Raw genomic sequence first — 70238 nt, 5'->3', positions numbered from 1 at the left:
GATGGGTGGCTATGTAAGATAGCATTTAATCTCTCCAAATGCTTGCTCATAGTCACTTGTCCATCCAGTCGAGCTGGCTCCTTTTAGTGTGAGGAAAAAAAGCTTTAGCTTATCTGTGAAACGGGCTATAAAGCGTCCCAACGTAGTTAGGCGACCTGTGAGGCGTTGTAGCTCTTTTTTTAAACTTGGAGGGAATGTCTCCATGACGGCTTTGATTTGGTCTTGATTGACTTCTATTCCCCTTTGTGTAACCATAAATCCTAGGAACTTGCTTGCGCTAACTCCAAAAGTGCACTTGGCCGGATTCAGCTTCATGTTGTATGCTTTCATCAAACGAAAGGTTTCTTTTAAATGTCGAGCATGCTCGTTCCTGGTTCTACTTTTCACCACAATGTCGTCGATATATACCTTTACAATATGTCCAATTAGAGGTTTGAAGATCTTTGTCATCAACTTTTGGTAAGTGGCTTCAACATTCTTGAGCCCAAACGGCATGACTCTGTAGCAATAGAGTTCGTGTGGTGTTATGAAAGCCATTTTTTTTTTAATCTAGTTGGTACATAGGAATTTGGTGATACCCAGAAAAAACATCTAAGAATGAGAGCATTCCATGTCCGGTGGTGGAATATATTATCTGATCTATCCGGGGCAAGGGAAAACTATCCTTTGGGCAGACGTCATTCAAGTTAGTGTAATTAACACAGACTCGCCATTTTCCTCCATTTTTTGGGACCACGACCACGTTTGCCAACCAATCGGGATACTCAACTTTTTTTTATAAATTCGGCTACCAGCAACTTGTCTTCTTCAGCTTGAATGATCTTTTGTCTATCCAGATGGAAGCGTCAGACCTTCTAGTAGACAGGTCTCGAGGTTGGCATAACATTAAGTCGAAGTGGGGCTATTGATGAGTGGATTCCGAGCATGTCTGAATGGGTCCATGCGAAAACATCTTTATTATATTGAAGTACTCATTCAAGAGCTTGCAACTCTTTCGGTTCTAGGAAAGAGCTAGCATAGGTAAAGTGGTCACTTTTTTCTACAAGATGTATGAACTATAGCAAGTCACCTGCCGACAGATCTCTCTCCGTCGGGCTTAGTAATTGCTATTATTTTGTTGCACCCGTCGGCTCTATGGGTGGTTCATTATCGCTGGCGGACCCGGACTCGCGTGCTACCTAATAGCACTAGCGTGTTGCTAGTTGGCTTCCATAGAGGTTGATCTGTCCGTTTTCGGTTCGGTAACTCACCATTTGGTGATATGTGGTGGGAATGACCTTCATGCCATGAATTTATGTGAGCCCCATGATGCCATTGAACGGTGATAGGTCTTCTACTACCGAAAATTATACGTTCAGAATAACTGGCCCAGCTTGGACGGGCAGCATGATATCGCCTAGAGAGGTTGTAGAAGTTCCATTGAATCCTGACAGTATTCACCCTGGATTTTCCAAAGTTGGTGGGAATCCCATCTATTTAAATGTGGACATCTGTAACAGGTCAGCTAAGCTACCTGGATCAACTAAAATCCGTCTTACATCGAAATCGTCAATCCCTAGTGTTAGGATGAGGGCGTCTTGATGTGGCTGTAACACCCGATTAGGGTCCACTGGAGGAAATGTGATTACCCCATATATTGGGTTCATGCCCTTATCAGCCAATCCAGGTTGGATGGAACTAGCCTGTTCTCGTATGGAAGCGACCCAAAGTTACCTTTGCCTCTTCCATTTAGAGTTGTACTCCTCATCAATGGGCCCCCCATTAATGTAGTTTATTATGGCTCTAAGAGTTGCTGAAGTTGGTGAGGTTGTGGTGGCCGGATTTCCGGGCTACCTCCCCATATTTTTCTTCCAAGTGGACGTACTGTTTCAGATATCCGGCCCTTATTAACTTTTCCACCAAGTAGTGGAGGCTTCTTCATTGTTTCGTGGTGTGGCCATGTTCCTTGTGATAGGCACACTTTCTACTCCGGTCCCTTTTAGTCGGATTTGTTTTTATCGGCTCTGACCATCTGAAATTAGATAGTTCGCGGATCATGGGGAGAAGCTTTTCATATGAAATGTTAAGGGGGGGGGGGGGTGAGGTTGGCTTGGTTTGACTGTTGTTGCCTGCCTTGCCCCCTACCCATCTGCTTATGTTGGATCATGGCCTTGGAGCTCCTGGCTTAGTCGTTTTTGGCAAGTCGACTGGTAACCAGGACCTACTAAGTAGTTGCGTGGACGTCATCCTCAAGCATGGAATATTTGTTTGCTCGTTTGAACAAATCATCCTTGGTTGCCGGAGACTTCTTGGTGAAAGATTCAAAAAATGGTGTACTTGGGCAGATATTCCTTTTAAAAATTTGTAGGACGACATCCATGCTGTAAGATTCCACTTGGAGCACCTCAATGATTCATTTTCCTGCATTTTTATGTTCTACAAGATACTGATGTTTTGTTTATGTCGTGCTAAGCAGAGATATTATCCCACAAAAGCCTTCGACAGATCCTGGAAGTTGTCAACAGAATTCCTCGGGAGATGATGGAACCATGAAAGAGCCTAGCCTTGAAGGTTGGTTGGAAAGACCTTGCACAGTAGCGCGTCATTCCCTATGTCAAGGGTCATGAGTTGCCTATAGTGCATGATATGGTCAAATGGATCGCTAGTTTAGTCATACGTGGAGAATTTCGGAACCATGAACCCTCTTGGGGGGTTGTAGTTGATGATGTGAGGGGTGAAAGGCGTGGATAGCATGTCATCCACTCTTCTACTAATAGAGCCGGGGGGACCCTTATTGACCGGATCCCCAACCGGTTATTATACTGGAGGATAAAGGGGCCAGTCAATTGTGGTCGGTGCAACTGAAGGGTTAGGATATGCTTCCTAGGCTATCACTGCACATGGCTTTTCCCTCATGTCAGGCACCTGAGGCCTTAGTCTTGCGCACATTGCATCCGATAGCTAGGACTTCCTATTGCATCTCTTTTTTGTTGAGACGTGAGTGGAGTCAGAGCTCTCATCTTGTTAAGCGTGGCAGGCTAGTAAGAACCATTCCTCAGGCTGAATTTCTTGTTCATTATAGGGGAGCTCTACATGCCAGGGTACATAGCCTCCTTGTTCTGCCTGGAGTTCGTGCACTGACTTCTAGGCTGTCGGCTACGAGGAGGACCCGATGAGGACACTTGAATACGCAATACTTCATTCTCCTCCCTGAGTCTCCTTGTTTCAAGGAGTAGGGCTTGCATCTGTCTCTTGCTCTCACGCTAGCGTCTTTCCATACTCTCACGCCAGTTGAAGTAGTATTCTCTACCCATGGCCGACAATCGACTTCTGGAAAGTGTTGACATTTGTATTTCCTTTCCACAGACGACACCAATGTTGATATCAGAATCTGGTCAACTGATGATGGATTCCTCCCTTAGACGAGGCAGAGGAAGTTCCCGTCCCGATACCAAAATCTGGGTTTTATGCTTCCCTGCACAAAGATGTCCGAACGGGTTGTTCGGACACACCCTCCGAAGGTCAAGTTAGATTTTTGGAGTGAATAGAGACCCCTAGGGGGGGGGGGGGGGGGAGAGAGAGAGAGAGAGAGAGAGAGAGAGAGAATGATCATAGAACTCACAGTGTTCTCCTTTCCATTATCTTTTAGTAGGGTTTTTATAATGTTCAAATATGGAGCCAAATTCTGTAGTGCTGAGTTGGCCCTTGTAGTGATATTGCACAATAGTGACAGGGCAATCATCATATCTACAGGCGGTTGGGGACTGTGTCAGACGACGCTTCATGACACAACTTACCGTCCCTTCAACCTTGTTGATGGCCTGAGACTGAGCATGTCTATCTACTGAAGTAGACGTGAGGATGGGAAGAGTTTCATCAGTCAATTTGGTGTCAACTAGCTATGGTCTCATATATCAGAGAAGATTTGAGGCTATTAATGAGATGTGGGCCACTTCAGCAACGCAAATAGTCCAGACATGATGTCTCCGGATGCCTTGGAGGTTGTTCGGGTAGTGATGGAGAACTAACACGTGGCCTAGTTGGGGTGATACCACGTAGACAGAAGCGTGGAAGTACTTGTGTGTAGACACATGGGATAAGGCCCCCACACAATGAAGTTCACATCACCTTGAATTCAAAATTCAAACCCCAAACCCAATTCAAACTATGGAATACATATAGCCATGGATATGTCTTAACCAGTGGAATTTAAGCTACAAACAAGGTTTCATATATTTTTTTTCCACAAAGAAAGGGGTACTTAAATGGCAGATTGGTCATCCAAAGAAGGTAGTCCAGATTCAAACCTGGGCGGTTAATTAAAATCATGAGGTTAGATGTTGGGGCTTGAAATTTATAGCAATCATAGCAAGTGGTAGCAAGAAAAAAGGCAAACACCTCTGCTACTAAAGACGTTGAGATTGTGAAAAAGAAATAGTAGAGTTGGTTGAATTCTTGAAAACTTTTCAATTTGATTTTGCATGAGACATTCAAATCCTCGAGCAATGCTAGTATAATAATAAAATAAAATAAAATGTCCCAAAATCTTTCACTCAAAAGAAAGACATTGTTAATCAGAGTTTAGAAGGTTAATGTTAGACACAAGCTCCATTGAAGAAATCTAGTACCCAACTTGGTTGGTCAACACAGTGGTCATGCCCAACAAAAAATGGGACATGGCCACTGTGTATGGACTATTATAATGTAAAGGCATGCCCAAAAGGTTTGTTTTCCTCTGCCTCAAATTGATTAGCTAGTGGATGTAAACGTGAGACACTAGATATGTCTTTTTTGACATATTTCGCGCCTATATTGGTTCTAACTGGATGATGATGGATGCTAGGGATGCAGAGACGAAGACGACCTTTAGAATCGAAAAAGGGATTTTCCACCATTTGATCATCCTTTTTGACTTGAAAGACATAGGAGCAACTTACCAATGGGTGGTGTTGAAGATGTGTGACCAACTCCTAGGGCAAGTTATAATAGCGTCTATTAACAATATGCTTGTCATACTTTCCTATTATGATGAAATCACATTTCAATTTTTGATTAGTCTAGTAGTCTTAAAAGAGCTTAATATGTCTCATCTCCATTGTTACAATATATTTATATGGATTGGATTTATAGATAATGGTATATACAAGAAAATCTCTAAATGATTCAAATTATCGAAAGCAAATAATGAAAACCTCTTAGCATCCATTCAATTAAGTTCCAGTAATCCTTGTATGGATTAAAATAATTCAAACGCATCCTGTATAATTAGCTTAATGAACATCTATTTAAAAAAAGGTATGTCAATAATTTTACATGTTCATATTTTTTCATTAGGAAATTAGAAACCAAATTTACAATTATTGCAATATACATTAATCACTTAAGTGGTGATTGTTTTTTTACTTAATTCTAAATAAAACATTAATGCTTAATAGTGTTAAATATTAGATTGTTTGTTTTTGTAGTATTTTATTTCTATTAAGTATTAAAAAATAAAGAAAAACTCATATGTTATTTTTTTTATTTAAAAAAAGTTATATATTTTGATTTTTTATATTTAATAAAAAGTTAATAATAAGTCATAAAAATGTAGAAAAATAAATAACCTAAATTCTGAAAACAAATTACTTTCAATGAAAAGCTAAAAAAACAAACACCACCTTAATCTTATTTTCCAACCAATCATTTTTTTATATATATATTATTTATTTAAAATGATATCTAAAAGAAAAACCCATCAACCAGCACCAAGCGTAAGCACATTCCACAACATGATACCGTAAAAATTTCTTTCAGTAAGAGCCTGGACGTGTTAGCTGTCTTTTCATGGTGGTATCAAGGAAAGCTTTACAGTGTAATTTTAAACCTTCTATGGCTCATATATTAGGACAAAATTTTCATCAATTTTTCATATTTTCCAGCCAGTCAAATAAAAGACATTTCTCTTTTCATTCAAATCCCACTCTCAGCTTCTCCATAGATCGCAAGTACTGGACCTGCTGGACATTGAACCTGTGATACATATAAAACATAAATACACAAAGGGACTGGGTGGCTGATGATATCAGACTCATTTCCCAGTCAAAGTTCCAACTAAAAAAAAACCCCTTCAATACAAATTTAGAAGCCACAGTTACAAGTAACGGTATCTTACTTTCAAAATACTATTCCAAACAATTTTCTATTATATTTAAAAGATGAAACATTAGAAAGAAGACCATTTTGAACCCAAATTAGGAGTTGACAGAGTCTAATATTATAAGCTCTCTAAATGATACATGGGCAAGCAAACTTTCACGCATTTCATTCTGGAAAAGTCTTTTATTTCATCAGAGGAGAAATAGGTAAGAGAGAGAAAATGAGACGCCAGCATGAAATTGAACTTTCATTGAATATTCCAGAAAAGGGTGGCAATTCCAGTCAAGACTAGCCTTCATCACAACTATAGGATACACACGAATACAATTTAATCAAGCCATACAAAGAATGGGTTCAGAATGCTTTACGGCATATCCCCATGCTACAATATACTGTGGGATCATGCTGATAGAAACTTATCGTAGAGGTTTCAATCCCACAAAAGCTTTGGAAGTAAAGGACAAACTACACCTACAGAAATACATCAAACACCAATTTTATAAAATGCAAATACATCATCACCAACATGCACTGTTACACAGGAATGCCCTCCAACAAACATGTAACAATGAGGGATGGCACAGTTTTACAGATTATTGTCTTTCCAGCTATTTGAGTTCCATGGCCCAGGAGTTCCCAGGAACCCCACAGAGCTGAAATCTGAATCAAATTTTAACTCTCTTACAATATGGAACATGAACAAACATTTTTCTTTGGGGCCTCATCGACCTTCTTTTCTGCTCAGACAAACAAATAACGTAACTTTCAGCAACTATATTGAAAAAATAAATGAATTAAAATGAAAAGTGTCAATCTTATCACAAGCTGTGACTTGCATTTAACCATTGAATCATACAAAACTTTCATAAGTGAAGGAGCTCACATGTTGGTAAAGCATACATCCTTGCTCTGTACACAGTTATGCCACTAAAGACGATGCCAGGAAGTGAACTTATGATCAAAGTAACAAAAATTACCATCATGGAATTTCTTGAAAATCCTAAAAATTTATTCTCTGTTTGGTTTGTACAAAAAATAAATGCTCATTTTACATGCCATGAAAAAATGGAAGGCAAAAAGAACATATGAACTCAGCAAACTAGTCAGCCATAACTTTTAATGCTATTCAGTGAAGCAAACCAGCATTATTAGCTAAGAAAAACCAATTGGCCATGTATATGTTATATTCAATAATAAAATATGCTTAGGTTTTTATAAGTGCTTGAATGTAACATTGTTGGGTTAATTGGAGGACTTGACTCAAAGTAATTACAAAGTTGCAACTGAATAGAGGAAAATCAACAAGTTTGGATATGAAAAGAAATAAGATTTGCAGAAATTAACAACTGAAAATTATTAACAAAACTTTCAGCCCCCCAAATCATGGAGGGCCAATCCCATTTAGTAATGACCATTAAAGGGATCAAAAGTGAATATGGGAATTGAATATTGTCGAAGGTGGAGAATTCAGCTAGCTACTTAAATTAACCTTTCCAGCATCCAAAAGAAAAAGAAATAATTGGTGCATCTTGAACCACAAATCAGTTAAAAACTCTCTCTGATCAGCCTTTTGATAGTCGGTCGTTTCTTTAGTTTCTTTAGACAGAAAAACTAAGTTGCATGATTTCAGACAGTGCATGAGGCTTTGGGATTAACAAGGCAGCAGAAAAAGTTTTACATGGAAAGGGGGAAAAAGGCCTTTACTACTTGAAAATGAAACCAGTCTTCAGTTGGAAATTTATTTAGCAGTCCAACTCTCAGTAAAAAGGAATTCCATCCAAACAGCAGAAAGCACATAGAGAAATCAAGTCCTCAACAAAAAGCTAGTATCCAGGAAGGCATACAATGTATTAACTTTTAAGACTAAATGGAAACTACCTGTTTTTGCTTTCGCTAAAGATGGCTGCACAACAACATGCATGGTGATAACCCCTCTCGGAAGCTCACCAAATGGTACCCTACACTGGCCAACTGTCTTGTTGTTTTCCAAAATTTTACCCGCACTTATCAGTTTGACATCATTTGCTGCTTTAGGTGCAATTTTTTTTTCTGATACAAACCAGAATGTTTAAACCAAATGTCAGAAGAATATTACAAGTAGTGAAGATTAGAATTCCAGAAATGAAGTAGTAAAAAAAATGTAAAACAAATGCACCTTTTTGCCTCCTTTCTAAAAGTGAAGAATAAAAATCTAACATGAATGCTGATATTGGTTAACTATTATAACTATATTATGACCCAAATGATTAAAATCTAAAAGAAAGCATAATTTGTACCATTATATAATCTCAATGCCCCTGACTAAACTTTTTCGAGTGCTGCAGAATCAAATAGAAAACTTATAGATTCACATCCAGTCATCCCCACAAAAGATATCCAAATGACCTTCTAACTGTCTATTCCTATGTTGTCAGAATACCCCAACTTGTCACCAGTCATTGTTAGACTAATACAGCCCATCAAGGATATAGGGTACACAATTGGTGGCTTAGCTGTGATAGGCAATATAAACACCTCAGCTAAGTTGAAGCCACCAAGTACAGTATTGTTTTAAACCCCTATGCATTCATCAAACCAGCAGCCTGGCTGCTTCATTTGAGGGACAGGTCAACTCACTAAACTAACCAGATATCCCATGATATAAATAAAATATATAAAATCTTGAAAGTAAAGAAAATGCCCAATAAAAATTTATAAATGTTAATATAAACATTAGATAAACTAAAATCTAAATAAAGTAGATCTAGATATGACATAAATACTTTACCACATTTAGGATTAAGCAAGTCTATCACCATAAATGTAGTTCTAAAGATTTAAGAACCTAGGTCTATCTGGGTTTTCAAAGAACTGGTTACTTCCTGTTGAATGCCTCCATTTTCAAGGCCTTCTAGATATTTCAACTCAGGAAACATCAACTTTCACCATTATTAAGATCATACCCTCCCTCGACACAGATTACATGAAAATTTCTCAACTTCACCTTTTTTTTTTTTTTTTGACCAGAGATTTACTGATAAAAGAGTTTAATTAATAACAACCACCAGTTCATATAATTGTTAAAAACTTAAGATACACAATACAATACAACAATACAATGCAATTTTTATGGAAATCGATACATATCATCAGTTTATTTCTTATCTTAAACATATCCTATAACACATGTACAATATACAATACAATATGCAACACAACGATATATTGATACATACCTTCAACTATTTTTCATACTTTCTAAGAAAAATCCAATTCAAAACTTTTTTCCTTAAGAGAATTATTACATTAATTGTTTAAAATGTACTTAGGTTACAAATTAGTCATAGAAGGGAAAGAGAGAAAACAATTGTACATGAAAAAGCTACCTTGTTTTTGTAAAGGCACACATGAAATGTCCAAAATTAAGTAAATTTATTCTTGTAATAAGCCTTGGAAAATTGTCAAGTGAATGATTTGAATGTTGACATTGAAAATGATGGTAATTGATGAATAAATTTTTTTACTTAATTTATTAGTTTTTCTTTTTTGATCTTATTTTTAGGTGGAAAAGAATGGTAACAAATATACAAAGTTAGAACTTCGGAGATGAAACCAAAAAAAAACACATCAACTGCACATATGAATATAAATGCTGAGTTGGAATTTGGATCCAAGAAAAAGCTAAAAATTCTACATGTATATTTTTGTGAATTTTGTGATGAACCTATGCATTAAACTCATATTTTGTCAAATCCTACTATTTTTCATGAAATTGATTATATATTACTCTATACTTCATGTTTTCAATACACACACATATTTTTCTATCTAGTTTTCATTATGTAAAAAAAAAATAGGATACATGACACAATACAAAAAGAAAAAAAGAAAGAAAGAAAAAGAAAAGCAATAGATGATAAGTTTTATGAGTTAACAATTAAGCTAGTTCAAATGAAACTTGACAATCATCAACTATAGAGAGGTCTATTGCACATAAAATGAAGGTCATCCAAATATCCTTCTAGTTATGTCATCCACATGCTCCACATGGTGATAAAGACAACTTTCAAGGTATGTGGCCACAAATGAAGAAAAAGTGTCATGGCATTCCTTTAACTGTTAATTCCAAAATTATGATTAATGCAACCGCCAATCAGTGCAGTTAACTAAAAGGGAAACTTAAATTGTCCTAGCCACCTGTTATAAATCTTTCATTTACCGGTTCAGGTTTTAGATCTAGATCTTTCAAGTTATATGTTCAAAGCTGAGAGCAGTCGAAGGGGATGGATGGGTTCCTTGCTTCTCTAGGTCGTTTAATAATTGGAAGGTGGAAAGTGTGGAGCGCTTTCTACTGAAACTTCAAGCAAAAAGGGTGTATAGGGATGAGGAAAATAGGGTGATTCGGTCAAAAAGGGTGTAACGGTTTAGAAGAGAGGAAAGTTTTCAGTCAAATTCCTCTATTCCGTCTTGGAGCCTAGTGACCCTTTATTGTTCCCATGGAGCATCATTTGGGGTCCTTGTGTCCCACCTAAGATGGCTTTTTTTTTTTTGCTTGGGAGGCGACATTGGGGAAGCTTTAACTTTGGATCAAGTCCAAATGAGGGTTTTATTTGGCAAATAGATGTTTTCTTTACCACTCTAAAGCAGAAGCCGTCAATTACATTTTTTTTCTCCATTGTGCAAAAACAAGGATTCTTTGGCAACAACTTTTTACTCTCTTTGCAGTGTCTTGGGTTCTTTTCTCTTCGGTTAAAGAGATACTCCTTGGATGGCATGGGTTCTTTATGGGTAAAGTTCGCAAAAAGTCCTAGAAGGTTACCCCATTATGTATCTTTTGGACTGTTTGGAAAGAAAGGAGCATGTTTGCTTTTGATATGTTGAGTTTTTGGTCCAAAGGATGAAAAACTCTTTTGTTTGTAATTTGTGGTTTTGGTCTAAGTTGTCTGTAGATCTGGGCCCTACTTCTCTTTTTAGCTTTATCAATTGGCTAGGTTCTGAGTGAAGGTAGGTACTGTTTTTTGTCCTCTCCCTCCTCCATTTGGTTGAGCCTTTTGGGGACCACTGTATACTTCCTATATACTTTGGGACGCTGTTTTGACATTTCCTTTTAATATATAATCATTGTTTACCTATAAAAAAAAATATGTTAAAAGCAGAGAGTATGTATTTTGGCAAACATCAGGTGCATATATGAATTAGTCAACAATTTGTCAATAGTACTAAATGGATTTCATCACAGAAGGACTAAACCAAAATGGCAACCATCACTAGATGACTACAAGACAATGGGGTAATCACACAATCTCAATGCATACCATATAAAATGAGAAAACAGTGAAAAGGCAACAGCACTAGCTATGAAATACCCTTCAAAAATTACAAATAAAAAAAAATGCAGTGTAATATTTAAAGTAGGATTTTTAGTTGGGCAAGGTGAACCACAAGGGACAATAAGATGGCCAAGTTTTGAGAGGAGAGAGGATTTAAGAGAGTAGCAACAGTCCTGACTCAGAAGGGGCTATTTCAAGTTAAAGAGGATCTAGGAAAGAGTCTTTTTTCCCAGTTTATCTTTTTGGCAAGAAAATGAGCCTTTTTGTGATGCTCCTAAAGGTATGCCTCACATTAATTGTCATGACAACATGGAAGCTCCAACCTTCTAGTAACAACACATCTCCCCTTCCCCTTCCCTCAACCCCCAATAACAGCAATAGGTACAATGCAAGTTAATCATGTCTTTGTGTGCTTTACACCTACCCACCAAATTGAGACCCACAAACCAGTTTTAAAGCATGTGATGGTGGAAGGATCGTCCCTCTTGCTGAGATAAACCAAGGCCATATGGGAAACCTATGATACACTGATACTTCAATTTCAATCAAAATACCCATGTCAACATGATACGACATGGGTGTGGGTGTGAGATCCATGTCCAACATGCTTGCTTGAATTGCATTGCCTATCCACAAAAATAAAAAATAAAAAATAAAAAAAATGAATATATCTCTTTCTTTAAATTGTTTTTTCAATAATGCCAATATAAGTTATTTAACTCTTATATGTTTCTCATTTTTTTTCTTAATTTCTTTGTAAACAATAATGAATAATAATAATAATAATAATTATCTATTATCTCATAAAAAGAAATTATAATAGATATTAACAATTATCTATTTTCTTTTGAAAAAAAATATTAAATTCAAAATAATTTTATCAACTTGAATAACAAGGTTTAAAAAATACATTTACTAAGCTGAACTATATCAATATTAAAATAATAAAACTTAAATAGTATAAAATTCAAAAATAAATTAGCTTCAATTTAAATAATTAAAAATATAAATTTTGAAAGTTTTTCACTAATAAGGGTTCACATGAAATAAATTATATATTTTCTTAAAAGTTCTAAATAATTATCATAAATAATAAATATGTTCCCATTTAATTTCCTAAAACTTATCTCAACATCCAATTAAAATAATAGATTTATTATAAATATGTTTCACATTTACATTTAAGGAAAATTTTCAATAATGTTTAACATTCAACTAAAATTAAAAATATATAATAATTAATAACATATAAAATTTAAAATAAATATCAAAATTAATATATTAAAAATTTATAAATAAATATATATATATATATATATATATATATATAATTAATGTTGTATCTAAGTGCCCACACTTATAATTTTTTTTTTTTTTTTTTTGATAAGTATATGATAATTGAGACCCTTTTTAGCCAAATCCCCATGTCTTAAGATTCTAACACCACAAATGTTGTCAATAGAGTCAAAGCAAGCATATTGAGCCTAAAATTCTTGCCATTCATAATGTCATTGATTTTTCAATGAAACAAACTCCATCCCTTATTCTCTCCACCTCAAGCAAAGTATAGATCTAGATCTAGATGCAAGATGATCTCAAACTAATTTCATAACCACCATCCATCACCAATCACACTCCAAATCTCATTACTCTTAACACAAGTGAGCATATTAGTATTAAGATATTGTGTACATGATGTCACCTTCAATTGGAAATATAGTAGAACCCCATCTACATCCACTATGGTCAAGCATCCTCATTCCTTGGGCATCAAAGGCACTTAGTTGTATTGCAATATTGCAAAGAGATATGGAGTCAAAGATAAAGGAGTATGCAATAGCCAATAAACGATGATTTGATCATAGTCTCTGCAACTGATGAGATGTGTCAACATACATGGGGGCATTACAAACCAAGAAAGGCATGTTACATGAAACATGGATAATTGTGCAAGACAAGATAGTAATGGCATCATGGAACACTATTCATCCCAAATCATGGAAGATAAGGAACATTTAATTTGACCAAGTAGAATCAAGACACTCATTAGTCATGTTGCCCGGTTTTCAGCCTATGGAAGAGGAAGGGTATTCAATTATTGGAATGTGGTTTCATTTTTAATAAATATGAAGCAACCAGCTTAAAGGAGAATAAGCACAGCCTAGTGATCAATTTAATGACAAATCATAGTTTGCTGCAACATTCGTATGTTATAGGTTTGGATCGTAATATTTGATGGTGGCTCCTTGCTGTTCAGCATCAGCAAATCTTTTGGGCAAAAGAGACTAAAATACCACCAGGCAGTTTTTTCAATCCCCTGTATACACCAAGTTTTGAACAAAAGGTTATGCAACCAACCTCAAGCATTCATTAAGCATAACTTAGCTGTTCTCTTCCCTACCTTTAGGTTAATGGATGCATGACCTAACAGAATAAAGAGTACATGAAACTTTATATTTTTAGGAGAACCAAAGAGGCGATAGCAATTGAGGATATCACACTTGATAAAGTTGACCAAAAAAGGACCAATAAATCCAGCCACAGGGTGTTTGTCCAGAGCAAAAGAGATGAACAGCCACTACAATTTCAATCACCCTAAACCAAATCTTAATTGAGGCTGAAATAAATTGCTCTCATCTGTGTAACAGAGGCAGGTTCCATAATATGGTTAATAACCTAACTTAATCATGCATCCAATGGATGCCAGGACTGAGTTGTTAGTCTCATATTAAAGTTCTAAAATGATCCATGTTTGCAACCTTTTGTAAGACATAAGAATGGTGGACCACAACCATGGTTCAAAGTTGTGGTATCAGTAATTAACTTAAGAGATCCTATGGCACATCAATCTTGGAATCTTGGATCAATATCAAATGATATGAAAAATAGACTAATTTAAAAATCAAAAAATTCTAAAATAATTATGAAAATGATCAAAAACAAAGAAATACAATTAGTTACACTAAAAAAATAATATAATAAACATTTACTTGTGTAATATTATTTAAATATAAAGTAGGCATTTGCATTATAATAATATTTAGAATTATTTTTTTTATTTAATCGATCTATACTAAATTTAATTAATTATAATTTTTAAAAATAATTATAACATTTGATTTAACATTGCTATTAAGTAATTGTTAAATTCTTATATTATTCCACTACCCAATTTTTTATACCAATATCTAATTTTATTTTATTTTTTATACTAATATCCATAGTTTATTTATTTCATAAAAAACCCAAATATCCATGAAAATACAAATTTCCATGGATATCCAAATTTCTATACAATACCCATACCCATTGCCAATTGAACCCAAATAACCAATGACCCAAAGTCCCATGGCTTTCCATTTGCCCATTTAAGCTCAGAGACCCCTTCAAATAGCAATTAACCATTACCATAATGAATACCCATTTCCCCCTTCATGAGATGCCATGGATAAAGTAGCAGTAGCAAAGAAGATCCCAAAGGTATGCCACTCCTCTCTCTCCTTCCAATCTTCTCCAGTTTCATACTCGTTCTTCTCCTCTCCATTGCTTCTCTCTCCTTCTTAGTGCAAATCCCCAAATGGGCATCACCATGCTTGAGATAAAAATGCATAACTGCCATCACCGCCTTCAAAACTAGTCTCTACAACCTCTTAAATTTGTGAATTGTCTCAAAACTATAAAGTCATCTCTTAGTATGCCGATTTGCCTAGCAATTCAACAAAATATGGAACTCGGTTATTGGTACCATATCAGACTTAGACAAGGCAGATATGACTTGATCGACTGGACTTGACCAAGGTTTTGAACCTTGACCACAACTACCTTAACAAGCAACACAATGAACAAGTCACTATAATCACTATCTGACTGGTGGTTGGTAATGATTATTTTTTTATCACAACTTAGTTAAAGGGGTAAATGAAGAGTATATGACCATAGCCGCTGTGAGGAAAGATAATATCTCAGATAAAACTGGTGGTTACAGACAATAAGGCCATTGCCCAGTGCTGTTCCCCCAGCCTCTGGGACTTCTGTACAAAGTAGCCAGTCACTAGATTTGAACCTGTGCATTCGCACATAATAGCCTGAGAGGTTTGCTACACAAGAAGCCAATAACAGTAGGTCCAAAAGTAGTAAACCTAAAAGCACACATTGATCCAGAGGAACATCCATCACATGAGTAGTAGACACATGAGGCAATGAAATTGTCTCCTCATATCTCCTTCGGATGTAAATTATCTTTTGATGGTAGTATAGCCGCCTTTTTACTTAAATCCTCACAACAAAAGTTGTTATACATGATTTTCTAATTATAAAATTGGTGCCAATTCCTGCACAGCTAGATTTAGCATCTTGAAACAACACTTAAAATGAGCAATCTAGACCAAGAGGACTAGATTACCTGAAAATTTGTGGTACCAAACAAAAAAAGATAAGGCTATTCTCAAATCACATACCATCACCACATTAGGCTTTTAGGCTTGATCATCAAGATATTTTGAACTCGATAAAAAATACTACCCACTTTTTAAATGGCATGCCCAAACACACCTAAACAAACAACTAACTCAAGTTTCTCCAAACAAGAGTTCCCCACAATTCAACAAATACTACGAAGCACTATATCAACTAATCATGGTACAAGCAATAGAGAAAAATAAACAACTAGGATTGAAGCTAAAAGCCCAAGAACATATTCAGAGAACAAAAAACACTGAATAGAAACATCTAACCTTTTGGCCACTCGGTAACAATTCTCTCCTTGAGCATGGCAACCGTAGAGGTAGGGGAGTATCGGAATGGCCCAATATCCGATCCATCATAAAGCCGAAACTTCAGCTCAACTAAGTCCTCCTCCGGCATCTGAGCTTTCCCAGCGGCACCGTTTCCACAATCCCGTCCTCACAAATTCTCCTCCAATCCGCCACCAAGTATGCGCCCACACCTGCACTAAAAAATTCGAACAAATTAAGCCCCTATTTGTTTCCCGAGAAAACAAAAACAACACCACGTTCCAAAACCCGCCCTCAATAGAACCCTAACAAAACCAAACACCTCCAAAATCAGAAAACAACTCCAACCATAAGAAATTCAAAAATTTTGTTTCCTTCTCTTTTCCCTTTCTTTCCCTCGCCTACCCAGCCACCAAATCAATTCAGAAATCACAGACGAAACCCTCGGAAATCGCAACAACAACCGAAAACTGTCTCTTGATTGCAATTTTTTCCCAAAAAAAAAAAAAAAACGGAGGATAAGAACACACCTTAAACAATAACAATAGATCAATCCAGAAACAACCGTGTAAAACCAGTAAACTTGACCATGGGAAGGAAGAAGAACAGAGAAACAGAAACCCTAGCGCGATCACTCTAGGGATGTTGGTGTGGGTGGGTTTTTGGGTTAAAGCCCATCCCCTCCTTTCGGTTTTCTTTTAGTTTCCTTTCCGGTCGGTCGGATGGACAGATAAAATTAAAATTCAAAACCGATAATTTTCAAAAGATAAAATAAAATAAAAGAGAGATTTGGAGGTCGAATCTTATCAGTGAACAGTGGACAACATTTGTTAATTTGTCAGTAAAGGCCCTCTAACTCTGGGGATCTGCTTCCCTGTCATCGCCTGCTTCTCCCCCAACTTCCAACAACCAACCACTTTGCGCCACGTCATGTAAAACAAGGTTGCGGAGTGGGTTGTGATTGGGTGGCGATGAGAGTGCAGCGGAGGAGGAGAGAGATATGACGTGGGTGAGTCGGTGAGAGGGAGATGGCATTCCAGAGACAAATGGCATATACTCCCTCGCATCTCCCAATAACGTACTGACAAATTACAAGTCATGAATGTGGCTTTGAAATCATTCTGCTCACCGACTCACCACTGACACACACACCACTGCAAAACTCAAGCTATTTTTCAAAACAAAAATGGAAGTCTTAAAATATTCCTACTATTACAATGTACATAAAAACGACACACATGAAAAATGCTAAACGCATCTTGCTTTTTGGAACAGTCAAGAACAAAAAACTACAAAAATAAAAATAAAAAATAAAAATAAATGTCATATTTGATAATAATAAAATAGAATATTTTCATAAAACATTTTTAATTACTTTCTATCATTTTTATTTATTTACGTTTTTTTTACTGTCTTAAGAAATAGTTATACAAACATGTAAAATGATTGAAATAAAAAATTATATATATAAATTATTTTTAAAAATATTAAAAACATTTTTCGTTCTAAACAAATTTTTGTGCTATGAAAATCAAAAAATAATTTTATTCTTAAAAATAATTGCCAAACAAACACTACCCATATGTTTGGAAGTATTTTCAAAAATATTTCAAAAAAATAATTCTTGACTACTGATTAGCCTAATGAGTTATTCAAAATATCCTTTAACCTAATTTTTTATATTTTTAAATGTGTTTTAAAAATAATTTTATATATAATATTTTCTTTTTAATCATTCTTCCTAATTATATAGTTATTTTTTACAATAATCATTATAAAATAAATAAAAATAACTTTAAATAATTAAAAGATATTTTTCCAAAATACTTCAATTATTTTTTATTAATGATATATAATATGGGATATGATAAGAAACATCATATAATATCATATCCTATATTTATTTGGTGATAGGATAAAATAAATTATCTCATCATCTATCATATCTTATATTCAACCAAAATAAGATAAATGATGACATATATTATCTACTTTTTTTTTAGAAATATTTAGTTAAAAATGGATAAAATAATCCCCAAATTGGAAATCTAACTCTTCCCATGTTTTTTTTTTTTTTGGAAAAGTAACTCATTTTTTACATAATGTCATTTTCTATTTCAAGTATTTACATATAAGTTTTAAAAGAAAATGTTATTTTTACAAAAATAAATAAATAAATAAATAATGAGAGCATTTTTGTCCAAATGATGCCAAAAAAAAGGTGGAAAGTTAAATTTCAAAAATTAGGTTTTGAAACGCCTTTTTAATCAAATAACCATTTGTTTTATATATCTTCTATATATGATATGTTGATCTTATGCTAAAATGTAAAATTGTATATTTCATATATTATAAATTTATTTTTTTATCATTTTTTTTATATTTTATATTACTTATTTTCCAAAATATTTTTTTATTATAAAATTAAATTTATGATTAAAAAAAACTGAAAAATATTTATAAAAGTATATCATAAAATAATATTAATATATGTATTATTTAATATATATATATATATATATATATGTTATTTTTATATATTAAATAACATAATATAAAAAAATTATAAATTTTAAATATTTTAATCATGAATATTGTTAAATCGTAAAAGAAATTTCATTTTCTTTAAATAGAAAATGTTGAAATGTAATATAATTTTTATTTTAAACATTGAAAAATAATATACATATATTTTATATTATTTTTTAATCATTTTATAAATTAAATATAAACATAACATAATATCACATATCTTATTAGATATATTATCTTAAGATATCATGTTCGTTGAATATAATGTCCAAAGGATACCACATCTCATTGAAAATCATATTTTAGAATATGTATTTTCTATGCAATGAGATATGATATTTTAGGATGTATATGTCTTATTCTATCTCATCCAACCAACCAGAGGTAATCTTTATGTTTTATTTCTTAATTATCAAATGTGTCTTTATGTTTTTTATTCTGAAAAATGGAAAATTGTTTTAAAAATTTGTTTTTATTGGCACACAATTTTAGAGAATTTTCTTTTAATCATAAAAGTAGATAAGGATAAATAAGACTAAACAGTTAAGCATTTTTGCATAAGCAAAATTGGCACAAGTGTTTATGATTACATGGTTTTGGTCACTACCTATGCTATTTAATTAGTTGGAGTTCATTAAGGTTAATTAATTAAAGAGTACCCATAGGCTAGATAAAATAACCTAAGACTTAAGACCACTAATAGTCCATATGAACCCTCTTAAGTTTAAGGTTAATAGACCTAATCTTTTATTTTTATTTTATTTTATCTTTCATAGAAAGTAATAGAGTAGAAACCCTAGTCACCATCCTTGAGGAAAAGTAGTTACTTTACTCTAGTGCCAAGAAAAAGATAAGAGTAATTGGATGAAAGATCTTTGGCCTTTGAGGTAACCTTTAATATTTGGAATTTAAGGTTTGGAAACATCGAAACCCAAAGGTTTGTATTTTAATCCTAAAGAATTAATTTTAAAAATTTGTACTACTTCCATTGTGCATAGATTTAAGATGCTAACAAGTTTCTATGGGTGCCATGACACCTGAGGTTTGGTCTTGTGATAGAGTGTGCATTGGGTAGGCATGAGGGTAATCACTTGGTGGTGTTAAAGTGGGAAATGCATTAGGATGGGATGTGTGAGGATGTAGGTGTGGGGTTTCGTGAATATGAGATAGAAAGAGATGAGGTTGTGATAGTTATGGAATGAGGAGCTGTGGGTTGGGGTTGTGATCGATGAATGTTTTGAAGTAACAAAAAATGACTTGGTAGTGTTATGTTATGGCAATACAACCCCTTATGAGTTATGAAGGTTGTCTTCCCTTAGTCCAAGGGCGCATAAATATCTTAGTATACCTAGAGAAAACATCCATGAATGACAATAGTCATGCTCAACTATGACATTAACAATTTGATCCACCCTTAGGAGCTATAAAATGTCCTTGAGATGAGTCTCATTTAGATCCATAAAATCCACACATATATCACCATAATGTTGTCTAATTAATTTAGATAGTTCGTTTTCCTAATGAATCTCACTTTCAACAGTCAAGTTAACTCTTCTTCTATGATATTTTATTGCACTGATTGAATATTAAGTTTGTGACTTGTTACCACTAGGTTGATTCATTTTGTGTCTAAATGCTTCCAAGTGAATGCATGCATGTTTCGTCTAAGGAGGAATATTAGTTCAAGATTTTCTTTTTTTTTTTATAGTAGACACCCAATGAATACCTGACAACCTTTCTCATTTCCAAATAGGTCAATCAATTACATTTGTTCCACTAGAAAATACTCTAGTTTATCTCCTCCTAAGTAGGGTTTGTTCAATAATTGTTATTTTACCTAGTCAGTGAGGGCCCTTACACCCACTTCCATTTAGTCTTTTAACTTGATAGCATTGTCTTGCTATTCGTTGATTCCCTACCCTTGGCCAATCAAGTAATTGATATTTTAATGGTAAGTGGATATAACTACCTTTATTTCATTTATCCAAGTATGTCCCAATGTCACATTGTACGGTGACGAATCAACTACTACTAAAAATTATACTATTAAAGTTATAGGGCTTAATAATATAAGGATGACTAGCTCCCTTAAAGTAGTAATGAAACTGTTGCAGCCAATACTCTCCTTAAGCTCTCTAATGCAGTTAGAGAATAACCCATTATTTGTAAGTAAGACATGAAACAAAATGGTTGAACTTCCTTGATCAATAAGTATATTGCACCCATCATGGTTTAAGATGCTTAGTGTTTTTATCAAGGCATCCTCATGAGGGCGAGCCATGTGTATAGGTCTAGCTCTGAAAAGGTGATAAGTTCATCAATCAGTTGCAAACTCCCTATTAAGATTATTGTATGATACTAACATACTTGACCTTAGAAGTGTTTCAAAGATGGAGTGCATATATAACCTTAGGAGCATTAATGTGATTATGTTGAACCACCATGTATAACATATATGGTGCGTATAGTCTTGCTATGTGTTAAATGGGAGGCAGAATAAGCAATAGTGTTTATCTAGTGAAGACAGTTCCATTATTACACACATATTAACTAAGTTATTTAGCCTTGATTAGGTTTTCAACTAGGAAATACAAGTGGTGATATTCCTTTGTCCTTGTGGTAGTTGCAGTATAAAGTCTAGTCTTTTTTTTCCAAACTCGCTACACATGAGGTTCAACCATTTGAACATAGGCATACCTTATATAATATGGAGTAATCAGGCATAGGAAAGCATGAGTAAAGTTAGTTGCATCATTGTTCCTTTGGCTTTCAAAGCCTCCTTCTATCTTTTGCTATGAGGTTTAGAACAACCATCATTTCTCTTATATGCCTAGTGTTTAGAGGAAGTTGCTAATGGTTGTTGTTCGAGATGGGAAATCACTATAATGTGTTAGAGAGCCACCTACAAATTATCTTCTAACATGATGTTCTTTTTGGCTTAACAAAACAACTCATCCATGGTTTTTGGTGGTTTCTTTGGGATTGAATTAAAAAAAAAAAAAAAATGAGCTTAGGATGATACATCTCTTGAATGTTTGCATAAGTGTGTCCATGCTACAAGACTTCATTTGTAAGATAATTTGCCTAAACTTTTTCATGAAGTCTTGTAGTGATTAATTTTTTATCATGTGCACTTTCATAGACTATTAATTTTCTTCTTCTGGCTAACTAAGCATATGTAATGTGTGGTAAAATTTTCTGATATGGTATAAAATGAGCACATAAAATTAGGAAAGAGACAATGGAACCATGTTAGGGTTGGCCTATAAAGGTTGACCATGAAAACCTTACACAAGAAAGGATTGTTTCCCATATCAGGGGTTATAATATGGCAATAGTATATAATATGATCACAAGGATTAAAGATACCATCATTCACAGTGAAGTCATGAATGACAAAATCTCTAGAAGGGTTGTATTAGAAGATATGTAGGCAAATGATGTGCATAACATGTCGTTAAAATTTTGCTTTTGAAACCAAAGGGTGCCCTAACCTTTCTAGTCTTGTCCTACCATGGGGTAATGGATGTGTGTATAATAATGTTGTAGAAAGTTTCAACTCTCGGAGCAATAAACCTTGGTTTCTTGTCTTGTTAGAAGGGTTCCATAAGGCAAGTTCAATCTTGCTACACATTAGTAGCCTCATATGGCTCAAACTTGCAAGATAAAAGCTCTAGCAAAGGCTCAAGGATTGATGTGATAAAGTGTGGCTTGAGGACTTATTAGATAGTTTAGCTCTAATAAAGGATACCTTCATCTTGTTGAATAGAACAAGACCTACATTCAATGGATAGACAAGGACGACATAAGTATGATTAAGGGGTATTCCATGCATAGTAAATTACTCTTAGGCTAGTTGTGTTGAGCGTATTGCAATGGTACCACCTATGATAGTTGTCATGATCCATACATGGAATAGTACCAACATATTACACGATTTCTGATTACACCCTCTCTTCATAAGGATCAAATGAGATCCCATAGTACAACAACATCCACTCAATTACTAGTAAGATTTTTTTACTTACAAATTGTTTCTTAAATTACAATTAATATAAAATCATCTTTAATGTATTACTTTTTTCATTAAAATCACTGTTGTGGCTAAGATTGTTAGTCGATCTATTGGTGCTACTTTAGGTGATTTAGGAGACATTCATCAGATTGCTACTTATGTTTTGCATGTTATTAGAGAGGGATATCATATACATTCAATCCATAAGTTGTCTACGTCATCAGTCCATCTATGAGACCACCTATGTTGACCACTATTGTTAGGATACAACCTATTAGAGGTCAAGGGAGAGGTCATGGGCAAGTTGGTCGATGACCTCGATCATTCGTGCATCCACCTAAGACTATGTTAGCATTATCTACATCAACTACCCCATTGCACCTAAGACTTCCATAGTTACCTTTTTACCCTTAACATCACCTTTACTTTTTCCTTTTAACACTGCAATATCAAATATAACCTTACCATTACCTAGACCTTCTCCTCTAGAGCATGTCCTCTCAGAGACCACCTCATCATTTACCATCGTATTATCATCTTTATTTTCTCTCTTAGAGATCATTATATCTTATGTCACCACACCAAAGACTAATCCACTATCTACCAACCTACCATGACCTTTAAATTCGCCTTTAATGACCATTACACCACATGTCACCTCACCATCATCACTTATATCTTTTTTTCTAGAGACTACCATATCAAATATTCATCGTATCATAGACCACTACATCAAATGTCATTTGATCATCTCTTATATCTTCTTTCCTAGAAGCTACTATATCATATATCATTGTCCTAGAGATTGCCTTACCAACTACCACCCTACTATCACCTACACTTACTATCACCCTCACATATGTTACACAACTAGATATATGCTCACCCAAGCAACATTGTGGTCTACATAGACGTTACTCCATCTCACTCTACACATAAGGAGACATTCCATATTACATAGATAGATTCAAACCACTTACATATTCATAAATAGAAAATAAAAAATAATATAATAAATTTATGATATTAAATTTATTTTATTTATGTAACGTTCAAAATAGTCATCAATTACACTTTTAAATTTAAGCTTAGAATTGAAGTTGGTAACTATGGTTTTAAATTCAAACATGAAACCGTGGTTGTTGTAGTTGTAGTTTATGACTATGGTTTTGAACTAAAGTTTAAAATGATCACTAACTATGATGACTATGATTTTGATTATTTAAAAAAATTAATTAAACAGTAGTTTTCAAATACTGTTTTGTGATGTGGATACTTTGCAAAGCAATATATAGATTGAAAATTTTTTTTGCTACTAAACTTAGTTTATGGATTTTTAAAAAATAAATAAATTATTTTTTGTCAAGACCCAGCAAGTCTCGAGTAAAGGTGATTTGATGGTTGGAAGAGAAGTTTTTCTGTGGCCTTTTTTGTGTTTGGTGGTTGGAATCTTCATATCAATGAAAGACTGAGTTGGTGAGAAGTGAAATGGCCTTTGTAAAGCCAGGGGGCATCCCTTCCGCGCCCAACTATTTGTTTTTTAATCGTATATTTGTCTCTTGGCATTACTTAAACTTTGCCGACAGGCAAAAGAGATTCAGACTCCCGAATCAGTACTCAGTCCTCGCCAGGGTTCGAGTAAATTACATTATAAACCTTGAGCATTGGTAGAAATAGTCTCTATCCATTCTGAGAATGATACCAATTTTTTTTTCAGAGAATCAAAAGTGGTTTGATGTTTATGAAGCAATCTGTCAAAGATTAAATGCTTAATGTACCCGGCATTAAAGAAAGCAAGAATTCAAGTTCTTTGAATTGAAACCAAACAGGCATAGTTTAGTGATCTGGAGCCAGAGTCCAGCAGACTATATATATCTGGGCTGCAACACCCTTGCGTCACGCACCACCCATTCTTCCTTTGAATCTCTCTTCCAAGTTCCAAACCCCACGCTTGGCTCCCTCTGTCCCTCTCCATTCTTGGGGTTTCGATTCATTTTGAATATTCATCGATTCCCCCAGCTGGGTCTCACCGAATTTCTCCCCACCCACCAAAAACGCCACCGTTTTCGAATCTCGAAATGCTCCAATTCGAGACGGTAAAGAAGAAAATGTGGATGTTCTCTCATTGATCTCGCTCTATAACACCCTTGTCTTCTTGCTTAATGGAAGTTATGTCCGTAGCCATAACCATAGCCGCAAGCACCCTACTCTGCACTAGAGGTCGTCTACTCAAGCTCCGATTCCGTACACTCCCCTTCTGGTTCGCGCCCACGACTCGCCCTCCCGGCTCTGGTTAATCTGAAACCATGGATTCAAACTCCTGGAACTCAGCCTCTTCACGTGGGTCCGATTGTTTTCAAGTGTTCGACCCATTCTCGCATAATACAGGAGGGGATAGAGGGGTTGTGCGAGGTGGGTCTTTGGTGTTGGATTCTGACAGAGGAGAGCTCGTGAAGGCTCCGGTCATAAAGGTGAAAAAGGAGGTGCCGGAGGCGAAGGCTATGGCGGCTTTGAAGAGTCATAGCGACGCCGAGAGGAGAAGAAGAGAGAGAATCAATGCTCATCTGGATACGCTTCGCGGCTTCGTGCCATGCACTGAAAAGGTTCTATATTTTTCCATGTATTTTATGTTAAACAATAGCACCAGTAATTATTGTTGATATCGTTGTTGGTAGTTGCCTTGTGTTTGGTTGTTTAATTTCCATATTGCATCATATTTGAAGTGTATATAGGTTTTTGGCTTGGTAGTACTTAAACTATTTATCCAACTCTTTTCCATGCTTATATTTGGTAAACTTTCTGAATCCAATTGCTGAATGGGGAAAGTTTACATGGGAAATGGTTTGTTTGGAGAGTTTTGCCAAGTATTATTGGTTTTCTGGTGTTATTTGAACTAAATAAGTATCTTTAGTTTTCGATTAATCTCCCAAAATTAGTATTTTTGAGTTAATTGTTAGGTAGGTAGGAATGTCTGTATGGTATTCCAAGGCATGCGGGAAAAGAAAGGAAGTTCAGGTTTTGAACACTCCCTTTGGTTTTAGGAGAGAATGAAGGGAAGGAAAGGAAAGAAAAGAAAAGAAAAGGTAAATGGAGATCTTAGGAGCTAACAACGATTTGGCTTAGTTGAGATGCATAATTTTTTTAGCATTTATGACATGTCGAGAGGGCATAGACTTAAACTTGTACTCCCTTTTCTTTTCTTCAATTTCCTCAGAAACCCAATGGATGTTAAGATGTAGACAAATTGTGAGAGGACTGCTGGGCAGGGGTGGTCATTTGTTATGTTTATGTTGGTCCTTATTCAATTACTAAACATGAATTAGCCCCTCGTTATGGCAGACCACTGACAGTGATCTCTGTAAGTTTGTTGGGGTTTTGTGTTCATCTGTTCTCATTGAGTTTTCTTAATGAAGAGCTTCTGGGATCTTAGAAAGCTTAATGTTCTTGCAGTGCTCCATCGTACTCTGATATTTACAAATTTACAATTAGCTTGGTTTCCTTAGTCAAGAATAAATAAAGTTAGGTTCAGTATTTTCTATTACTCACTTAGGTTAGCCTATGGGTGTAGAACAGATTGAAGTGTAGAAAAAGTAATTTTTATCATAAAGAAAGGGGAGTATGGGAACATGTTTGTGTATACACTTGTGTTAAGATGAGGAAGAACAGAAATAGAAACGGCTAGAAATTCTAAAGCTCTTAATTTATATTTTTGTTTTAGTCAAAAAGCACCTCTTGTAAAGAAAGCTAAGGTCCATTTCATGGTGAGTTCAAGCTATTAATTTAGTTTGATGATCTTCAAGTTGTTAACAAGTGTTCCCACAGGAGGTATTGCTGACTTAAGTAAATATTTGCTTCACCGTTAAAAGTTACAGTTGGTACAAGTATGTAAATGTAATAGAAATCGATGGTGGCTGACTGTTATTAGAAAGTGGAGCGCTCTGCATGAGGTCTTCGTTTGAGCATTTATAAATAGATTTTGATGTGTGGGTAGTTGGGAGCATGTCAACAAACAGATGTATGCCACAACACTCGCAAATGGTTTTCTAGATTAGTGGACTGAGCCACCAAGTATTCATTTCATCAACTCAGCCAGAGTTAGGGTTTGACATAGCAAAATCTAATTGCAATGGAAGAAATAGCTTTAAAAAGGGATTGATTTCCAAGTTGAGCTTTTTCCTTTTTTCTTTCCTTTTCCTTGTAGGTAACATTCTTGTACGGCAACCTGAACATGATCTTGCTGTTACCACTGATGTCTTTATCAGTAAATAAGATTGGTTATGTGTTATGAGGTTTCACCTTTTTCTTGTTAAAATAAAATTGCTATGAGGTTTGAGTGCATAGCTGCATAGAGCCATGGGTACCCCCACTATATATTGAACTTACATGTGACATTGACCAAATTTATGTCGGAATCTACTCATCTAAAGGTACGACACCAATTTATATCTGCTCCAACGATCTTATTTCTTTATAATCAATATTATCTTAGATATTCTAAGTGAGTACTAAAATTCCTGTAATTGTTGCCTAAGTGGGGAGAAGTTTCCATCAAATGAATTCGCATCTTAAAATTAAAAAGAAAAAGGGATGGATCTCATAAACTTATTCTGCCAGAATGCAAATTCCCTGGAAGTGCTTTGCTGATTCTATTTTCTTCTCAATTCCTGTACCTTTGATTCTTTGTATTCTATATTCTAAATGAATTTTGTTTTTGGTCCATGCTTGAACAAAAAAGACTAGGTAATGTTTAGTTTTTCCTCATTGTCCAATTTAATTAAGGTTGAATTTTTGGTCATAGATGGACAAAGCTACATTGCTTGCTGAAGTTATCCAGCAAGTGAAAGAACTAAAAAGGAATGCCACCAAAGCAAGTAAAGGATTACTCCTTCCAATAGAAGAAGATGAAGTAAGAGTAGAACCACATGATGACAGAACAGATGGAGCTTTTTCTTTGAGGGCATCTGTGTGTTGCGATTACCGACCTGAGCTTCTATCTTATATAAAACAAGCTCTTGACACCCTTCCTATAAATACAGTAAAGGCCGAGATCTCTACTTTGGGAGGACGGATGAAAAATGTATTTGTTTTCACCAGCTGCAAACAAGGGAACAGCAATGATTCCAAGGCACACATGCTTCTTGCAAGCTCTGTCCACCAGGCCCTGAGTTCTATCCTGTATAAAGTTTCCACCTCACCAGAATTCTCTCCAAGAACAACACATCCAAAGAAGCGACGAAGGGTTTCCATTTTTGATTCTTCGAGCTCCTCTTCTTCAGAGCAGAGATTTTGGTGATGGTACATGCATACTCTCTCTGTTTCTCTCTCTATATATATATATATAGTTATTCTGTGTCTGTATATCATTGCATGGATGTATTAAAAATTAAAGACATGCAGCAAATGTAATTTGTAGAGGAAAGTATTATGTGACATAATACAGAAAAAGAAAAAAAAAAGCACCTAGTGACCTGATGACAACGATAATAACACCACAAGCATACCCTTCAGTGGCCTAGTGTGATCATGATTATGATGATGTCCTGTGTGGTGATTCTGAATCTACAGTCGCAAAATGAAAGCAGAGGAAAGGTTTAGGATGATGTTAAATGACTAGATGCTCCCATGTATCATAAAAGAGCTTTGTGTGGACTTTCCCAAAATTTAAAAATGAGACAAACCCATCTTCTAAGGGAAGCCATTGAAGAAACTGCAGGTAAGACAACATCATAACAAGAAGCATAGTTCAGGGGAAGTCCAAAAATTGGGAGGACACCCTTGAGTGTATCCAAGTCCAGAGGTAAGAGCTATTGAGTATTGGGTATATTGGGTGTTGATTAGGTAGATTCATTCGTATGTTAAGACAACGCATTAGGAATGTCAAAGATGCTCTATAAACAAGCAATGAAAACGCCTCATGCCTCTGTTTTCTGCCCGTGTCTTTTGGAAGTCCCAAAGGAAAAGAATGGGCTAACTCACTGTGATTGATTCTGGAGTTCGTATAAAGGGACTGGTGGCGCACCACCCTCTATATCCAGGATCAGCAACCTCCTTTTGATTTGAGACAAAAGGACACCTATATGGGCATTGATTCCAATTCTAAAGGCATTCCTTTCGTCACTCGATTCCTCCTAAATTCGTTCTGTTTTTGAGTGGTAAGCAGATTCTTAGATTTATGATTTATTCATGGTCCATCACTCAGCCACCCACCCACAATATTTGATTATTTTTTTTAGTCCTTGAAATATTTTCTTATGAAAATTACAAATTTAATAAAATTTTTAAAAATATGTTGTGAAAAACAGGTCACTTGTGGAGTTTGGAACATATGCTCACTTTATAGCAGGAATAGCTTTCTAAAATAAATATCTGTAAAATTAAAGAAATTCATAATTAATTCTTGGAAAATAGAAGTGGATAAAATGACCATCTTATCCGGAGAAGATCCAACTCCATTTCCCTATAAGTGACGTGGCAAAGAAAAGTGTGAGGTATTAGGAATGACGTGGCAATGAGTAAGGGCAGAAAAGAATCTCACGCGAGCGGGAAAGGCCGAAAGAGAGGGCAACTGCCTAGGGTACCGGTACCCCCACACCCTACAACCGACCCCCTCCCAGTATGTCTCTCCTACGTGGCTCCCTGGGGCCTCAACCCTATAACTAACTGCTATATTCCAAGTTCAACACGTGTCATTGTGAGATAGTGTAGGTCCCATTAGTACGGACATTGACAAGACCCTACTATCACATTACATTCACTCATGCTGTGAAATTCCGGCCAAGTCTCCGGCCGAAACAACCCACACACACCAAGTTACCAACCGGTGAAAAATTTACAAATGGAAACAGTTTTAGGAAATTAAAAGCAATTTTTTTTTTTTGTTTTTTGAAAGTAAAAAAGATATGTTGCTGAAATAATGTGCTGCTTGTATAATGTACCTAAGCTGCTACAGTAAGAATTTCCTTGCTTTCCATTTGTTTTGAAGAGGGTGTTTCGATTTGAGGTTCTGAAATGGGTGGTTTTAATTTTAGCCAGAATTTTACTTTTGGAAACAAAACTCAACATTGACCAAACATGATCTGTGAGACCTCTGGTAGCTAAAAGATGAGAAGAATGTGCAGAGGAATAAAAGAATAGAGGGTGATGAAGAAGCTTCAGATGAGAAACTCAGTAGTTTTTTTTTTAATTTCTGTTTCTATACAGAGGAGGGAGCAATTACATTTCTCTCTGCAGCTCGGATTAGTGAGACACAAAACAAAAGCAACAGACCCAAAGAGACAAAAATAAAAACAAGAAAAGCAGAAACAAAGAGGAAATTAACACATCAGTAGTGTGTCCAAAATGGAGGAGACTCGCAGACCAACTCCTCCTCCTCCGCACCCTCTTCTTTCCCTTTTTTTTTTTTTTTTGGTGTGTAAAAAGAGCTATAACTCCTCTCTCTATCTCTCTCTAAAAACTGTTGGGAAAGAAGAGAATTAAAGCCAGAGAGCACCGGCGTCCTTGAGGAGAGGCACCAGCGTCCCATTAATATGGGAGGCCATGACTCTGTCCATTGCTCCGACGAGCTTCCCGCCGATGAAGACCACCGGAACCGCCGAGGAACTACCCAGAAGCCTCATCAAGGCCTTCTCCATCTCCTTCCCTCTGGGGTCCTCGTCGAGCTCGTAGACCGTGGGGTTCACGCCCATCCCGCAGAAGAGCCTCTTAATGGCGTGGCACATACAGCAAGAACTGATGCTGAATATCACCACCGCATTCTCTGAGGCCAGTCTCTCTATGCGCTCCAATGGGTCTCCAACGCTCCTTGTTGGCATGTAGGAGCCCCACGATTCCGTCTGATAATGCATACTGAACAGCTAAAAGGAAATAGAGAGTGAATGGTTAAACGTTTGACGAAATGCGTGAGTGAGTGAATGAGTGAGAGCAGGTGAGGTGAGGTGAGGTGAGCTGAGTGAGGAAACATGGAGTTGATGGTTGGTATTTATAGAGGGAGACTTCACAAAAGGAGAGTCCAAGGTAGGGACAGTGGGGGGATTATGACTCAAATATAATAATATTTTTAAAGTTCTAAGCCTTGGGGTAGTTTTGTAATAATAAAGTTTGTTGTATTGATGAGAAGAGAGGCCTTTAAGAATAAATTCCATCTTTCTCAAAATACATAATTATATACATTAAATTTTTTTAAATAGACTCATTTAAAAAAAACCAAAAAAAAAGCCTTGAAGGGATTGGTCAGTTCAGTTGGTAGTCTTAATCAAGTCATAAAAACACATTTTAAATTCCAATGTTTTTTAATTTAAAGCAAAAAAAAAAAAAAAAAAAAAACCAAGAGGGAAAAGAGAGAGAGGGGAGGGAAGGAGAGAGACATGAGGAGCAGGCTTTATCAGAGGGGAGTTGTTGGTTAATAGACGGCTGTCCCCGTCCTTGTTGTCGGCACTACGTGATCAAAAAAAAGGGCAGAAACGTGGCCATCACGAACCTTTGTTTCTTTTTCGACGTGACCTTCATGCGCATTTCCCCCACTTGTCCCTCATTTTTCCCATTTCATCCCCGCCCCCCACCCCCCGGACCTTTGGCCCAGATGAAGTCGAATTTTTCCAATGGTCCCACCCTTCGACATGTGGCTTCATTTCATATCATCCATGAATATTCTCCTCATCTCTGAGTCTGTTTTTTCCTTTGGTTTATCTTGGATTTGGACGGTTTCTCCTTTCCTTTTATTGCAAAGAAATCTTTTTAAAGTTATCAGAAGAATATTACTCTCAAATTTATTTATGAATATTTTGCAACATTGAGCATCAAACCAGATATATGAGGACAATGTCTATGTGTCTATCCCCTTGGGATCAGCTTTTCCACATTCAAGAGATGCCCATTTATCTGTCTACTGTCTCTAGATTTTATTCAATCAAACCCCCTTGGAACTGCTTTTCCTTTTACCCTCAACCTCTCCCCTAAAAGAAATTATTTTCACTAATCAGTGTTTGGCTATAATCATTCATGTGGGTCATGCCCAAGCTTTTCCCAAATTTGAGTATCAAGAGCCAGCAAATTGATTTCATGCCCCAAGTTCATACTATATACATGTTTAGGCAGACCAAACTGCTACTCATTTTTTACTTAACTTAATTTGCAATTCAAAAATAGCACATTATTGCAAAATTGATGCTTAAAATGGCTAAGTCAATCTTTCTCGATCATGTAAGTCATATGGCATCATAGAAGCTATGTAGCTTATGCTTTTTAGGAGACAATTGTTTAAGTGAAATGAAACCAATGTGAAATTGTGAATGGCAGGTCCAATGGGATGACGTTATGAAGATTAAAATCACTAATAAAGTAGTTATCATCAAATGAATGCGAGAACATTTATGGGGAATTGGGACAAAAGGGGCTTCAAATTTGTACAAATATGGTTGCCAAGCCACCAGTAAAGAGGTGGTGCTGCAGTTTTGCAGACGCATGCCACATAAATGCATAGAAAATAGACATGTTAAGCAGCAATGTCACATGTAGCACCCAGTAACTTTTCAATGGATTTGAATAGCAAAGATGAAGATTAAAATACGAAGGGCTCTAAAAAGAAGGATGGTCCGTTCACAGGGATGTTCCTTTTAACAGAAAAGAAGATTACTCCTTTTGGTATTTTGGGGGCCGTTTGGGGTTTTGGCACGGATAGAGGAGGGGAGGGGAGGGGAGGGGAGGGGAAGGGAGGGGAGGGGGGACATGCAGATGTATGTTTGGATTGAGAGAAAGATGGAGGCGAAGAAAAAGAAAATGATATTATTCGATTGTGCTGGTCGCTCTTTCTCTTTCCCACCTCATGTATACAGTATAGAGTACATTGGTACGTATAGAAAAAGAAGATTCGAGGCCCTGGTCCCATGGGATCATGTCTTCAACCTCTTTTAAGCTTTTTCTTCTTCACTGGATTACCCCTTCTAGCCATTCAAGAGATGGGGATATGTTAGTTTCTGAACAAGGGTGGTTTGGGGAGTGAAAATTTGGACACTGCCTGGACTGTAACACACTGGATATGCCTGAGTAGTAAGTACTGGCCACTGCCCTCTCTTTTAAAAGTCTGAAACGCTGAGAGTTTAGAGTAAGACCTTCAGTTGTATGGCCGTACAAGCTACCCACAAGTCAACCTCTTCCATGAAGTTTTGGGTCCCATATATCTAACTTAAATTTATAAGAAATTTTGTATAATATTTACAGGTATGAATGCCAAGTTAAGGCTAACATGGGGGTGATCATATCATCAACTTTTTATCTGTTCAACGCTTGAATATCCTCCCTTTCCCTTTCTTTTGTTCTTTGCCCCATTTCAGGGAAAAGGGGAAAATAAAAGGGAGTTGTACGTACCCTAAAACCAGGAAATTAAGGGGAGTATGAATCATGATCACAACCAAGGGTTTGGTGGAGCAGACATACGTATATAGATGGGTGTTGGCCATGGGAGCTAGCTCATGGCCTTGGTGACAGAATCCATCACAGGATGATGAGTCATTTTCATATTTCCAACTTTCATCCATTGTCCCCCTACTCCTGCTTTAGAGGGCCTTTCTCAGCCTTTTAGCTAGCATCACTGCTACTGCTACTGCTGCTGCTATATTTTAATCAGCCTTATCTACATGGGGTCGAATTGAAATGTTTCCCTTAGAAAAGGAAACCCTTGAGAAATACTGATTGTAAAGAATTATATATGAGCATGAGTGACGTATGAATTGTGGGCAGCTGGACATGTTTTGGGAGGGTGATTATGGTGTTGGATAAGGCTTTAGGCAATGAGGAACATGGTGCCGCAAAAAAGCTGATAAAAATGAGGTGGTGTGTATGGTACAGAGTAATAAATATGGGTGATGCCATGCTGGTGCCACATGCTTTGACTTTTCAAATTTCATTTTGGATTGATTAATTTGCCCTAACTGTCAGGGGGGTGTTTGTTGATCTTTGACGTGTCGACCCACAACTCCCTGTGTGGTTAATGAAAAATGTTGAACAGGGGGATTTAGATATTGTGCAATGGTTCCAAAAGAGAAATATTGGGGAAGGACCCCGAAATAGAAAACCTGAGGGGTTATCAAATTGAGGGAAGAAAATGTCATGGTGGCATTAGGCACAGGGAAAAAGCTGGGCCAGAACACGCGAGATAGAGAGAGAGGGGTGGGGCGGGCGGCGTGTACGGAAGCAGCGGAAGGCAGAGAAAGAGAGGGTGTGGGATGTGGGATGTGGGATGGGTGATGGGTGATGGGTCTGATCAGGGACTGAGTCCCACCCTCATTTTTCTCATTTTACTGTGGGATCTGGCATGCCCCATTGCCCATTGTCTATAGGCCAATGCACTCCCACAGTGGCACCCATGACCCACCAATCTCACTCACAGGCAGATGTCTGACGCAACACACCTTTTCAAAATACGACCAAACACAATCCCATTTCTCAATCCGCAAGCCTACCTCACTCTCTCAGTCAGCCGTTAACAGCAAAACAGACATGACGGCTTTTCTCAGCCTTTGTTTTTTTGTGCCTCCACACCCACTCATCCCACCCAACCATTCTCCAACCCAACTGCTGACGTTAGCCCTCCACACTCCCCCCTTCCCAGTTGACTGCTTTTCTTTTTCTTTTTCTTTTTCTAACTTTTACTGCCATTCGCCACCCGTTTGTCGCTTTCCCTCTCGCATGGGGCGGTTTGGGCTTCAAAATCGAAAGCCCTTCAATGTAGATAAAGTTGAAAGGCCTGTGTATGTATTGGTATTGGGATCTGACGGTGATTTTGTCTTACCTTGTGTTTTGTTACTGTCCTTCAGGGAATGTCTCTCTGCCTCTTCTGCCTCTTGTTTCCTTACCTACCTACCTCTCTCATTTTCTACTCATTAATAACTTGCTAAATGGAACGAGGCAATGGCATGCACACCCTTGTGACCATGGAAAACGACACTGGAAATACAATATCAATAGATGCCCGCCCATTAACAGCCAAAAGCTTTGTAGGGAGGTTGAGACAGAGCACATTAGATTGTGGTGAGTGGGTTTAGAGACAAAGGGGACCCGGGGGCCACTCTTGTCTTGTTAAATAAGGTTTTCAACTTTTCGTTTTCTAGTGTGGTTAAAGTTAAACTAGATGTCCTGTTCACTCTTGCTCCAATATTTTTGTTTGTGGGTAATGGGTATGGTTGGTAGTAGGCAAAGTTTTGCAACCTAGTTTACAATCCCAAAACCATGGGAACTGATGGATGAACAAACTATCTTTTTGACTGGGAGTAGCACAGCACATGGTCAAAGAGCATGATGGCGTTTCTGCTAGCCTCATTCAGCAACGACTAGACAATGGTCTCTGCCCATTTTCCACTGCCCGTTCGAGTGTTGTTTTCCACTTTCTCAAAATACTTTCCCTTTTTGTTTTTATAAATATATTTAAAAAAACTTTTGCTGTCTAACCAAAACACCCAAAGATGCAACATTTTTGTGTAAAGGCACATTGGCACGTCACTCACACGTGATCCTTTCATCACCCAACCCCCTCTTCCTTCACCCATGCCCCACTTTGAGATCACTCTATTTCCACTTCCCTTTCTCTTTCATTATATTTTCAGACACTGCTTACCATCTCATCACTCTACAATGAAAAGTATTTCTTAAAGATGGGAGAAATGAACATCATTGTTCTCCGGGACCTTTGCCAACTTTATAAGATAAAGACTCCAAACACCCATGTTTAGAAAGTGATTACATAAATTATTTTTATAGAACATTTCTCATTTCTTCCTATCAAAGCATTCCCCCATCATTTTTTGTTTTTTAATTTTCATGATCTAACCATGCAATGCAAGTAAGCTCTAATTATCAACCCATCACTTTTCTGCAAAATAGGAAAGGCTAATTAATATGCTGGCCACATAGTCAACCGACTCACTTTTGAAAGTGTACGATGTTTGCCATTTTATGAAATAATACTGATAATAAAGTTCTCAAGAGAGGATTATCATGAGAGTAACCCAATTGATTAAGATGAACACGAGAAAATATGATTCCAGTAAGTAACATGATCCTGAATTCGAATTGAAAAAAAAAAAGATTCCCAAGAGAGGATAATAATAATTATAAATTTCGAAAGTCAATTCAAGTTAGATTCAAGCCTTGGATATAGGACAATTGACTAAAGCTGAAAGATCATTCTGGATACATGGGGGTCATTTCAGGGCAATGGGTTTGGCCTCATCAAGCCAATCTCCCTTATCCTGCACCCGTGGTTGAGTTCCTCTTTTTTCTTACATTCAGAACTGCAATAGAATTATTTTAAACTCCATAAATCTAAAAGCAGTTGAAAATATAACTTACAAACATTTAGTTGCTATGTGAAAATTTTAATAATATGTATAATAACAGTCACAATGCAAGAAAGATTCTTGTGGAGGGAGATGATGAAGAAGCTTCAATCAGTTTTTTTAAATGCTTGTCCTGCCCCATGAACCCTTCTGTTTTCTTCCAAGCACCATAGAAGATTTGGAACCTTCTGTTTTCTTCCAAGTACCATAGAAGATTTGGAACTCTACCGCCTAGAAATTGGTGCCATTGGCAAAGATGATGGCTGGCCGTAGAAACCACCTTCTGAACCCTGAAAACTTTGGTAAGAATTTGCTGGAGGTGTTGTAAAGGAAGAAATGCTGGAGACTGGGGGCCCAACTGTTGGGTAGTTAGCAGCTGAAGGTGGCTGTTGTTGGGTCATGCCATAGCTGTATGGTATGTTAGTCATTGATCCAGCAGCCTGCATGTACTGGGGCACCTGATAGGGGGGCATAGGTGGCATTGGTGGCAATGGAGGAGGAGATGAAGGGGGAGGTGGTTGCTCACTCGGAGTTGATTGTTGGGTGGTGGTTGACACATTATGCTGGAGCTGGTCTAGATTTGGAAAAGCAGAAACTGATGGTTGAGGATTCTGAGGTGTGTAAGCAGATTGGTCATTCTCAAGCTTAGTTCTCTTTTCAGCAGGATAATCACCAGATGATTCTTTTGTTGGATTGCCAATCACACCCTCTGATGCCAAGGAGGAGAGAACAAAAGTGAGCATCTGGGCCGAGGATGTTGATGCGGTGAGCTTTGCTGCCACTGCAGCTGCTGCAGATTTTCTGGGATCTTCTTCAATGTGACCAGGTTTTTCGGGAAAAGACACCTGCCTTGTGAACATTACTGGAGCAGATTGTTCCACTGTTCCTGGTACAAAACTCAGAAGTGCTTCGGTGGTGCGAGTTTCCTTCAAACTCTGCTCAGCAAGCAATTGTGTGTTGTTATTACATTTTAGTAACCGTCGACACATGTTACCTGCCTGTTCTGCTTGGAACTGAGCAGCCTGAAAATCATGTAAAAAAACAGAGCACATCCTAAGAACGAGTATGAATACAAGTGGCATAACCAATAAAGTTGAACAGATTCTTACAACGAAATATTTTAAGCAGAATTTTGCAGGTAAATCTTATAGTTAGTGACACAAGCAAAAGTTGTAGAAATATTAGGGTCAGGTAGCTCATAGCTTCTAAAGGACCAGATGAGGAGGCAAAGTTGTATGCCTTCCAATAAAGCAAGGTGTAAACCTTAAAATGGTGAGGCATAAATACCATAATCTTGTTTTGATCTAAACACAGTACTATTTGAGGGAAATCAATAGAAGAAAAAATATTAAAAACTTCAATGAAACACAAGTGCATTAGATTCCAATAAATGAAGGTTTTGAATGAAATTTATTTGTTCATGGCTTGATCCATAATTTGATTTAGCCAGAGATTTTACTTTTTTTCCATGTTTTGATACAGTATCATACTTAGATCTTCTATTAACCATAGTGTGTTTTAAATGTCAACTAGAAGTACATGGCAGAAGCTACAATAGACGGTGTTTGAATGTCAAACATAGCACTAAGACCTTTTTTTATTAGATAAAACTTTTTTTTGGTTCCCATTGGGACTCGAACTTGGAGCCTCCCATAACCCATCCCAACCACTTATAGCACCGAGACCTTAAGCAAAGAATAATAGAATTCAATTTTGACTTACATATGAAAAATCTCATCTGCATGGAGAAAGAGGAGTCACGCACACACAAACAGAATTAAATTTTATCCTCTTAGTGACTGAAAATTGCAGTCTCCAACTAAAGCTTGACGTGTCTAATCTGCTTAATTTGAAGGAATACCAAGAAAGCCAAATCACATTTCCACCAAGTGAGGTTGATAAAGAGCCAAAATAATTACCTGGAGTTGATTACGAACTTGATCCAGTTTGAATTCCTAATAAGAAAACCACATCAGCTCTCCAGAAGCAAAAAAATAAGCAAGATTTCAAAATGCCAAATTTTAGTACAAAAAGATATGTTGGCCAACCAACCTGCTCCTGAAGAGCCTCTCTCAAATTAGACACGAGACTTGCTCTGGATGATTCAACTAATGTAAGCTGTTCGATACAGTCTCTCAGAATAGTGTGTTGCCCCTGCAGCTCCTCTACAAATCCAGACCCATTCTGTTGTGCTGTTCAAGAAAGAAAATTTTCTAATGAAAATCCAATAATATTTGAGCAAATATATATTCAGTTGGTTGGAAATCATGGAAGATGAAAAAAAAATGGAGAATAGCTGCTCAGAGGAGAACATAATTGTGAACAATATTTATGAAGTGGCCAATATAGCTGAAAATGTTTTCAAAAAGAACCAATATTAACAACAATATAAAATTCAGGAATTTAATCAAGTATTTGAAACTATGTTCATACTAATATGTGTAAAGGCCTGACAGATGAACTGATTATAACATATTCATCTGAGATTGATCGTTAATTTAACTTCTGCTCTAACTTGCTGAATCTTCAGATCAATTAACTCTAAATTACTTACTAATTTGAATTAAGGCAGAAAGTGCATTTAAAAATTTTGCTTCATCACACTTCAAATCAATATGATCCACTTTGTGATTTCTTTAAAGAATTAAAATTCAACAGCAGTAGGATATGCCAGTTCTCATCTTATCAAACTTAAAACAGTTCCCATATTCTAAAAGGTGAGATCATAAAACGGTAGTCTTGAGAAAGTTCTAATGTGACTCCAAGTAACATCAATACTTTATTCCAACAGTTCCAGTTCATACATTTGACAAGGCAATGACGTTGGTTCAACAACATATCAGTATGAGATCCAGTTGTGGAGTATGGTGACAATATGGGATCTGGTTGTTGAGAGATTGGAAGAGTGAATGGCCAATTGGAAGAGGCTATATTCATATAATGGGAAGAGTTATTAGTTCAGAGCACCTTAGCAGGCATGCCTACATATTTGATGTCCAACTCCATACTCACTGGGTCAGTGAGGAAGAGGCTTCAGAAATTGCAGTGGGATTTTCTCTAGGATGGGTTTGTGGAGATGAAGAACACTCATTTGATCGATTCGAAGGTCCTTTGTAGTCCTAAAGCTGGATGCCATCTGTGTAAAAGGGATCTGGTAATAATGAACAAAGCATTTTTCTAGGCAAAATTGTTGTCATAACTTACCTAGTCCCAAGGATAGCTGATGGTTCCTTTAAAACAAGGGATTGAGGGTGAGTTTCAAGGAGGTCAGAGAAGACGCTTTGGCATGAGCCTTTGGCATGGAGAGATGTCTATAAGGAGAGTTCTGAATTTGAGCTAGCAATCAATAAGGATGCTTTGGAAGAGTATTATTGGATATATAAGGTGGCAGTAAGATGTTGGAATATGAGATTTACTAGTGTATTTCAACAAGATTGAGCTTTGGCCCATATTCAGATAGTGAAGGTCTGATTGAGCAGAGGAATGCTATCTTTGGGAAGCTGTCTTCAGATTAATTATTCCTTGGCAAGTTTCATTACAAGAAACTGGTGAGAGGATGCGTCACAGGTCTCTGGACGAAAAAAATGTGGAGCCCTAAGTTTCCATTGAAGGTGGCTTTTCTTCATATGAACAACAGCTTAGGCAAAAATTTTAACCATGCCCAATCCGGGTTGTATGAGTAAGAGGGGGGAGGGCCTAGGCCATCTTTTAATTCAGTGCTTTTGGCTTGGGAGATATGGTCTTTATTTTTATACCTTTTTGGGATTCATTTGGTGTTATAAAAAACTTTCGAGGCAGTTATGGGCAAGTTGGAAAGTTTGCAGAGGGGACTTAGGGGAGAAGAGATGTTTCGTTGGCAGCTCATATGGGATTCATAGAAAGAAGAGTATTATATAACATTCAAGGAAATTAAAGATTTCACAAAGGAAATTCAAGAAATTGATCCTGCATACTCCGTTGGTCGTCGGCCTCTAGGGTGAATCTTAATAGAACCTTTTTGGACTTTATAGGAGGCTGAGATGTATTACTGAGCATGGAGCAATGCTTTTTTTATTTTTTTTCTGTTCCTTTTCTTTTTCTTTTTTTTCCCTTCCTCTTGGGTTCTCTTCTATGCTTTCAAGTATACTCAAGTTGCAAGCATTATTGTGCTTTCAATACATTAATCTGCTAGTTAAAAGTTCAAATATAACAGAATGCATGTAAATCTGATAAGCATGAACTTGGCTACAAAAACTTATATATATACAGTGTATGCATCATATATCCACCGCGGAATCTTTAAGCAACAGGAAACAGTATTAAGTTAAATTAACAAAGACTATCATATAGGAGTAGAGAATATAGTGTATGCATTAACTGTATAGATTGGAAATTTAAATATTGTTTTTATGATAAAAAATAATAAAAAACCTACTATAGGAAGCTATTCTTTGGTTTCAAAAAAGAAACCCCATGCAGGAAATACCTGAATTAATACCACCATCAATTCCCTTATCTGCTTTCTCAACATAGCTAATAGCATTAGTGCATTTTCTCAATATGACATCTTCATCAAGTTGACCACCATAAATAACTTGATAGCCCGAAACTATTTTTTCCAATGTATTTCCAGCAGACTGCTTCTGCTTGATGGAAAAGAAATAAGGGACAGTATTAATCCTTAAATCATATCAAAAGATACAATCTCTAAGGAAACATGTAGCTGGCACAGAAAATAGGAGTTACTCACCAGTTTAAAGCCTAAATGCTTCCCATTTCTATTACTGTTTTCCAGTTGCCTTCCCCCAAACTCTTCCTTAAGAATTTGGCCACGAGAACCAAAAACTTTTCTTTCTTCCCATATACCAATCTGGCAAGAAACAGTAAAAATGCAATAGTAAGCAATAATTCATGCTTATTTTCACAACAACCACTTATGATTTCAACTTTGATGTCACACTCAGACTTGGGAAAAATTGCAAAACAAAATGCCAAACTGGAAAATTTTTGCTAAATATCACAAATTTAAATCAAACATGGAAAACCATAATGGATTCACAAGAAGAAGAAAAATCCCAAGATTCAAATATTAGAACTAAAGAACCCAATTCCAAGCCACATACAATTTTATTTATTTTTTGATAAATAATCCCAAGCCACATACAATGAAACACTCAATCAATACTTGACATGAAGGTCAGACAAACCAAAATTCACAAACTTGGCTTTCAATCAAGATCATTGATAATTAGCTAAGGAGAAGGATACTATAATGGGAATAATAAAATTCAAGATGCAACCAGCGAATTTGTGAATAATGCTTCACAGAGGAACATTTTGGTCAAAAATAATTGGTAACATATATATCTGCACTGTCAAAAAGAACTGGAGATGGAAAAGGCAATTATCGATTATAATTTATTAGGTTATTTTCTATTGGGTACTCACTACAAAAGTCAGCATCCAAGAAGGTAGCAAGTACACAACACGTGAGGAGCACTTGGGGTCCACTAATGTCTGAACGACTTATTGCCCTTTCTCTATTCTTAGTAAAGAGTTAGAGATAAAGCACTAATAAGCTATCTACACCAATTGCTTCCAACATTTTGTTCTAAGAATCAACATTATTATGATTAAAACTTAGTGTTATATAGAATGCAAATAAAAATAAGCACATCTCTTCCACACTTGATGTTCCCAAGGAATTAAAATTCATGTTACTAATAACATCATGGCATTCCAAACTCTTTTCAACAGCATGGTAGAAACCAAGCAAAGATATCTAATTTTTCTGTCTAGAGTAATAAGAAGCAAAAATCCAGACTCTTGCCAAATATTATGATATAAAGAGAAATGAGTCATTAATCATGGTACTATTAGAAAACAGAAAAATCAGGGTAGAAAGAAAGAAATGGATCACAATTGTCAAGACCCCCTATACTCAAAATAGAACCTACATCTCTGACTGTATACATCCACAGTATAGGCAAATGCACCTAACAAGAACACAAAGTAAAGACAATCATACCAGACGCAGTACAGCATTTCTTCCAAACTCATCCCCATTCTCCATTACGTCACGGAGAGCATCAGGAAGAACCTTCCAAAATTCACCAACAAACTCTGAACCCTTTCGCCTACTATTCTGCAAGATGTCATTTGCAAGATATAGGAAGGCGAGTCGCTGCTCAGATGGGGAACAATGAAATTGTCTATCCCATGTTTCAACAACTTGTTTTGCTTTATTCATATGGAAAATACACCAATGTGATAAAGCTTAACCGTGTTAAGGATAGCACCTTTGGTACAAGTGGAATGAATGGAAAAGAAGTAATAGAAGAATATGAAGAGAGGTCAAGTTGTATTTCAAAGATGGTCAGTCATTAATAGTAATTATGATAATGACTAACCAAGGCAAGATATAGGACAAGAAACGAACACAACAAATTCTCATAAACCAACTATACTGGCCCAACTTCTTTAAAATCAAATGAAAATTTCATACATATCCCCAGAGGCAGAACAGATATATATTGATAAAGACTTAAATGTATCCATGCCCAGAAAAGAGAAAACATGCACTAAAAGAAAAGACAAAACCAAATACACCATGTAGTGTTAAGGAGAATGTTTATCAATAAACACTAATGAAACACAATGAAAATATTCTTCGAACGAAAAACTACACTTCAAAAAAATAGAATGTTCTACAATTGTAATCCACTTAAAAACAATTTTGGTCCAAAGTGGTACCTTATAAAGATAATTTACGAATGCAACTACACTTTAGTTTAACAACAATGAATGATGTGACTTGTAAGAGAAGGAACCAACAAGTGGGTGTTTAATTGTCATTGTCAATCTAACTCTAAGAAAGAAGGCTGGCCCCTTTATAGAAGTAAAAACAGTCAATAAATTTATATTGAACAAAATATGAACAAGAAGAAAGAAAGAAGATATAAAATTTCCAATCCATATAATGTAGTTAAGAGGATACTCTCTATGCTCTGTTGTGAACTGTTGAGCTTGGACAGCTTTTCGATCAAAATCAGTGGATTGAATGTACTTCCCATTGCTTCAGTTAAATGTCAGCCCAACTAATGAAAGACTAGCACAACCTTTGAAGAAAGACCTTAAAACGGGGGTAAAAGGATAAAGAACAAAAGTTAACAGAAGATTCAAGATGGCATATAACAGAATATATCAAAGACAGAAGTATGATATCAGCCAAAAAAACAAAAACCGACAAGTTTGTGGCTGCAACACAACATGATGGACTTTTACACATGAAAACAAAACTTAGCTGCTGCACAGAAAATCAATGTCATAAAGGCAGTTCTATCTTATCCTACTTAGGAAACTAAGAAAAACATATGAAAGCAAGAGAAAATTAGTTGAACAACTGGAGATACAGAGACTAGATTGAAAAAGAAAGCCTCAGGAACTGTAAGTGTATGTGGATGTACATTTACAAAGAGTAATGTTCCAAAAAACTGCTTTTAAGAGGTTGAACAGATGGATGTGTCATTATCATCTACATGTCATGAAAGCATTTGATATATAGCAACAGAAGTTTTAACCAGCCCACTTGGATACTACTTTGAACCATCAAAATGCAATAATCATAAAACTATCTCCAATACATTAGTAAATCACTGTTATTCAAAGACAGAATTGTCTTTGTAAACAAATGAGAACCGCAATCATCATATTTGGCAAGCAAGCCAATTCAAAGAATTTTATGTCGCGGTGCTCTGATTTAATTAAAATTTAATGACCAGAAATTACAATTATTAAGCATCAAAATGAAGCAGGATATAATAGGTTGCCATTGATTAATGAAGCCATCCAAGAGTAGCTATACAATCTTTACCTTGGAATAACGCTTCAATAGCTAGATTCTAACATGAGTTCCTTTCACTTCAATCCAATCTAGACATAAAAAATACCTTTAAAAAAAAGTGAAGATTACATATCCGTTTAATGACACAGAATTGCTGTATTGTTCCACCATTACAGTTATATCAAATGCTACATAGGGCAAAGAAAACATTATCGAACAAAAGAAAAAACAAAACTTAGTAGCAAATTAGATGAAGTAAAACCCTAGGCTGCTTCCGACAGTAACATGAGGCAAAAGCAATAATCAAAACTACTGATTAAATGGAAAAGAGAGGAAACGAACCGGTTAAGGAAAATGCGGTTGAGGTATGAGAGAATCAACGGCGGGTAACGATACTTTGGTAGGTTTCGTCATTCATGAATTTTATGTGATAAACCTCCAATGATCTATATCAAATCTCAAGAATTTTATTTGTTAGTCTTGTTTTTTGTTCAATTAGAACAATTACTAAGAATGCTATTTAGGCCAAAAAAAAAATCATAGAACAAAAAATAAATAAGCAATTAAAGAAATAAAACTCCAAAGTGAATTAGAAGAGAGAAAGAGAGTTAATGATATGACTGATGTTCCAGGCCAAGTGAAGAGTAGAATGTAGAGATTTGAATTCCAAAAAATTCCTAGTTTAGGGATTTTGACATCCTTGCCAAGGCGGGCACAATCTAAGTAAGCTACGCGATCGAAGGTTTTGTTTGGACTAAAAAAATGGACATCTCCAGTACATTAGATCAAGGGAAATGATCCTGTTTTCCCATATAAGGTGTTCTCATGGATTTTTTTTTTTAATAAATAAATAAACTAATTAAAACATTTTCCAAAAAAAAAGGCAAAGAAAAAATCTTTTAAAGATGTAGAGTTATGCTAGAATCGCTATAAATACTGCATTTAATTGCTAAAATTGGGTAAACTAAATGATCTTTTTTAAATAAAATTGAAAAACGGCTAATCATTTTTCTTGAGCATATGATCCTAATCTAACCATTTTTCTGTAGTAAATGCTAGCTTAATCTTGAATGCTGTACATCAAACCCCAAACCATCTCACTTCATTTCAGTGATGCAAGAACACGGTGCCAACAGCAAAATGAGTTCTTTCTCAAACCTCAACGTTTTCAACCCACGTTCTTGCTCAATTCTACAACTTAGCATTACAATAACAGAATCTTAATTACAGCAAAACCCTCTTCAAATAGCACGGGAGTAAAAGAACCTTCCCAATGATCAACCACTGCCATAAACCCTATTCAAATTAGTACCCACGACAAAAATTTCCAACTATCAACACTACCATAAACCCGCCTCAATTAGCAACATAAATCCTAACATTTCCATTATCAAGAACACTACTATTCCGCCCATTCTTTATCGTTTTTGTTCCACCATTACAGTTATATCAAATGCTACATAGGGCAAAGAAAACATTATCGAACAAAAGAAAAAACAAAACTTAGTAGCAAATTAGATGAAGTAAAACCCTAGGCTGCTTCCGACAGTAACATGAGGCAACAGCAATAATCAAAACTACTGATTAAAAGGAAAAGAGAGGAAACGAACCGGTTAAGGAAAATGCGGTTGAGGTATGAGAGAATCAACGGCGGGTAACGATACTCTGGTAGGTTTCGTCATTCATGGAGGTTTATGGGCGGAATTGTTGGGGTTCGAAGAATTCAAATTCTTGGTCCTTGGTAATGAAATTCTCAAAGTCGAGAGAGAAAGAGCAGTGAATGGGGGCTGAGGTTTCGGCTCCAGTTAAGAGTTGAACGTGGGGTTTTGAATTCCAGAAAAGTCCTTAGCTTAGGGATTTTGTCATCATTCCGAGTTAGGGAGCAGAATCCGGGAAAGCAATGCCATTGCTTCAGACGACGTCGTTTCAAAGCAAGGTACGGAGGACGACGTCGTATCCAAGGTCATATTTGATGTACGAGAAAATAAATTTTCCCTACAGTACCTTACAAGCTTTTGGTTTAATCGTTGGTTTAAGTTGTTAACTTAAAACTTATTTTTTTAATTCTTGTTTTAATTTAAGTATTATAATTATTTGATAAAATTAATTTAAAATTTATTTTCAATTATTAATTTAACATTTTTTATCTTCATAAATTATAAATAGAGTAAAGAAGGTCAAAGTAATTATGAAAATCGTGAAATAACAAAAAATATCACAAAACTAGTTAAAGCAAATGATGATAAAAAAGTAAAATAAAGACATGAATTTAAAAATAAGTTAATTATTTTTATTTATTACTTAAATTTGTTTTTGACTTTAAGTCATATCATTAAGTTGTTTTACTAAATATACTTAATTACTTAAATTAAGTTATTAAGTTGTTTCTCAAACACCTACTTATCATTAACATTCCTAATTACTTTCATTTGAATGATTTGTTTGTATGCATTTTTTTTATTTTTTATTTTTGAAAATCAAAAATAATAATAATTCTTATATTAAGTGTCATAAATTTTAAAAACCTATTTTGAATTTATTTAAAAATTACTAAAAATCTATTTCACAATAGGGATTGAGTAACCACTTATGACAAGTCTCACTTACAAATTTTTTATAACTTTTTATTTTATTTTTATCCTTTTTATAAAATAAAGATTTTTATTGTTGAATTTTTTTTATAACAAAATATAAATTCTATTAAATTAAATCTTTTATTATTAATTTCTTGATATAATATATTTAAATTTATAAAAAAATGTATTTTAATTGAATTATGAGATTCATTTTTAATGAATTTCTTTCAAAAAATTTATAATTTTTTTATTTTATATTTATCATTTTTATAAAATAAAGATTTTTGTTATTAAATAATTTTGTTATATAATTTATCTTTTTCTTAAATCAAATTTTTTATCATTCGATTCATGTAATAAAATTAAAATTATAAATACAAAACCTATTTTAATTGATTTATAGAAATATGTTAAATCAAAATATATTTTTAATTGATTTTTTTTAGAATAAAAATTCTTATCTTTAATTATTTAATAAAATAAAATTATAATTCAATATAAACTAATTTATAAAAACCAAATTTTCATTAAATATACATTTTTTAAGATGGGAATATTAGATGAAGGTTTGATACCAATTTTTATTTTTTTTTCTTAGTAAAAGCTATAAATAATTGTTATGTACCATGCTTAAGTATAACTTAAGCAATGTGATATTATCTGATAAGTATAAGGTTAAATTTACAAAAAATAATCTATTTCAAGAGTTGTTTTCATTATTAAGTGATCAAATTAAATTCAGCACTAAAACTTAAATTATACATTTTTTCATTTACATTAATTCAACATTTATAATTTAACACTAAGGTTTGCGTATTTAATTTTCAATTTTATCATATAGTAGATGAGTTTATACTTTTTTTATTTAAGAATTCTTATATATATATATAACAAAACAAGGTTAATTTAATTAAGAAAAACACCTAAGAGGATAAGGTGAATTGGGTATTTAAACCTCTTAAAAAAAAAAGTTCTTAAATAAACAAGTAATAGAACAATGAATGTAAAGAAATAAGAATTAGAGAAATTGCAAACACGATATTTATAGTGGTTCAACAATTACTACCTAGGTTCACTCTTTTCAAACTCCTTCTAAACAAGGGTGTCTTTCTTTAAGTTCATCCTCAACCTGAAGTTTCAACACTCAAACCTTAATAATATATGGATTTTAAAATACTCAACCTAACACAATAAAGACTTTTAATAGAAGAGAAACTATGATAAATATAAGGTGTACTATAATGATTTGCAAGTGATGAATTTAATGCACCAAAAAGACAAAAGAATAGAGAGTTAAATTCAAGTGTCAGATCTCTCACATATTTATAGGTTTCTAACCTCCAACACCAAAAAGTGCATCAACAGGCCTTTCTTAATGGAATTTTAGTCAATCGATTGACTAGTCATTGAACATTTAATGCATGATAGGTGACTATTAAGAATTCAATCAAACTTTGACCAAGAAAGGGTTTCCCTTTACCAAGAAAACAATTATTTTGGAAAATAGAGAAAGTTTTTACACCCCTTAACTGACCTTTGATTGGGAAAGGGCAATTGGTTGATCAATTCCCTAATAGGTTAAGCCCATTCAATCCTACTCTTGACCGATTGGACTTTTTTAGCTCCAAAATCAATTTTTTTCAATTTTAAGTCTTTTTAACAATTAGGCAACATCCTTAAGTACTTTTTATAAATCAATTTTTAGTAATTTTGACTAAAGTTATGCATCCATACTCGAGATTATGAAAGAAAAGAACTTTTAAGGCTTAAAATGAGGATAAAGAAAGATGCATGTTTAAATAAAAATCTTAAGTGCACCTAAGTATTTATCTTACGTTGAGTTCATAAACTTGAAAGGTCTATTAGTTTGAGAATTTTAAAACACATAAATATATAGATTTACCTTATATTCATAAAAAAATTTAAATATAAGATTGTAAAAATTTTTGAATATCTTAAATAAATCTAAAAATGATTGGGAAAATTATTGAATAGGGTGGGGCTGGGTGAAAATGACTCGGAGGGTCATCCAATCTGATAATTTTTTTGAAGTCCTATTTTTTTTACCATATCAATTTGCCATTTCAATTATAATTTTAAAATACAATTATTTTAGAAAAGTAAGAAGGGGGAAAAAAATCATTTGACTTTCATTGTTGCAGTGCCCTTTTCGCCTGAGCTTTCATTTTCTCTTTATCATTGAAGTGTTTTCATCGTTATAAAAGCCATATTTTGCACTTCCATTTTGCCATTATTTTGGTGTCGTCTTTGCCTAAACCTTTTTTTTCTCATCATAGTTGAGGTGTCTTCGTTGTTATCTTTCTGTGTCATTTTCGACCTCATCTTTCTCATCATTTGTCAAATGTTTTTTTTTTTTTTCATTTAATTTGAGAAATCTTATTTTCTATGATTTTATGGGGGTCATTTTGGGTACCTATTTACATTGATTTGAATTTCTAGGTTTTGACCAACTAAGGTCATGTTTTGTGGTTTATGGTAAGAAGATTGTTGATATTGGGTTGGTACTATTTAACAACCATCATGGAAAGACATTTTTGTAGTATATTTTATAAGTTTAAAACTTCAAACTTATATAAGTGAAATCTCAAAAATCAATGGAAGTCTAGAACCAAGGCTAAGTCGGGGAGAGAAGCAACGTGAAACATTTATAAGTTAAGTTGGAATGAGTTATGTTTGTTTTTGTTTTGTTTTCTCTTTTATTGTTCAAAAGAGTTATTTAATTAAAGTTCATATATGGTGTTGCATAATTGTAATGAATTTTTTTAATGTTTTTATAATTGAACTAGCAAAGTTACTGGTTTATGGTTTATTGGTCCAACTGATTATTGAACCGTAATTGAATAGGTGACATCATAAATATATAATTTAAATTTTATTAAAAACTAAATAATTATAATTTTTAAAATATATAAATAATTAAAAATTTTAATATATTTATTCATCTTCTCTTTTATATTAATAGATAAAATCATGACAAGAATAAAATTTACTAATCTATTAATATTTGTAATTCTCTTATCTTAAAAATTATCAATTGTTTATTTGTATTTATTATCTTAAAATTAAATATAGATAAATAAAAATATTTATTATCTAATTTTGGTTGGTTAGGTTTTATTTTTTCCTATAAAATTTACATACTTGTTTAATACGTTCACATACCTATTTAAGAGATTTTAATCTTACACCCGTCTAATAAGTTTACATGACTTAATCGTCACAGTTTATTTCATGTCTTCTTAGAAAGACACTAAAACCCCTTAGAGACCCACTTCCATTGCCACTCTTCCTATTTCTTTCTTATCCCCCGCTTCTATCCACCACCACCACTTCTCTGTTTTCCTCCATGCCCTATATTTATTTGTTCTCAAAAAATAAGATAAAAGATGATAAAAGAAATTGACAATTATGATTTAGGGCTAGTTAAAGCAGATAATGGATTTAAGTTTCACGTATTTTGTATAATTGATGCTAAGGATATAAAATATGAAAAACAAAACTATTCTTGAAGAAAATAAAAAAAAGTGAATGTATCTGCGAGTCCTATTCTTCTGTGACTTTTATATATTCTTCATTTTTACTTTACTCTCACTCTTTTACTCTCTTATTTTGATCTCCAAATGCCTACATTTATTTTACCTTTTAAATTTTTTTAAATATTTTAACATTTTCTATTTATTTTTGTATTAAAAAAATTGAAAAAGAAAAGCACTACATATTAATAGACTTTTACTTATATCTTTTAAATTTTTATTTTTCTAATTCAATTTAATTTTATGGTTTATAATTATATAAGTTAAATTTTAAGTAAAAATAAATATTTTCTATAATTTAAATATATTTTTAGTCTTATTTTTATTTTCTTATTTTATTTTATTATTAATAATATAACATTTTAGTAACATTGTTGAAAGTAATCAATAAAACTTTCCTTAAAATTGAATATTAATAATATAATTTTTAAAGTGTAATTTCCATATATTTGAAAGAAAGCAATGTTTATTTTTTATAGATTTTTTTTGCATATATTTAGCATTTTCATAATAAAAAATCATGTTGAAATCATTTAAAAAATAATTTTAATATTTTCATTTTAAATTATATTTTGAAAATAATTAAATTAAAACTCACTTTTTCAAATCAAGATTTTACTTTTACACGAGAATTTAATTAATTTATTTTTATCATTAAAAAAAATGAGGTGATATAATTTAAATTCATTTTATACAATTTCCATGTTTTTTTCCTATTTTTGGTATTACGAGAAAAATCATATCTTTTAACTAAAAAAAACCCGCGTTTTGAACCCTTGACCCTGAGAAAACATGTTTTTCACTGGATTTAATATAATAGGTTACAAAATAAAATAAAAATTATTATTTTGGCCAAGTAGAAAGAAAACCAAGAGCTGAAGCGAAGCCGGACGAGCTCAAACTAGGGAATCGGGGAGCTGGGAAACCTCATCTCTAGATGCACAAGACCCTGGTTTAATTCCAGGACTGGAACACAAACAGACTGATGGGGTGCATTTGCATCCGATCCAGACGGAGGCTACTGTCCTTCCACGTATTTCTCTGGGTATGCTCGATCTTTACTTTCTTTGGCCTCTTTCTTCTCACTATGAGATCCGTCGACCCTTCTATCGGAAACCCGTTTCCCATCAAATCTCTTGAGGGAAATGTGAGTTTTGGAAGCGATATAAAGGGGTGCGCCACGGTCGAAGAAATGGGGGAAATTTTTGTTGGAGGGTTTCGGGAGGAGAACCTCAGAGTCAGAAGGATGATTCAAGATCACTTTGCTTTGCATGGTATATGTGTGCTCAATTTTGATGAAATTTCTTTTTTTAGTTTTAGCTTGCTTGCTTTTGGTATGTGTTTGGTAGCTGAGAAAACCAACCGCTCTGCTCAGTTAAGACTAATGCTACTATGTGGGTTATAAAACATTTAATTGAAGGAGAAATGGTTTTGCATTGATCGTATAGCTTGAGATACTGCACTATGTACTTGAATGTGGTAATTTTGATTGCGTGTTTTATACCAACATGTTCCCTTCTATATTATCCTTTCAGGCCCACGAGCCCTCCCTCTCATGTAGATATTGTTCGTTTTGGACCGATAAACCCTCATGACTTATCACATTTATTTCTAATGCTCCTCTCCCTTTCATGTAGATATTTTTCGCTTTGAGTCTAATAGACCCTCACATCTTTATAACGTGTATACACATTTAAGAGAAGATCACTGCATAGTGTTAGAAATTTCTTCCCTTATTCGATGTGGATATATGACCCCCCCCCCCATGTAGACACAACATTGTCATTGTGTCCCATGGGATTGTGGGGCTAGACAAATAGACATCCTTTGTAGGATGGGATGATAGAGTCCCACCGAGGGGTAAATATTATATCCCACATTAGATGGGAGAAGAAGTTTTTGATACTATATATGTGATAAACTTCTCCTAATTGTGTAGACTCATTTTAAAGTCATAAGGATCATTGTACACAGAGTGGACAATTTCTAACATGGAGGGAGCAGGTCATCACATGTTTTGTTTTGGAATCTTTACTATTTCAATGCATATTTGTTCTTTTGTTCTTCAAATTCACATGCATTGCCTATTGCCTACTGCCTACTGCCTACTGTGTTTGCAATAAACTGGATAACTCAAAAACCAGCTTTATAGAAGATAATAACTTATTTAAGAATTTCAGTTTAACAAGAAGATTTATCTTGAAATTATGTTATAACTATGCAAGTGGCTCACTTAAACTCTGTTATCCTTCATTTTTTGAGTGAAAGTGCATACCTCCAATGATCACTCTATGACTCCATTACACCAATGATCTGGCACTGCTCTGGGATAAGCAATTTTGAAGTGAAAATTTGTCTAATAAGTAATACCAGTTTGATGGCATTGAAAATAATCGAGCTTCTGAGTTTTATGTTTAATAAGCAATAGGAATATGTGGATAACATTAACATCATATGTGTTTTTGGAAATTCAAAGCATGTAAATGTGTTAAAGAGGAAAAGAAGGATAGATCTGATAGACTTTCTTTCCTTGGTTTGACTGGGCTTAATCCAAATTTCTTTTCCACCACTGGTATTTTGTCCCTTTTCTCCTCTTTTTTTTTTCTTCCATACTGCTCCTTCATTCTCTTTGTAACGTATAATTGTTAATAGCCGAAACTTGGAAAGATTTGGTGTTCATGTGTCGTTTTAAGAGGATTTAATATGCAACTGAAGGTTATGATGAACATTTGATATTGTCTTATCAAATAACATTCATGCATGTGATATTCAGTTCATATACAGGTTGAAATACGTATGCCTCTAAATTCCAAAAGTTTGGAAAAGGGTAGTTTTTTTCTTTTAAATACTAGACTATCCTGATCAGGAAGAAGATATTGATGTTCCTGCCACTTTCTACTGTCTTCCTTTTTGAAATTTAAATTTTAGGCTCAGCTTTAGAATGACAAAATGTTTAGGCAGCAGGATCTCCTTTGAAGCATGTGGCAGAGGTTTTTGAAATAAATCATAGGATGACTTGATGCTGGACCACTGGTTTCCTTTTTCAATTTAATTAAATTTTATTTGCATGTCCTTGAAAATTTGCAATATCTCCTGCCAGGAAATTGTTTACACTATTGCGTGCTGTGACCATGTGCTGTCATTCTATTCAATTTTCCTAAGTGCATGTAAACTTGATCGAGTTTTATCTTCTTGATTTGAAGAGTCTACAGAGACAGTTTTCTCTTTTGTTATTTTCTTGTCTTTTTAATTTTTACTATCCCCTGTTATGAACATCATCATTAGTATGTGCCTATCTAAGGGATTTTGACATATGATTTTTGAGAGGGAAACCTGTGCTGTATCAAAAAATACTTGTGAGAGTCACATGCTCACATGTTTGATTTCTGTTTCAGGTGCTTCTAGAGTCCGCGACCTTCCTCCAGTGCATTTCTGTAGTCATGGTTTTGTGCTGGGGAAGGCATCAGAAGCAGGATTTGGCAATGAAATGTACAAGATCTTGACTGCTGCAGCATTGAGTATCATGTTGAACCGGTCCCTGATCATCGGGCAAACCAGGCATATTGGTTCTTTCTCCAGCCTTTCTGTTTTATATTCAAAATTGGCTTTTCTCTATAATGAATTTAGTTATAAACAAATGCTAGTTTTGTGTAGCCTTTTTAGATCCAATCTTTTTTATAGTGCTGTACTTTCACATAGAAGAAATGGAATGACAAAACCTCAATTTTTTTTTTTTTTTTGGTGGGGGTGGGGATGGGGATGCACCAGAAATAAATGTTAGTTCACGGCTTGGATTGTGTATCCAAGAAAAAGGTTGAAAAAAGCACTATATCTTGGATATGTTTTTACCAAATTGTCCATGAAAAATGTCTTTCCCTGATCATATTCAAATTTTACTGTAATAAAACAACATAATAGAATCGGGTACAGACTGAGAGACATAATTTGAAATTAAAGTCATAGTAGAGCTTTATTTCCACTAATCATTGCTTTAATTCTTTCTATTCAGGGGCAAATTTCCTTTTGGGGATTACATATCCTACACTGATCTTGCCTTTACCCTGAGAGAAGTCAAGCATCTGTGGAGACAGAATGGTTGTGAAGAGAAGTATGGAAGACCTCTGGTTGTGAGAATTGATAATTTTGAGAAGCCAGCACAAACCAATGTCCTTTGTAGCAATTGGAGGGAGTGGGAGCAATCTATCATATGGTAAAGTGAGAGAACTTTTTATGACCAACTCTTTTATGATTTACAAGTATCATGAATGATAATTGACCTTAAGCAGGTTCCAAGGTACAACAGATGCTGTGGCAGCTCAATTTTTTCTGAAGAATGTACACCCTGAAATGAGGAAAGCTGCTTCTGATTTATTTGGATCTCCAGAATTTCTTCTGTCTAGGGCTAACGTATATGGAGAGCTGATGAGAGTTCTAATATCTCCTTCAGATGATGTTAAAGCAGCAGTGAATTGGGTCCTTGGTGGTGGAGGGGATCCTGATATCTCATTGCACATGAGAATGCTTATGAATAGGTATTCCTGCTAAACAGATGAAAGTAGTGGGTTCCTTTCTTGGGTGACTCATTGAGGTTGATAGAAACTATTTCTAGTAATGATTTTATTTCTTCCAAAAATTTGCCTCTTTCTAAATGATCAATGATTCAGTATCAACCTGGAACAAACATAATTTGTTGGAAGAATCAAAATATTTACTACAGATGACTAATATTGCTTGATGAGTTCCTATCAGAAATGTAGAGAAAAAGAGGCAAAAAAAAAAAAAGGAAGAAAAAGAATAGACTGAAACTATTTGATGAGCACACTTACTTAGAGCATGCAGAATCTTTATTGTGACACCCAAACATAAAATGCAAATAATTTATCTTTTTAAAATTAGTTTTTTCTTTTACATATGAAAAAATTTCTAGCCAACCTATAAATTAAAATTCCCAAGGGTGCACATAGAAGTTGCACAGAAGTGGAATTTGTTTAATTGTATTTTATGTAGAATCTAAAGGGACAAATGCATCCTTGGTGGGAGCCAACAAGGATGATGGATAATAACAAAAATAATAACAAATATTAGAAACTACACCATTTCATGAATGCATAAAGGACCGTCCATATATTTTGATGAACCTAAATACTATGAAACAGAGACATGTGCAGATGTACTGGGTATACACCAAAGGCTGTGTAAAACATAGTGGAATAGTTAAATTCCCATGGAATGTCTGGATGTGGCTGCTGGAAGGGTGTGACTTCAACTGACTAATGATGCAGGTTCTTATGCCCTTTATATCAGGTCTGTGAGAGCAGTGCAGGCAGCGTTGAATTGCATCAGAAAAGCAATGCGCAATCTGCATGAGGTGTCTAGACCCAGGGTGGTATTGATTTCAGATACCCCATCTCTTGTAAAAGAGATCACACCAATCGTAGATGAGTTTGCAGAGGTAATTTGTAGTAACTCATATTGCCATGTATGATTTCAAAACATGTCTGTCTTTTAGTTTTTATACGAATGGTTAAATGTTGCAATCTTAATAGCGTCGATATTATAAAATTTTGATTTTGTTAGGCACTTATATCTATGTACTCTTAATTGCCTGATCAAGAAGCATTACAGAAATTTGAAGTCAGAAAACTGTTGTGTACTTTAATTTCCTTTATTATTATTAGTTGAGTTGATCCTTTATGACACAAGATCTCAACTCATGCTTTCTGATTGTGTTCATGGCAAATGAAAGATTTCCTTGCCCATTACCTCCTAATTTAGTTGTAGTCTTCCCAGGTTATTCATTTTGATTATCAACTTTACAAGGGAAACATATCTGCTGAGGTAAATGGAGTGCATAAGTTGGACTTCAGAGTGAAGGATTGGGGGCCAGCTCCTAGATGGGTTGCATTTGTGGACTTCTTTCTTGCATCACGTGCAAAGCATGCTGTTGTTTCTGGGGCTCACAGGCGTGTGGGAACTACCTATGCTCAGTTAGTCGCTGCATTAGCTGCAGCAAACAAACTCGGTACTTCTCTAGTTTCTGCTTCTAGATCCCTTTTTGTGATGAAGTTTTTTAATTTTCCTATTTCTTTTTTCAGAGGAGAGTACTTCTAGTTCCTGGAACTTTTCCTTCTTCAGCAGCTTCCAGAGTAATTTGTTGGTGGAAGGTTTGGTGACTCAAGTGGGCTGGGGACATGTTTGGAACAGATTTGCTGGCCCATTGAGTTGTCATAGCCAGTCCAATCAATGTGCTCACACACCACTTCTTCCTCCTGCTTGGTGGGATGGACTTTTGCAATCTCCCATTCCACGGGATATCCGCAGGTTGGAAGCCTTTGGAATCAATTTATCTGGTTTGGGTACATTCGATGAAAATCAGCTTCTAACTTTCTGTAATTCGAGGAAAAATATTGTACTAACTCTTCCAATTTCACAAATGTAGTAGTTTAAGCTGCACTTCTCTCCGCATTGCCTCCATTTCTCATGGTATCCGAATTAAATTGCTTCATTCTTCTGATAATGGCATGTGCAAAGTGGATGCATACCTCTGTCTTTTTGTATGCAATTGCTCTCTTGTTTTCTCCTCTATATGAGAAATTTCCAATTTTAAAGGTCACAGGATGTAGCAGATTTTCCCCATTTCTTAGATGGAGTCAAGACCATGGAGATGACTGAAGTTTGGAAGCTTGCAGGAATACTTCACAAAATTGGTTACTTTTACCAGGATATGGAAGATGATATATGGAATACATAATGTTGGAAATTTAAATTTCTTTGGATAAAGGATGGTTCTATATTAGGTAGGATGCTCTCTTATCCTTTAGCTGCATTAAAGGGATCATATTTCCTTGTAATGGATGTTGCATTTGTATGAAAATTTTCCTTTTCAGTATTTAGTCAATGTCAAGAATTGAGATTTGGGATTCTTGTTGATTTTTATTTTCATTCTAGTGTTTGATATTTTTTAGGGGAAAAAATTATGTAAATATTAACAGAGTAAGCAAACTTTCAAACCATATCCACAAGAGTTGTTTAGGAAAGAGATTAAAATTTCTAAAATTTTGTGTTCTTTTGAAATGGTAATCTTATGAGATGACTCATCAAACCAAGAGAACACCCTGCAACACTACGAAAGAATCTTCCCAAAGGAGGTGGTATGAAAGGATCCACAATTTTCCCCACGCCTAGTAAAATGGCAAACCAAATGCTGTAGTGGGGGCTTCTGAAGTGGGGTATGGGTGGGGCTGTGGGACTGGCAAACTCAGCACCCAGAGCCCCTCCTCAACCTATTCAACTCTGATCTTTCAATGATGAGCCTGGGCCCATGACCTACAATTATGATGCTGTTGCTTCAATTAACAGATATAAATTAGCTCCTCGATCACACCAAAAAAAAATAAAAAAAATACAGCAGAGACCCCGCCCATAATCCAATTGAACAAATCTTAAACATAAGACCCTAGTCTTATCAATATCGAACAACTTTAAACTTGAAATGAAACTATATGGTTGTGATATTGAGAAACTTGGTCCATTTGGGGTTGCCTGAGCAAAAGGGTCAGTGGTCAGTTATGCCATATCACCGAAACTGGAGGGAGGTTGGTTAATGCAACAGACCGCGCCCACACACGCTTTCAACTTTTGAAACAATGCCAAATATGAAAATAAATGATAATAATAATAATAGTAACAATATGATTATTTTGCTGCAAATAAATGATTACGTGTGACATCAGATCAGGATCAGACAAAGTTGAAGATTCTGTATGAAAGCGTGTGTTCGCAGCTTCTTATTGTTCTTGGGAAGCGTGCTATATATTCCTCCTCTCACGCGCATTTCCCAGCAACCCAAGAAACAAACCAGACTCATTTTTTCAATTTCATCGTATGGTTTCTGCTAATGCCAATCGTGGAACCAATGGAGTATTGTCGCTGCTTTGGTTTTAGGAAGGGGAGGAAATACCGAGGCAGCGACAGTATGCAAAAATTACAGCCATCCAGGACCTCCACCGACCCTGAACTGCCTTCAGGTCTTTGTTCTTTTATTTCTTCTTTCTTTGTTTGATTCATCTGATGTGGTTCTTGGGTTTTCCCTTTCTATGAATTTTGAAATTGGGTTCTTCGCTAATTCTTGTTTTGTATGATACCAATAATCTTATTCACTGGAAATTGGAGGATGGTGAAAAATCAGGATTAGGATGATTCCACATACATAATCACAATCTGGCAACCATACCTCAATTGGGTTGTTAGGTATTTAATGGTCATCTTTATTATGTTGTTTTGGTTTTTCTTTTCCCAATTGTCATTACAGTAATTATTGGGATTGAAATGTTTAGGATATTGGGATGTTGGATTTTTCAATCGCAGCTACTTCTCCTTTGAACTAGATATGAAGTAGAAGATAGAATTAGCAATGTGAAAGAAGTTGCTTAAAACTGACCCTCATCTTAGTACTTCATCTAAAGTTGAGGGAAGGACAGTATTCTTAACTTGGATTTGGATTCAGTTGGTGAAACTTAAGTACTGCAATTGTCCAGGCATGGAAGACCACATTGATTGTAAACTTACTGCACTAACATTATTAGAACTGGGATGCCCCATTTTCACTTGGAATAAACAAATACAAATAAAATTTGTTTCTGTAATTGTCATGGATTGACGTTTAGCCTCTTTTCTATGGTAGTTCATCAGCATTCAAGAAACAAGATTGGGGTCCAAGAGTATAATCTTCTGGCAATTGGGTGGTCAGCCCAAAACTGCATAGCATATGGATGTGGAGCAGTTAAGTCCAGTTTCCGAGAAATAATTGGACATAATTAAGAAAATGCTTTGTAGTTGCATGTGGATATTCACTTGCAGATTAATGATTGAGCATTTTGGACTTTTGGAAAGAGTGCAGAGAACAGAACTCATTGGAGTTGTCATGATAATTGAGTTAACTTTACATCCTGTCATCCGTGATTGAGTCAATCTCCCTGGGACATTCTTGAGCAAAGAGCAATATGAAAGTTGTTAAACAACTTCAGTTGTGAAGAAATGGTGAAATGAGCCAGGATCTTTTGCTACATAGTCCCTCTCAATTCCACTGATAAATTGTTGCGAAAAAAGTAAACTTGTGTTCCAACCATATTCATACTTCTTTTGCATGTTCATGTCCGGACTGACTAAAAATTTCTCCAGGTTCTGTGGCAAACATTGAGAAACTGTTTCTCCCTCTTTTACATTGGATAGAAAGGACCCAGAGAAACTTCTGCTGTCTGTGAAGTTACTTTGCCTATAAAGAGGTGACAGAGTGTTTTGTCCCTTCCCTTTTCAGCAGTCATCACTTGCTTGGGCTTGTTGCCTTGGTGATGTTGAGTTTCAGTTCGTTGATGCCTAATTGTCCTTCTATGTCAGCTTAACGAACATTTTGATACAAGTTGAGAGATCACACAATCCATAAGACACAAATATGAGATATATGACGCCATAAAGGAATTGGGAACTCTAGCAAAGATAACAGCAATTTTAAGATAACAATTCACTGATAGGGAAAATAAAAAATTCAAGAGCCTGTTCTTACTTACTATGAAAAATGTTTTATGCCCCCATAAACTAGTCCAATGGCTAGTCTGTGATCTTTGAACTTTCAGACTTGGTGAACTGAAACATTTAGGAAACTGACTGAAAGCAATATATCATCATAAGAGTCACTTGCTTAGGCTGACTAGCATACCGCTTTGCTGAATTTAAAATTTTGAATTTTGAACTTTAAATGCAGATATGTACCAGCATAAAGTAGTTCATTTCTTTAATTATGAAACTACGTTTGGTGTTTAATGGGTTGGAATCAGTGCAGGATCAAAACCAGAAGCATCAGTTGCAACAGATGGGGTTGCGGGTAACAAGACTCGTACATTCACATTCCGAGAACTTGCAACTGCAACAAACAATTTTAGGCAAGAGTCCCTTATAGGAGAAGGTGGATTTGGGACTGTTTATAAAGGGAAAATTGAAGGACTGGATCAGGTAAAATTTTCTTCATCACTAATCTTTTGGTTGCACTTCAAACTTTTGTTGTAGGGACCGCACATTCTTTTGTGTCCTATAATAATAATCATAAGGGATTTACTAGATTCTTTTCATTCCTTTTATCAGGTTGTAGCTGTTAAAATGCTAAATAAGAGTGGGCTCCAAGGGAATAAGGAATTTTTGGTAGAAGTTCTGATGCTTTCTCTCCTGTGCCACCCAAACCTTGTCAATATGATAGGTTACTGTGCTGAAGGGGACCAGCGCCTTCTCGTCTATGAATTCTTGCCTTTAGGATCCTTGGAACGTCACCTCCATGGTAGTATTTTCCGTTTCATTATTCCTGAATTTACTAAATATACTTTGGTTTCTCTCTCGTTTCATGAAGAAGAAAAAAAAAACTCTAAAAAGGATAATAAATCATTTATGTCAGTCCAGGTTTCATGAAGGAAAGCAATCTAAAAAGGGTAGTCAATGAATACCACCATTTTTGAAGTTCAGTATAGATTTCAATTTTTTAGTTAAAGACACTAGATTTCCATGATTTCCACACTGAAACAAGTTCTTAACAATATTACAAAACTAAGATTAATTTTGGTCTGTACTCCCTTCTTTATTTTGTGGTGGAGGTGGGGTGACTCAAGCTCCTTAGTGCCAATCATAAACGGAACTGACCAACAAATGAAATCATCTCCATTTCTTGTATGCATCATTCTCTGTTATTTGAAGCCTTTTTTCGGGCCTCTAGTTAAGCATGGGAGTAAAGGGTATGCTGTGTGATAAAAATTTGACCTGATTGAAGTTAGTTTCAGTTGAAAACTTGTATTTCTTTGATACATAATTTGTGGAAACATTTTCACTTTATCTCGGTTAATCATTTGTATCTTCATCGATAGTTTAGCGTGGCAACATGTTGAACAATATTTTTGACTTCTTTCCAGGTCTAATTTACACTAAGTAACCACCTCTCTGGACCTTTTCATAGTTAGAAGAGTGGGAACTATGGTGGAAAAACAATACTTGAAGTAGACCCCAATTTGCAAATGATTCTTCCTAGTAAAATCACGGATGATTTCCCCAGTATGCTTGATTAATAATTTTATGTTGGAATTTCTATTTTCACAAATTCCAGTATAAATAATGAATAAGAAAAATGGAAGTGCACTATTCCATCTCAAATGCTGCCCTCTGTTACTGCAACCAATTTTTGAAATAAAGGCAGTATTAAATTTTTGTGCAAGTGATTCTTGTGGGGGTTCCCCATTCAGTGATGATAGTGATATTGACAAGATGCCATCTGCACAGGGTAATCTATAGATCTAATATTTAAGTTCTTATCGACATGCTGAATAGTGAAAGCGCTCTCAATTTTTGTGTCTTCATATGCTTATATTTCTGTCACTCTGGGAATCCTTACTGTTGGAAGGAGATTGTCAAGGCTTTATTCTAGCTTTTAATTTTCAATTGCTCAAACCATACACATAATTGTGTTATCAATGGTCTTGAGGTGCTTGTGCAGATCTTCCCCCGGATAAGGAGCCATTGGATTGGAACACAAGGATGAAGATAGCATGTGGTGCAGCCAAAGGATTGAGCTACCTACACCATGAAGCGCAGCCTCCTGTCATATACAGAGACCTAAAATCATCTAACATTTTGTTGGATGAGGGTTTCTATCCAAAACTGTCTGATTTTGGGTTCGCTAAGTTCGGTCCAGTTGAAGATAAGTCCCATGTCTCGACCAGGGTGATGGGCACCCATGGTTACTGTGCTCCTGAGTATGCCACAACGGGGAAACTAACAATCAAGTCTGACACATATAGTTTTGGGGTAGTTTTATTGGAGCTGATCACTGGACAATTTGCAATAGATCCCACCCGTGGCCATGGAAAAAAGATGCTTGTTGATAGGGTAAATCCCCCTTATATGTCTTCTCAATTAGACCAAATCTTAAGTGAATAACATCTCTAAAGTGGCTACATGGTGAAGCTGAGTAGCAGGACAGTTGCAAGTATGCAACACAACCCATTCCATTCCTAGATAGTTTAATTCACAAGAATTTATTTTACTTGTGTGTAATCATAATTAAATGACTTAAATTTTGTATTTGTAGCTAATGGGTGTTGTTAATTTTTCTTGTTTCCTTTTCTGTTTGCAGGTACTCCCCATATTAAAAGACCCCAAGAACTATCCCCGGTTGGCAGATCCACGGCTGAAGGGCCAGTTCCCAGAGTCTGCTCTACACCACGCTATAGAGCTGGCATCCATGTGTGTCCGGGAAAATGCTAATGCCCGTCCCCTAATGAAAGAAGTGGTGCTTGCTTTGGATTACTTGGTGGCCCATCCCTATGATCCCAACGCAGACAAGGATTCGAGGAAGAGAGGAGTAAGGACATCTGAGAATGGGGCAGATTTGAAAGGCCCTGAGAAGGAGACAATAGAAGTGGGGAAGAAGTTGAACAGCACCATAGATCGGGAGCAAGCAGTTGCAGAGGCCAAGAAGTGGGGGGAGAGTTGGAGAGACATGAAAGAAAAAGGGCAGAGTAGTAGTTGTAATAGCTAATAGAGTTTCACAGTTCCCACCTTTCCATTCTCATCTGTCACTTTTCGAATTCTTGGACAGAAAAAGGGTAAAAACGCAAATTTGTCCATGACAGAAGAATCCAAAAGCTTAAAAATTGTGAAGGAAGAAGAGAACTTGGGAGAGGAATAAATGACTGTAAAAATGGATCTGGTAAGCCTAAATATATCGACTTTGTACACAAAATTTTGCTCTGCTATTTTAAAATGAGGTGACATTTGTCCAATGCACTGAACATTAACATTCAAGATGGGGCAGATGTGGTTGGGCTGGAGAACCATTGAGGTCCATGGAACTACATCCTCTCAAGATTAAGTCCCCCCATCGGCCATTATTTTTGTTACACAAACTTCTTCTCCTTCGCAGAAATGTTGAAGGACTAGGGCTCATCTTCCAGAGGAGGATTTAGCATGCATGGTAGAGGAGGGATTTATGGATCCAACTGGGTTCATGATCATCACATTCCCTATATTTTCTCAAGTTTTGTATTTCTCTCAAACACAAAATGTGGTTGCTTAAAAGGGCTCATTTTTCAGTGAACAAAATCATAATCCACACAAAAAAAAATGCAAGGTCCTACCGGGAGTCGAACCCAGGTCGCTGGATTCAAAGTCCAGAGTGCTAACCACTACACCATAGAACCGTTTGCGAAGTTGTGCCAGAAGTAACAAATTTGTCCTAGTAGACCCACCTACAAACGACCAATTCAACGTCGGTTAGCTGGTGCCGGCGCAACATATTTGATATTTTCCAAAGGAAGAAGAGCATTGAATAGATCTGTATAACTTGTAAGGGAAAGAGCTTTGAGTGTGTTGTTGGATGCTTGAGAATTGCAAATTCAAAATTAATATATTCGTTATTCACCTTTTGTCACCTCCCATCTTCATCCTTTGATTCCATTTGGCCACCCTCCACCCTACATGTCTCACGAGTCAACCCTCAAAACAACAATACCAATTATTACCCCATTCAACTTTATTCAAAGCTTACTACTATATTCATACCACTCGTCTCCACTAATATATCTAACTTTGAATGCAATATGGCCATTAAAAATTGAAAAACTCTCCCTCTTTTTCTTCCACTCTTAATCATGGCTTGTCACCTCCATTCCATTACCGACCAAGAGGAAAAAAGGGCATGTAAACCTCACATTCATAAATCTAATCCTCCTCCCTATATTTTAATCTAAAAAATAATTTATGTTAAAGATCTTTATATTAAATATCGGTTAATTTAACGGTATTTATGTTAAAAATCGGTTATGGGTTATTTTTACTATTTGGATTATTTCTTCATTTCAATAGATTAATTTTATGTTTATTATTTTTTTAAGCATGGCAAGGCTTTGATAGTATTAGTAAATAAATGAGAGTGGCAAAACGGTAAATAGTTGGATGAAGAAGGGGGATTGACAAAGGTGGAGCGGCGAGCCGGTGGGCGATCCAAGTTGGGGGGGAAGGCAAAGCGGTCACCCCACTAAAATTGGTCTGCTCAGGAAACATACCAATAACAATCCGCCACGTCGCCAAGACCACCTGTAAAGGTGCACCTCCTCATCGCACCCAGACAACCCCAGTGAGAATCTCAAATCTCTGTTTCGTGAAAAGGAAAGCGTGGACAAACCAAAACCCTTTCCCCTCCACTACCTCCTCATGGCATGTCGGCGCAAGAAAACTCGCCAATCACTCCACCCCGCCGGCGACGCTCTGTGATCGTCGTAGGTCGCCGGCATCTCACGTTTCTAATTTAGGTCCGTGCCAGTGAAGCCTAAACCCTAGAACAGCTATTCCGCAGTTGTTTTTCTTGTTTCATAGTTGGAATTTCATACTCGCGATCTCAAGCTGGCTGCGAGAATCAAGGGTGGGAGTAGGAGTGAGAGTGAGAGAAAGATGTATGTGGTTCCTCCTCCACAGGGGACGGATCCGGGTTCTGGATCCACAAGTGGTTCGGATGCTTTACGAACTTACCAGACCTGGAAAGGCAGCAATGTAAGCCCAGCTCCTTTGCTTTCTTTTCAAGTTTTCTCCATTTTTTATGTCCAGAAGGAGAATTTTGGTCCTTGATATTTTTTCTTATATTCTTGTGCATTTATTGCTTTTTTCTTTTTCTTTGTTCTTTTTTTTAAAAAAAAATAAAATTTGTGCTCAAATTATGCATGGTGTTTTGTTAATTTTTATATTAGAGTCGTCTAATAGGTTCATAGTATAATGTTGTTTATTAATGTAAGTAGCTTCAAACTTTCTGGGTTTATTAATTTTAGTATTAGGAATATATAATTCGTTCAGGTCAAACTCCGGCATGTCAGTGTAAATGGTTTAAAATGATTTCTATTTTATTTTCCGAACAATATGTTTAACATTTTTAGTTAGCAAATCAAACTTTTTCTATCATTTATGAAAGTAAGTTTGCAATCAGCATGGAACCCTGAGTGTTTGGGCAATGAGGAAAAATCCTGAATTTGTAAATGCAACAAGAGTGTATCGGTTGATTTGCTTGGAAATATGCTATATTAAAGCTAGGGGTGCATTCAGGACTTGAACCTGGAACCTCTAACAAGCTCTCAACCAACCCTTTACCACTTGAGCCAGATGGGCAGCATTTTGTAAATACTCATGTAGTGTTCTGATGTTCACAATCTTAATGCCACATTATAGTTGTTTGGGTTTGGTGGACTGGCAACATGTGCCTTGTTGGGTTTTTTGAAATATTCTTCCGGAACAAGTGTTTGTGATTTAGTATTTCTCTGTGAGGTATACTTGTGTCGCAGTTGACCATCTCATCCTTGTTAGGGTCTTCTAGTACACTAAATCTTCTCCTCATAGCTGCCCCTTTTATTTGGCGTCCTTTTCTTTGTGCATGTGTTTTTGGGGTTTGTTTTACCTGTTTGGAGGGTGGTGGGGATGTTACACATGGGCAAAACGTCAAAACATCTCAATTATTTCCTTCCTTTATTTCATATGAAGGTAGAGCTGCTAGACCCATAATTTTATTGAATTTATTAATTTCATCTTGTGATCTTACTAGCTTTGCCCATCAACCTCAACTACAAAAATATTTTGGTTATTCTATTTTCCAAGTTTTCCCACATTACGGTTTCTAGAATGTAGCTGTGTTTGTAGTCTTAATGACCAAAGAGAGCATAATTATTTTTGTTAATTATGAACAACTCTGATTCAATTAAAACAAATAAATAGCGTAAGACTTGAAAGCACGGATTTTGAATACTCAGCATGCTTTTCAAGTGAAAAGGTATGTGGGGAGTCACTTTTAGTTTACTTTTGTCTGGCATTAAAGTATCTTAGACATTTAAGGTTTGAATTCATTATGTGGAAATGATAATGAGTGTTTTTTATTTCCATGCTCGGGACGTCACCATCTGTTTCATTACTTGTCTGCAGATATTTTTTCTTCAGGGGAGGCTTATATTTGGACCCGATGTTAGATCTCTGGGGCTGACCATATTCCTTATTGTTGCTCCTGTTACGGTTTTCTGTGTCTTTGTTGCCAGAAAACTGATGGATGATTATCCTCATCACTTGGGAATATCAATAATGGTTGTTGCTGTTGTATTCACTTTTTATGTGAGTTCTCCTTTCCTATCTTTAGCTGTTAGAGATTTTATTTTTTTCTCTTACATTTTTTTGTTCCAATTTTGACTGGTGAAGGTAGCTTCCACAATGGCTTATTATTTAGTTTTACTAATGAAAGCATATCTTGTGCATGGCTTTCTTATTGGGTATGAACAACTAACTGAGACTAGAAGTTGTCAAAAGTGTTTTAACCCATGTTAAAGGACACTGCAGCTCCACTTCAGATGTGCTATATCTGGACCTGATGTAAGATCTCTGGTGGGGACACATTAAGTACTATCAGTTATTAATGCTGTAAAGTTCTTTTGTGAAGTAACTAAGTCTATTACAAAAGTACATATGGATGTTATTAGAATTTCAGAGGCCAAGGTGTTGGATATCCTTGTGCCAAGATGAGAGGAATTCAACTGATAAGGTGGGCATATTCAAGGAAAATCAATGGCTGCACTCATGGGTGTGAGCCATTTAAGAGAATTTCTGTAGTGACTAGATTGCTTGGAGGGGAAGAGAGATATTGTAGTGGTGGTCGTGGAATGAATTTGAAACGTTATTATTTATTCACTTTATAAAAATTGGCAACATTTAGTTCTTGTGGGTTCACTACCTAAGTACATTCAATTTTGGTGTGGTTTGTTCAATTTACCCTTTTTTTTTAGGAATTCTAGACCTTAGTTCCTTTAACTGTAGGACAGGGTTGTCCACTCTCTTGAGAGCATATTGACATCGCTTTACAAACATGGGTTTCATTTGGTTGACATTGATTGGAGATCATGATCGTGTAGTTTGTTGTATATAATATTAGTTAGCTTGTGCATGTGTGCTTGATGAGGGTTTGAGTTGGTGATTTTTTTTTTTTTCCTGGTGAATCCCATCCAGGAAAGTGAGCTGCTCTAAGGAAGATTCTAACAATGACCATGGACAACCTGGACTCCAGGAAGTTGGATATACTCACCTGGTGCCCTTTTTTATTTTTATACTTTTAAGCAATGTCAATGACCTTTCTTCTTCAAAATGTTCATTCTCCATTTTTATTTGGCCAAGTGTTTTTACTCAATTTGGGGTGTGACAAATCGTGTCTGTATAGGTGCACATTTGGTTGATAACTAATTGAGAAGGCAATTGACATGACCAGCAATTGCTTTCTGATATCCAGATGTAGCCATGCATTAAGTATATGGAAGAAGCTGACATTTACTTGATGGAAACAGAAACCGCAAATTACTCCGTATGATAATGTTGGAGGACAACTGGGATGTATTTGTTTGCCCACCTTTTTGGAGCATGGCAGTCCTCATATACATTGATCCCGATGTCAAAATTATAGTCAATCCATGCATCTGTGATGTTGATTTGGCCATTTTATACAATGATCAAATACTTAAAAAATTGTCAACTGTATATCTGGCATAGCAATATGGACATGAAATGCCCAGATTAACAACTAGGATGCATTGTGATTTGTCTGTTTCTTGGATGGTAGATTGCCAAGGGAGAGGGCTGCTTACTATAAAAGAGTAGTGTGCCAAAATACTTCCCAGTTGCCATTATCCCTCAACAGTAGCACAGGCAAATTTGTCTCTAAGTTGAGCATGAATAACCTTCCCCATCCATGTTTATGAGTTTTGTATGTGGACCTCTTAGAGAAATATTAATAAAATATAATATGATATCAAGTCTCAGCTGATAGAGATGTTCAATTTCTCAGGTTTTAGTTCTTCTACTGCTAACCTCTGGAAGAGATCCTGGTATAATTCCTCGCAATGCCCACCCTCCAGAGCCTGAAGGTTATGATGGAAGTGCAGAAGGTGTTGGTGGCCAAACACCACAGTTACGTCTGCCTCGCATTAAAGAAGTAGAGGTCAATGGGGTCACTGTCAAGATCAAGTATTGTGATACCTGCATGCTTTATAGACCTCCTCGCTGCTCACACTGTTCCATATGTAATAACTGCGTCGAACGATTTGATCACCACTGCCCTTGGGTTGGGCAGTGTATTGGACTGGTAAGAGATAAATTATTTTAGACCTTATGACATATTGGATGTATAGCCTATATCCAAAGAAGTAACATTTACAAAACTCAACACCATTCATGGGGTGGGTAGTGACTCATTATACCATGGATGCGGATTTGATGGTTATATCTGTGCATTTATTGTTTTCATGATGGTGTGCATTAAGAAATTCCTCTTCATACTGAGGATGATAATTAACTGAAGAGTGATAATTGACCCCATCAAAAAGGAGAAAGTTGATGAAATGGGCTCAAGCTGCTGTGCTTGATGGTATGCATAAAATAGAGTGCTCTAAATTGTATCAAGGAGACTTTGGAGCAGGAAAAAAAAAAAAAATGCTTTATTTCAAGTTAGTCTAATTCTTGAATTACCTCTAGCTCCTATGTGCTTGAACCCATCTGGACATGGTTGCTAGTCTGTACTGAAAAGAAGCATGTTTTGACTTCATGAAAAATCCAAGTGTCACTAACAGATGCAGAATTTCTGGCTATTAAGTTTCTTATAGTTGACATTACCTAAAATACTTAGTGTGGAAGATTTATTACTGTTGATTTGACGATTTTTCCAGTTGTCATCTTCACCAACATGATAGGAATGATGCATGTGCTTGAATTTGTGGGCAATGCATGAATCTGAACACTTTCACAATTCTGGGTGCAGCGTAATTATCGATTTTTCTTCATGTTTGTCTTCTCGACGACTCTTCTTTGTATATATGTGTTTGGGTTCTGCTGGGTCTATATTAAGAGGATCATGGATTCAGAGGAGACAACGATTTGGAAAGCAATGATCAAGACCCCTGCCTCCATTGTGCTAATAGTTTACACCTTCATATCAGTGTGGTTTGTCGGTGGCCTAACTGCATTCCATTTATATCTGATCAGTACAAATCAGGTAACGGGCTCATCTTCCTAATGCTATGATTCTGTAGCCGAAATTTTAGGTCAAAATATTGTGCCTAACAGCAGAATTTTCCTTCTCTATTCCATTCTTTTGCAGACTACCTATGAGAATTTCAGATACCGATATGATCGACGAGCCAACCCCTACAACAAAGGAGTGGTGCAGAACTTCAAGGAGATATTTTGCACCAGCATTTCCCCATCTAAAAACAATTTCCGGGCAAAGGTACCAAAGGAACCTGGATTACCAGGTAGATCAGTGGGTGGGGGTTTTATCAGCCCAAACATGGGGAAAGCTGTGGAAGACATTGAAATGGGCAGAAAAGCAGCAGCATGGGGAGATGTGGGGGCTGGGCCAGATCATTGTGAAGGGCAAATTTACAACAACGACAGCCTGAACATTAAGGATAATGGTGGTTTAGGTGAAATATCCCCGGATGTAAGGACTACAATAGAGGACATGGGGGAGCTAGGTGGTGGAGTACATCCCAGGCGTTCCAGTTGGGGAAGGAAAAGTGGAAGCTGGGAAATGTCACCTGAAGTTCTGGCTTTGGCAGCTAGAGTGGGAGAACCCAACCGGGTGGGTGGGAGTAGCAGTGGCAGCTTGATGTCTGGTAACCGGAATGCAGACCCAAAGCTGTGACAGATAACCAGAAATATGAAGAATTGTTAGGGAATGAATGGGTTAACTGAGGTATATCCTGGTCATTCAGCTTCCACGCTATGTTCTGTGCATTATGCTTTTTAACTTTTGGGGTGGATGTGGGGGGAGTTTGATCCTTGCTTGGTGGGGTGTCCTAGAGTGTGGTTTGGGCTTCGTGTTTTTAGAAAGGAGTGGTATGTTGTTATGAGAGTTTTCTATTGTCAAAATCCTGATTTTGTATCTGTACTTTGTGGAATTAGTTAGTGTCTGATTGCTCTGTCTCTCTGTCTAGATCTTCCTGGTTAGGCTACTCATGGGGCCATGGTGTTTTACCAGCTGTCGAGTGAGTTAGGGAGACCCTGGACTCCTGGTACAATTACTGACTGGACCAGGCAACCTTTGGGGTTGGGTCTAATCCTGCCCAAACCATGACCTGCCATTTCCAGTTGGAACTTAAAAAATATATATATATATGACGGGTGGCTGTTTATGATTGGGTTAGGATTGAGTA

The 70238-nt window shown here is 35.7% G+C and overlaps 7 protein-coding genes and 1 non-coding gene across 13 annotated transcripts; 4 read left to right on the top strand and 4 right to left on the bottom strand.

Moving 5' to 3' along the window:
* Positions 1-6338: 6338 nt before the first annotated feature.
* Positions 6339-17351, bottom strand: LOC100259999 (membrane-anchored ubiquitin-fold protein 4). 3 transcript variants are annotated; one of them, XM_010662423.3, is made up of 4 exons: positions 16690-17351; positions 16160-16376; positions 7996-8166; positions 6339-6854 (listed from the first exon to the last, which is right to left on the bottom strand). In XM_010662423.3, exons 2-4 carry the CDS (start codon positions 16287-16289, stop codon positions 6799-6801), a joined length of 357 nt encoding a protein of 118 aa, XP_010660725.1. In that variant the 5' UTR covers positions 16290-16376; positions 16690-17351; the 3' UTR covers positions 6339-6798. The 3 variants fall into 3 exon arrangements, with proteins under 3 accessions (XP_010660725.1, XP_002272710.1, XP_059598687.1); XM_002272674.5 differs by having other exon boundaries at positions 16160-16371; XM_059742704.1 differs by having other exon boundaries at positions 16985-17302.
* Positions 17352-24371: 7020 nt separating this feature from the next.
* On the top strand, positions 24372-28213 carry LOC100242889 (transcription factor bHLH30). The gene is made up of 2 exons (XM_002274919.5): positions 24372-25309; positions 27505-28213. The coding sequence occupies exons 1-2, from the start codon at positions 25013-25015 to the stop codon at positions 27997-27999; spliced, it is 792 nt and encodes a 263-aa protein (XP_002274955.1). The 5' UTR covers positions 24372-25012; the 3' UTR covers positions 28000-28213.
* A 1649-nt stretch (positions 28214-29862) lies between these two features.
* On the bottom strand, positions 29863-30675 carry LOC100254900 (glutaredoxin-C1). The gene has a single exon (XM_002272816.4). It carries the CDS (start codon positions 30548-30550, stop codon positions 30179-30181), a length of 372 nt encoding a protein of 123 aa, XP_002272852.1. The 5' UTR covers positions 30551-30675; the 3' UTR covers positions 29863-30178.
* Positions 30676-35804: 5129 nt separating this feature from the next.
* LOC100249768 (uncharacterized) lies at positions 35805-45789 on the bottom strand. Of its 3 annotated transcripts, XM_019225324.2 has the most exons (10): positions 45467-45756; positions 44199-44302; positions 43887-43945; positions 43011-43145; positions 42042-42289; positions 40764-40883; positions 40500-40656; positions 38087-38226; positions 37954-37989; positions 35805-37056 (listed from the first exon to the last, which is right to left on the bottom strand). In XM_019225324.2, the coding sequence occupies exons 4-10, from the start codon at positions 43084-43086 to the stop codon at positions 36259-36261; spliced, it is 1575 nt and encodes a 524-aa protein (XP_019080869.1). In that variant the 5' UTR covers positions 43087-43145; positions 43887-43945; positions 44199-44302; positions 45467-45756; the 3' UTR covers positions 35805-36258. The 3 variants fall into 3 exon arrangements, with proteins under 3 accessions (XP_019080869.1, XP_010660722.1, XP_010660723.1); XM_010662420.3 differs by lacking the exon at positions 43887-43945 and having other exon boundaries at positions 45467-45757; XM_010662421.3 differs by lacking the exons at positions 43887-43945; positions 44199-44302 and having other exon boundaries at positions 45467-45789.
* A 5042-nt stretch (positions 45790-50831) lies between these two features.
* Positions 50832-56522, top strand: LOC100265179 (uncharacterized). 2 transcript variants are annotated; one of them, XM_002274954.4, is made up of 7 exons: positions 50832-51260; positions 53382-53544; positions 53996-54196; positions 54273-54518; positions 55291-55438; positions 55777-56008; positions 56082-56522. In XM_002274954.4, the coding sequence occupies exons 1-7, from the start codon at positions 50972-50974 to the stop codon at positions 56423-56425; spliced, it is 1623 nt and encodes a 540-aa protein (XP_002274990.2). In that variant the 5' UTR covers positions 50832-50971; the 3' UTR covers positions 56426-56522. The 2 variants fall into 2 exon arrangements, with proteins under 2 accessions (XP_002274990.2, XP_019080213.1); XM_019224668.2 differs by having other exon boundaries at positions 55768-56008.
* Positions 56523-57719: 1197 nt separating this feature from the next.
* Positions 57720-62761, top strand: LOC100259977 (probable serine/threonine-protein kinase PBL7). The gene is made up of 5 exons (XM_010662419.3): positions 57720-58013; positions 59825-59994; positions 60124-60313; positions 61514-61905; positions 62153-62761. Exons 1-5 carry the CDS (start codon positions 57884-57886, stop codon positions 62555-62557), a joined length of 1287 nt encoding a protein of 428 aa, XP_010660721.1. The 5' UTR covers positions 57720-57883; the 3' UTR covers positions 62558-62761.
* Positions 62762-63146: 385 nt separating this feature from the next.
* Positions 63147-63218, bottom strand: TRNAQ-UUG (transfer RNA glutamine (anticodon UUG)). Its single transcript has one exon. It is a non-coding gene; the product is annotated as a tRNA-Gln (tRNA).
* Positions 63219-64034: 816 nt separating this feature from the next.
* LOC100244622 (probable protein S-acyltransferase 7) lies at positions 64035-70008 on the top strand. The gene is made up of 5 exons (XM_002273121.5): positions 64035-64566; positions 65977-66159; positions 67874-68170; positions 68843-69076; positions 69182-70008. Exons 1-5 carry the CDS (start codon positions 64468-64470, stop codon positions 69725-69727), a joined length of 1359 nt encoding a protein of 452 aa, XP_002273157.1. The 5' UTR covers positions 64035-64467; the 3' UTR covers positions 69728-70008.
* Positions 70009-70238: the final 230 nt, after the last annotated feature.

This window comes from Vitis vinifera, chromosome 14 (genome assembly GCF_030704535.1).
Source record: "Vitis vinifera cultivar Pinot Noir 40024 chromosome 14, ASM3070453v1".
NCBI lineage: Eukaryota > Viridiplantae > Streptophyta > Magnoliopsida > Vitales > Vitaceae > Vitis > Vitis vinifera.
This window is presented reverse-complemented; position numbering and strand designations above follow the sequence as displayed.

What these genes read in the sequence shown, in the direction of transcription:
- LOC100259999 (XM_010662423.3), bottom strand. Translation starts at nt 16,289, where the DNA reads ATGCCGGAGGAGGACTTAGTTGAGCTGAAGTTTCGGCTTTATGATGGA. An exon ending in TGTTACCGAGTGGCCAAAAG is followed by an intron (nt 8,167 to 16,159) that starts GTTAGATGTTTC and finishes GGTTTGTATCAG; the next exon opens with AAAAAAAAATTGCACCTAAA. An exon ending in TTTAGCGAAAGCAAAAACAG is followed by an intron (nt 6,855 to 7,995) that starts GTAGTTTCCATT and finishes TTGTCTGAGCAG; the next exon opens with AAAAGAAGGTCGATGAGGCC.
- LOC100242889 (XM_002274919.5), top strand. Translation starts at nt 25,013, where the DNA reads ATGGATTCAAACTCCTGGAACTCAGCCTCTTCACGTGGGTCCGATTGT. An exon ending in TCGTGCCATGCACTGAAAAG is followed by an intron (nt 25,310 to 27,504) that starts GTTCTATATTTT and finishes TTTTGGTCATAG; the next exon opens with ATGGACAAAGCTACATTGCT.
- LOC100244622 (XM_002273121.5), top strand. Translation starts at nt 64,468, where the DNA reads ATGTATGTGGTTCCTCCTCCACAGGGGACGGATCCGGGTTCTGGATCC. An exon ending in AGACCTGGAAAGGCAGCAAT is followed by an intron (nt 64,567 to 65,976) that starts GTAAGCCCAGCT and finishes ACTTGTCTGCAG; the next exon opens with ATATTTTTTCTTCAGGGGAG. An exon ending in TTGGGCAGTGTATTGGACTG is followed by an intron (nt 68,171 to 68,842) that starts GTAAGAGATAAA and finishes TTCTGGGTGCAG; the next exon opens with CGTAATTATCGATTTTTCTT.
- LOC100249768 (XM_010662421.3), bottom strand. Translation starts at nt 43,086, where the DNA reads ATGGGAAGTACATTCAATCCACTGATTTTGATCGAAAAGCTGTCCAAG. An exon ending in AGCATTTAGGCTTTAAACTG is followed by an intron (nt 40,657 to 40,763) that starts GTGAGTAACTCC and finishes TCCATCAAGCAG; the next exon opens with AAGCAGTCTGCTGGAAATAC. An exon ending in AAGTTCGTAATCAACTCCAG is followed by an intron (nt 37,057 to 37,953) that starts GTAATTATTTTG and finishes CATGATTTTCAG; the next exon opens with GCTGCTCAGTTCCAAGCAGA.
- LOC100265179 (XM_019224668.2), top strand. Translation starts at nt 50,972, where the DNA reads ATGGGGTGCATTTGCATCCGATCCAGACGGAGGCTACTGTCCTTCCAC. An exon ending in AGATCACTTTGCTTTGCATG is followed by an intron (nt 51,261 to 53,381) that starts GTATATGTGTGC and finishes TTTCTGTTTCAG; the next exon opens with GTGCTTCTAGAGTCCGCGAC. An exon ending in TGGGAGCAATCTATCATATG is followed by an intron (nt 54,197 to 54,272) that starts GTAAAGTGAGAG and finishes GACCTTAAGCAG; the next exon opens with GTTCCAAGGTACAACAGATG.
- LOC100254900 (XM_002272816.4), bottom strand. Translation starts at nt 30,550, where the DNA reads ATGCATTATCAGACGGAATCGTGGGGCTCCTACATGCCAACAAGGAGC.
- LOC100259977 (XM_010662419.3), top strand. Translation starts at nt 57,884, where the DNA reads ATGCCAATCGTGGAACCAATGGAGTATTGTCGCTGCTTTGGTTTTAGG. An exon ending in CTTGGAACGTCACCTCCATG is followed by an intron (nt 60,314 to 61,513) that starts GTAGTATTTTCC and finishes GTGCTTGTGCAG; the next exon opens with ATCTTCCCCCGGATAAGGAG. An exon ending in AAAAGATGCTTGTTGATAGG is followed by an intron (nt 61,906 to 62,152) that starts GTAAATCCCCCT and finishes TTCTGTTTGCAG; the next exon opens with GTACTCCCCATATTAAAAGA.